Source organism: Chiloscyllium plagiosum, unplaced genomic scaffold (genome assembly GCF_037043375.1).
Source record: "Chiloscyllium plagiosum isolate Xiang-an unplaced genomic scaffold, Cpla_swu_hap1 HiC_scaffold_1, whole genome shotgun sequence".
Taxonomy (NCBI): Eukaryota; Metazoa; Chordata; class Chondrichthyes; order Orectolobiformes; family Hemiscylliidae; genus Chiloscyllium; species Chiloscyllium plagiosum.
Window position 1 is genome coordinate 102993442 of NW_028270139.1, and position 50568 is coordinate 103044009.

The window sequence follows — 50568 nt, forward strand, 5'->3', positions numbered from 1 at the left end:
CAATTGTATCAGCCTCCACCACTTCCTCTGGCAACTCATTCCATATATGTACCACCCTCTGTGTGAAAAGGCTACCCCGTAGGTCTCTTCTATATCTTTCCCCTCTCACTCTAAACCTACGCCCTCTAGTTCTGGACTCCCCATCCCCAGGGAAAAGACTGTCTATTTACCCTATCCAAGCCTCTCATAATTTTGTAAACCTCTATAAGGTCACCCCTCAGCCTCCGATGCTCCAGGGAAAATAGCCCCAGCCTGTTCAGCCTCTCCCTATAGCTCAAATCCTCCAACCCTGGCAACATCCTTGTAAATCTTTTCTGAACCCTTTCAAGTTGATAGAGTTCCAGTTGGAATGCCATGCTTCTCGGAATTTTCGTGTGTGTCTCTGTTTGGCTTGTCCTAGGATGGACGTGTTGTCCCAGTCGAAGTGGTGTCCTTCCTCATCTGTATGTAAGGATACTAGTGAGAGTGGGTCATGTCTTTTTGTGGCAACAAGGACAAAACTTACTGCTAGCAATGCCCCGTAGACTTGATTACACATTGACTTTCGAGGTCCTTTCTGCTCAATGTTCTTCGTCATTGTAAACCCCATGTTGGATATGCATAGAGTTTGTTTGCCAAACACAGGAACAATGATAGAAAAACTATGTGCATCATTTGCAATACATGGACTCCTGGAACAGTGTGGGAGCAAAACATGCCCAGCTCCCCAAAACATTCAGAAAGACTGAGTTCTCCTAGTCAATTGCTGAAGAAACCTTCAAATCTGAAATGGACACAGCGGATCTCACTGCATTGACACCTTTACCACCGAAGAAGAGAGTGAATTTCTCCTGAGACACTCTGGGCACAAGAGGCAAGCTCTTGTGCACTACACATTGCCTGTATCCGACACAGAGTTGCAGGAAACTGACCCGGTCCTAAAACGCCCTCGGAGGCACTGCGAGAAAATGGATCAGCTTATGTCTTTAGATGCAGGGAGAGGGAATGATGTAGTGATTGTAATGAGGTCAGCCCAGTGGACCTCATAGAATATAACTTCCCTGATTGGGTCAACTCATCTGGCTGACACATAAAAAGATGAGTTTCAGACATTCTAATACTCTTAAGAGCTACCTTCAAGGGAGCTGGACCAGTGCCAAGGATATTTCTTATGTAAATAAAGGGTGACTTGGTGATAGCTTGACAGCCTCAGTGGAGTTATTTCAGGTTTATCTGGTTCTATTCTCTCTTCCACTCTTTTAGATGCTGCAGACTGTGTCTCCAGGTCCTCCTCTCTCCTACATCACTTTAGGGGCGTGTGGTGCTTGACAGGTTAAGTAAATGTGTTGTTTGTAGATTTGTGTGCTGTCTTTCCCTGATATCACTGCGTGTTCTACAAAATCACTGCAGTGTGTTTAGTGTTTCCCAAATTAAGATTCTCCATTTTGTCAGTAATGATAATATTGTTGATCTTATGTGGCTAAAGAATATTTATAGAGTCCACAAAGGTCAGGAAAACTGGGAGAATGGAATGGAATCCTTGCAGGAAGTGGGAGTCAGGGGTTTGTATTGGACATTGGTGAACAGCCTATCCTCAGAAAAAGAAATAGAGAAATCAAGGAAAAGGAGGGAATAGTCAGAGAAAGATCAAGTGCAGGTTAGAGGATAGAAACTATGAACTTTCCCAGTCTTGGGTATGAGCTGAAAGCAGCACCAAAGATATTATTAACATATCAAAGAAGGAGTTATGGGTGGTGTTATGTATATCATTGGGGATGCTGCCCTTTTAAACGATTTGCTCAGGTGACCCAGAGGAGTGGAGTTTGAGTCGGCAACCGGCTATGGAGGTGACAGCATCTTTGGGGCGGCATGGCCGCTCACTGCTGCCACCCAGCGCCAGGGACCCGGGATCAATTCCCACCTCGGGCAACTGTCTGTGTGGAGTTTGCACATTCTCCCCGTGTCTGCGTGGGTTTCCTCTGGTGCTACAGTTTACTCCCACATTCCAAAGATGTGCAGGTTAGGTGAATTGGCCAAGCAAAATCGCCCATGGTGTTCAGGGACGTGTAGGTTAGGTGTATTAGGCAGGGGTAAATATAGGACAGTAGTGGAACAGGGCTTTGGTGGATTACTCTTAGGAGGGTCGATGTGGACTTGTTGGGCTGAAAGGCCTGTTTCCACACTGTATGGATTCTATGATTCGATAACATGTCCTGGAATATGTCCAGCTGGAGTTGGCAAACTTATCCCACACATTTATAAAAAGCCTCCTTTGCTGAACATGGATTGTTCAGTATCAGCAAGAAGTGAAGTTAGAAGAAGGGGAGTGAAAGCGAGGGGAGGAAGAATCCAGAGAGCCATTTATTTATTTTTTATTTTTCATTTTTTAAAATTTTATTTCAGAAACAAATATTAGTCCACATCTTTGACTTAAATGGATAATGCCTTATTCTGAAATTATAGCCTCTGGTCCTAGACTCCTACAAGGGGTTATAACATATCTGTATCTACCCTGTCAAGTCCTCTGAGAATCTTATTCATTTCAATAAGGTCTCCTCTCATTCTTTTAAACTCCAGTGAGTCCCAGCTCAAACTACTCAACCTCTCCTCATAAGAGTCTCTGCACCCAGAATCAATCCAGAACATTCTCTGGACCGCCTACTATGCCAGTATTTTTTATTTTTATTTTTATGTTTTTCTTTGATTTTTGATCCCTATTGTAGTTGCTCTTGTTCATCCTCTGACTAATTTACATCGATGTGTTTAAGATAGTATTTTATTTCTTTTCTAGTTTAACTACCAATACTGTACCTATATTTTGGATTATACATTTTTGGTGACTAGAACATTCACTTAGATAACTAAATTAAATTAGTCAGTTCTTTCAATGTTGGGAGACATGAATAAGGCAACGAAATAGAGACATTGCCCAAAAAGAGAGAAAGAGAAAAAAAAACAGACAAAAGGATCGCTGATAATAAGTCACGGAAGAAGTAAATGTTGAATCAGTGTTCGTGGGAACTGTGAATAGGTTGAAAATAGGTTGGCTGTGCTGGGAACAAGAGTGTGTTGCTGGAAAAGCACAGCAGGTCAGGCAGTATCTGAGGAGTAGGAAGATCTACATTACGGGCAAAAGCCCTTCATCAGGAATGAAGTCCACATTGATACCTGGTCAGGTCCACGCCCCCTAACAAGCCACCCTCCCCTTCTGGCACCTACCCCTGCCATCGCAGGAATTGCAAACCTGTGCCCACACTTCCCCCCTTACCTCCATCCAAGGCCCCAAAGGAGCCTTCCACATCCATCAGTTTAATCTGCACTTGCACACGTCATTTATTGTATCCGTTGCTCCTGATACAGTCTCTTCTACATAGGGGAGACTGGATGCCTTCTCACAGATCGCTTTAGAGAACATCTCTGGGACACCCACACCAATCACCCAACTAACCTGTGGCTGAACATTTCAACTCCACCTCCCACTCTGCCAACGACGTGCAGGTCCTGAGCCTCCTCCATCGTCACTCCCTCACCAACCGATGCCTGGAGGAAGAACACCTTATCTTCCGCCTCATGACCCTTCAACCTCAGGGCATCAATATGGACTTCACCAGTTTCTCATTTCCCCGTCCCTCACCTTATCCCAGTTCCAACCTTCCAGCTCAGCACTGTCTTCATGATCTGTTCCACCTCTCAATCTTCCTTCCCACCTCTTTGCTGCACCCTCCTCACCTTTAACCCTACCTCCACCAACCTATTGCACTCTCAGCTACCGTCTCCCCAGCCCCACCCCCTCCCATTTATCTCTCCACTGCCGAGGCTTCCATCCTCATTCCTGATGAAGGGCTCCGGTCCGAAATGTCAATTTTGCTGCTCCTCGGATGCTGCCTGACCTGCTGTGCTTTTCCAGCAACACACTCTCAACTCTGATCTCCAGTATCTGCAGACCTCATTGTCTCCCTGTGCTGGGAACAATCCATTCAGAACAGGATCTGGGAGTAAGAGGGGTGGGTAACGAACATAGAAAATGTTCACACGCTGAAATTGTTAAACTCCAAGTTGAGTTCTGATGGCTGTAAGATACCGAAGCAGAAGATGTGTTCTTCTATCTCCAGCTTGCATTGAGCTTCACTGGGATAGTGCAGCAGGCCTGAGACAGAAATGTTGGCTGGGGAACATGGTGGGTGCTAAAGCAGCAGGCAATTGGAAGCTTAGTCATTTTTAGACAATAGACAATAGGTGCAGGAGTAGGCCATTCCGCCCTTCGAGCCTGCACCAGCATTCAATACGATCATGGCTGATCATCCTTAATCAGTATCTGGGGGATACAGATAAAGTGTAGCTTTTTGGCTAAGTGGTCATTTAGCCTGCATTTTGTCTCCCCAGTGTAGAGGAGACTATATTGTGAGCAGCAAATACAATAGACTAGATTGAATGAAGTGCAGATCAATTGCTGTTTCAGCTGGAAGGTGTGTCTAGGCCTTGTATAGTGAGGAGCATTTGCCTCTAATTTTCTTACTGCTGCACAGGCTTCCTGAGTCTCATGCACAGCAGTGACCTCCAACCAGAATCGCCATGCACAGAACATTGGAGAGGCAAGCGCATTCCCTGCAGCTTAGGGGAAACATTTATAGTGAGGTGAAGGTAAATGGGTAAGTGTTGCACCTTCTGCAATTGCATGGGAAAGCATCCTGAGGGTGTGAAGAAGTGCTGGGAGTGGAGGCGTGAAACCAATGTATCCTGGAGGGAATGGTCCCTGTGGAATGCTTACAAGAGAGGGGAGCAGATATATATGTCTGCTGGTGACATCCCCCTGGGGATGCATGGTCTGGTCAGGTGGAAAATGAGGACATGGGGGACCCTATTATTGTTGTGGGAAGGATGGAAAGGAGTGAGGGCAGAAATGCAAGAAATGGGTTAGACATGGATGAAGGCCCTGTCAACTGTAGCTGGGAAAAACCATGGATAAGGACAAAGGTGGACAAATCTGAGGTCCACCTGGAGCGTTATGAGACCAAGTGCAACTGACATGGAGAAACAAGGAGAACAACACAACAGGTCCTCCCTATTCAGAACAGGTGCATGGTGAGAACATAAATTGAAAATGGGACAGAATTGTTTTCAACCTTAAAGATATTTCATACCTAACGAATTAAAAAAAAGTGCACAAAATATTTTACTACAGAAGTGTTGTGAATATTTACAGTTCTCAAACAAAGATGTGTAGACAGCCGTAAAGAATTGTTCAATATACTTTGTATGCACCTGCATCTTATGTATGCAAGTCTTTGCATGTCCTTCACATATCCTTTGAAGTCACTTTGTTTTACTATACAGGAACATTCATCACGATTTCATCAGAATTGAGATAAAGATTGTCGTGCGTGCTATGCTAACCTTCAGGATACAAAAGATATCAACATACCAAAGACAGAGTTAAACAAAACAATCTATTGAATGCAGACTTGGAAAGTATGTTCTCTTTGTTTGCATGAATGTCTGATGGATAATTGGTTATACTTTTAAAATTCAGCTCACATCACCATATCTGCTAAAACATTCATTTAAAACAATCATTACCAGGTGGAGAGTCATTACATGTTTTCTACTTGTTTACTTAAAAAATTGTTTGTAAAGAACTATGATTTTCCAATATTTTTAGAAGCTTTTCAGTAAAGGTCAATTTCTTGCCCATTTGGTTCTGTGGAGTAGCAGAACTGTGAGACAACTGGGAATCGTCACACAAAACCTGTGGCTGGACACTATTTCCTGACTACACTATAATTATGAAAATAACACACCTGGTTTGTAAATTAGCTTAATTAAAATGATCTACCCATTAATGTGCAGTCTCTCACACTTTTAAGTTTTAAATAAAAATGAACAAATAACCTTGAAGAACAAAGGGCTGAGTCTTTAGTTTTAAAAATTAGTGGACTAGAAGAGTTGTTAAAACTTTAAAAATCTTAAACTTGACGACAACCCTTTGCATGTTGTGAAGTCACAATTTCTGCAACACATATTGATTGCCACAAGTGTCACAATGAGTGGGAAAAGGTCGGAGGTGGGGGAGCAATGCATCTACATCAACGGAAAACAAGGAACCTAATATCTGACAATCGAGAATTGAGGAACTCTCAGCAGAATTGGCAGAACAGAGTTCATATATTTATCTCTTGGCTCAGAGGTAGGCATGGAATCACTAAAAATGTTGCATGTTGACATTATGTGTCAATGTGGATATTGTGAAATGAAAGTAAATGTGTCTATTATTAATTTAACCTCATATTATAGAGCAATCAATAGAAATGTGACCAAGAGGTCAACAGCTTTATGTAACTTTCAAATTTAAATCTGCTATCACACAATTCATACTTGTATTATTATATGTTACTGCTATCAGACGATCACAAGGTTAAATAAGATACCAGAGCTAAATCTTTAGTGATTTTAACCCAAAATATTATGAACTATTTTGTTAATACACAAAATTTGTACACACAAAAAATGACTATCAAAACCAATTATTTTGTATTTAATTGCTGTAAAGCTTCAATGGTCAGAAGTCAAAATCAATTTAATAATGTACAACTTCCAACTCTTAGTATTCTATGTAGTGCACAAAAATGACTGCAAGCTCCTGGCCACCTCTCACTTCAAATTTCTACCCACTCCTATTTTGAGCTCTCTGCTTTTTGTCCTCTAAACTGTTTAAATGAAACTCAACATATGTTTGAAGAACAGCCAACCCATGATTTTACGAGTTATCTTGTTGAACTTTGGTCTTAACATTAACATTCAGAGTTTAACTGTAGCTTCTGTGTAATGTAGCAACATAAAATTGATATATATTTGAAGATTTGAAGATGGATGCAAGTTGCGTTTTAATCAATGAAATTTCACCCTTTAGTATTTCAGTACTTATACCTTAGAGACAATCACAGAACTCTTTTGTTCTTTCCTTATTTTTCCACCATGCTGTGACCCAACATCCCCACCTTTAGTAAAACTAATGGACCCTTTCCTGCATGCTACATTGAACCAGGTTTGATCCCTTGGCTTGATGGTAATTGCTGAGGAGGTTATATGCCAGGCCACGAGGTTGCAGATTGTGTATGCTACTGAAGGCCCAATATGCCTCATTGATGCCCAGTCTAGAGTTGCTAGATCTGTTTGAAGTCTGTCCTATTTAGCACATTGATAATAAAGGCAGGAATTCAGCTCCAGAAAGACTGTGGGGTGGTCACTCCGCCAATAAGGTCATGGACAGATGCATCTGCAGCGGGCAAGTTTGAGGATGAGGTCAAGTATGTTTTTATCCCCTCTTAATGGTTCCCTCACCACCTGCTGCAGACGGAGACAAGCATCAACATTCCTTACGTGACCTTGCTGAGCAGAACATGGAAACATATTTTGTAGAGGTACTCAATACAATGGGAGTTCAAAATGATGACCAGGGAGATGAGAAATAGATACAGAGCCTGGACATTTTGGTCACTCTGGACAACATTTATTTTGTTGCTTACATATTGCAGTGATATATTACTTGATACAGAAGCAGACATGGAGATTCATATGACCTGAGGTGCATTTTGTTCATGCAGAGGGTGGTGCACATTATGGAATGAGCTGCCAGAGGAAGTGGTGGAGGTAGGTACTATGAAGACATTTAAAAGTCATCTGGATAAGCACACAAAATAAGAAGGGTTAAAAGGGATATGGGCCAAATGCTGGCAAATGGGACCTAGATCAGTTTAGGATACCCAGTCAGGCATAAATGAGTTGGACTGAAGGGTCTGTTTCTGTGATGTACAACTCTATGACTGATTTCCTCAATTTCTTGGAACAGTAATTACTGTTTTTTTTATAAGTTGTTTGTTATGCTTTTTGAACTTTAAAAAATATCAAAAACAATGATGGTTTACATGGGAGGAAGGAGAGAGTGCAGGTGACAGTTTTGGGTGAGACCATGTGGGTGGTTGGAGAATGGCTACAGAGTTCAATTTTTAAAATATCAAACAAAACCAAGGAGTGAACTTTCACAGCTAAATAACTGTGAAATTAGAATGATCTGTGGAAATCAGTTCAGTCCAAGAAAAAGTGAAATTCCACAGCTGATGTTGGAGAGACCTCATTGTCGGAACTACTCACAACTGGGAGTGTTCAGGATTTTAGAGCCTGATTAGCTAAGTGTTTGTTTTTAAGACTTATAAAACATATAAATCTTAATTTTTCTTTGTAAATCTATAATAGTGAATTGGTTGAAGTTTTTTTTATGTTTTACTGAGATGTATCTTGATTACATTTTTAAAAAAATATAAAACATATGCATTAAGTTATTCCAGAGTAGTGTTTTTAGAGCAGTGAGACTGTGCTTTTTTCTGGGTCTGTCGATTAAAGTGCAGAGATGGTCTTTAATAGAGTGATGTGCCCTTCCTGTCAGATGTGGGTGATTCGCAAGAATTTCAACAATCTTGATGATTTTGGTTGCAGGAAGTGTGTTTGGTTTGCATGGATAGGTTGGAGTCGCAGTTAGAGGCAATGAGGAATTTACAGGAGCCAGGGAGTGTGACAGATGTCAATTTCAGGAAGGTAGAAAAACTGCAGATACAATCAAGTCATTGGGCTACCTCTATGTAAGGTAGGAGACGTAGCAGGTCGTGCAGGAGTCTCCTGTGGCTATGCCCATTTCAAACAAGTATGCTGTGTTGCACAGTGTAGGGGATGATGGACTCTCAGAGGAATGTAGCACTGATACCAGGTTTCTGGTATCGAGACTGGCTCTACAGTATTGAGGGGTATGTCAAATTCCAAGTGATCGGTTGTAATAGGGGTCTCTGGTCAGGGGCACAGACAGACATTTTTGGAGCCATCAATGAGACATCAGATTGTATGTTGCCTCCCTGATGCCTCGGAGGGAGCGTAGAATATTGTCAAAGGATAGAGTGACCAGCAGGAAGTCGCTGTACACGTTGGTACTAAGGATATAGGAAGAGAAAGGGACGAGGCTCTATAGAGAGATTAAAGGAAAGTTGGCAGGGGGTTAAAAGGTATTCCTCAAGGGTAGTATTATCTGGATTGCTTCTGGTGCTATGTGCCAGTGAAAGTAGGAATAGAAGGATAGAGCAAACGTTGGCATGGCTGAGGAGCTGGTGCTGTGGGCAGGGACTCATATTTTTTGCACCATTGGAATCTCTGGGGTAGAAGTGACATGTATAAGAAGGATGGGTTGCACCTGAACTGCAAGGTGACCAATATCCTGGCGTGGAGATTTGCTCATGCTACTCAGGAGGCTTTAAACTATAGGAAAGATAGAAAGGTGGGGTGGGGGCAAGAGAGGAGGGGGAGTGGCATTTTTGGTCAGGGATAACATTACAACTGGACGTAGGGTGGATATTCCTGGAAGTATGTTATTTGGGTGGAACTGAGAAATAAGAAAGGGATGATTACCTTAATGGAATGTATTCTTGGCCTCCAATAGTCAGTGGGAAACTAAGAAGCAAATTTGTAAGTGGTCTCTGATATCTGTAAGAATATAAGAGTTGTAATTTTAGGAAATTTTAACTTTCTAAACATAGACTGGGACTGCCACGGTGTTAAGGGATTGGAAGGAGAGGAATTTGTTAATGTGTACAAGAATATTTTCTCAGAGGAATGTAGCACTGATACATTCAGTATGTGGATAAACCTACTAAAGAAGGAGCAAAATTTGACCTTCTCTTGGGAAATACAGCAGAGCAAGTGACTGAGTTGTCAGTGGGGGAGCACTTTGGGGCCAGTGATCATAATTCTATTAGTTTTAAAATGTTCATAGAAAAGGATAGAGCTGATTTAAAAATGAAAGTTCTAAATTGAAGGAAGGCCAATTTTGACAATATTAGGCAAGAACTTTCAAAAGTTGACTGGGAGGAGCTATTCACGGATAAAGTGATAGTTGGAAAGTGGGAGGTCTTCAAAGATAAGATAACAAGAGTCCAGGGGCAGTATGTTCCTGTTAATGTGAAGGGCAAGGCTAGTAGGTGTAGGGAATGCCAGATGATTAGAGGAATTGAGGGTCTGGTCAAGAAAAAGGAGGCATATGTTAGGTATAGACAACTGGGATTGAGTGATTCCCTAAAGGAGCATAAGGGCAGTAGGAATATACACAAGAGAGAAGTCAGGAGGGCAAATAGGGTGAAAGCGAATCCAAAGCATTTCTACAAATACATTAAGGACAAAAGAGTAACTAGGGAGAAAATAGGGCTCCTTAAAGATCAACAAGGCCGTCTATGTGTGGAAGCACAGGAGATGGGTGAGATACTAAATCGATATTTCATGTCAGTATTTACTGCAAAGGATATGAAAGCTCGAGAACTTGGACAAATAAATAGTGACATCTTGAAAAGAATCCATATTACAAAGGTGGAGGTGCTGGATGTCTTCAGACACAAAGCCGGATAAATCCCTGGTACCTGATCAGGTGTTTGCTAGAACTCTGTGGGATGCTAAGGAAATGATTGCTGGGCCCCATGCTGAGATATTTGTATCATTAATACCCCTAGATTGTGGCTAATATGGTGCCATTACTTAAGGAAAACCCAGAGAACTATAGATTGGTGAGCCTGAGGTGAGTGGTGGAGGGGATTATGAGGTTCAGGATTTACATGTAATTGGAAAGGCAAGCACAGATTAGAGATCATCAATATTGCTTTGTGCATGGGAACTTGTGTCTCGCTAACTTGGATTGAATTTTTTTTTGAAGAAGTGACAAAGAAGATTGATGAAGGCAGAGTGGTGAGCATTGTCCATACGGACTTCAGCAAGGCATTCAACAAGGTTTGAATGGTAGACTAGTTAGCAAGGTTAGATCACACGGACTACAGGGAGAGCTAGCTCTTTGGATACAAAATTGGCTTGAAAGTAATAGATGGATGGTGCTGATGAAAGGTTTTTTTGACTGGAGGCCTGTTATCAGTCGTGTGGCACAAGGATCGGTGCTGGGTCCACGCTTTTTGTCATTTATATAAATTATTTGGATGTGAATCTAGGAGGTATAGTTAGTAAGTTTGCAGATGATACTAAAATTGGTGTTGTAATGAACAGTGAAGAAGGTTGTCTTAGAGTGCAATGGGACTTTGATCAGATGGGCCGATGAGTGGCAGATGTAGGTTAATTAGATAAACATGAGGTGTTCCAATTTGGTAAGACAAATCAGGGCAGGACTTATACACTTTATGGAGTTTTGCTGAACAAAAAGAACTTGGGGTGCAGGTTCATAGTTCCTTGATGGTGGAGTCACAGGTAGGCAGGGTACTGAAAAAGGTGTTTGGTGTGTTTGCCTTTATTGATCAATGCATTGAGTATAGGAGTTGAGAGGTCATGTTGCAGCAGTACAGGACATTGGTTCGGCCACTTTTGAAATACTGTGCTCAGTTCTGGTCTCCCTGTTATAGGAAAGATGTTGTTAAACTGGAGAGGGTTCAGAGAAGATTTACAACTGTGTTGGAGGGTTTGAGCTATGGGGAGAGGCTGAATAGGCTGGGGCTGTTTTCGCTGGAGTGTCAGAGGCTGAGGGGTGACCTTATAGAGGTTTATAAAAGCACGAGGAGCATGGATAGGGCAAAGAGCCAAGGTCTTTTAACGACGGTAGGGGAGTCCAAAACTAGAGAGTAGAAGTTTAGAGCGAGAGCAGAAAGATTTATAAGGGACCTATTTTGTATGGTACGAGCTGCCAGAGAAGTTGGTGGAGGCTGGTACAATTACAACATTTAAAAGGCACCTGTGTGTACATGAAAAGGAAGGGTTTAGAGGGATATGGGCCAAATGCTGGTCAGCCTGGACAAGTTGGACCAGAGGGTCTGCATCCGCGCTGTATAACTCCGAGTGCTAAGCAGTTGCAATTATTGAAAATGAATGTACTTTATGTTTAAAAAAGTAATCATCTTCTTTAATTTTACCAGCGAACAGTTTACTTCATATATGTATGACTATGATTTTAAAAAACCTACTTGCTCTGGTTTCTTCCATAATGATTCAAGTATATCTGGCCATCTCAATAAATATGCAAATTTGCAAAAAATAGCCAACTTTTTTATTTGTTCATGGGATATGAGTATTGTTGGCTAGGCCAGTATGTGTTATTCATCCCTGTTGGGAAGACAGTAGTTAAAAGCCAACCACATTGCTGTGGGAATAAAAATCAAAACAACTGCTGATGCTATAAATCAGAAACAAAAATAGAAATTGCTGGAAAAGCTCAGCACTGCAATTTTTCTGTGAAATCACCCTTAATCCCAAAGGGACTGCCTTTCGATAAATAAAACAAAGAAATGCAGATGCTTGAAATCTGAAAAAAAAATTGTTGGAGAAACTCAACATGTCTGGCAGCATCTTTATAGAGAAACCAGAGTTAATATTTCCAGTGACCCTTCTTCAGATTTGATAGTAGCCAGGGAAAGGTGGTATATAAGCTGAAGACAGGGATGTGGAGGAGGGTGGGACAGAAGCTGAGTGGATAGGTAAAGATGGAGCCCATAGTGAGAGAAGAACAGTTTGGCAGACAAGGAGATTTATGATTGTGTGCCAGGGAGAAAGTAAAACTAATTATGTAAAGGTTGGTGAAAATGGGTTGGCCATGCTGGAAGCAGTCCATGTCAGTTCACAGTTTTTTTTGTAATTTTCGCTTATACTTACTTTCTGAAGAGAGCTTATTCAATAGGAAGGTAGCTTCAATGGAGTCCACAGCTATGGCAACTTCAAGGGCAGCATGGCTACAGAGTCAGCTGACCTCTAAAGCCTGGAGGTCCTTGCTTCCACGTGGTGTGGGCTGGAGTAGCCTGAAGCGGGATTCTGGCAGCTGCGTAATATTGGCTGGTGAGCCCAGAGCCGGTGGTGTGGTGAGGGCTGGAGAGTCCGGAGTAGGACTGTGGCAGTGGAGAATAAAAAGTTGGACTCTCAGTTTTATTCATTTCAGGTTAATGAGAATGGGGCTGATGCATAGCGATGGTATAAATTTTTCACTGTATTTTACATTGAACACCTGTGACAACAAATGATTCAATTCAATTCAATGTCACATCAGGGTCTGGGGGTGGGTATATGACATAGAAGAAGGTATTCAGGTTCTAATATTATTGAACTTGATATTGAGTCATGAGGCTACAGGATCCCTAAGTGGAAAATGAGATGCTGTTCTTCCAGCTTATGCTGAGCCTTGCTGGATTATTGCAGCAGACCCAAGACAAGACTGTTGGCCAGGGAACACAGTACTGCCTTGAAGTGGCTGGAAACTAGAAGCTTGGGTCATTTTGTGGACTGAATGTAGCTGTTCCTCAAATCGGTTGCTCAGTCCGTGTTCCATCTCCTCAGTGTAGAGGATACTATATTACTAGCAGTGAAGAGTTGGACCAAAGTGTCTGTTTCTGTGCTGTACATCTCTTTGACTCTATGACTAGTTTGAGTGGTGCAGGTAAATTGCTGCTTCGCCTGGAAGGTGTATCTGGAATCTTGGATAATGAAGAGGGGAAGGTAAACAGGAAAATGTTGCAGCTTTTGCGATTGCATGGGAACGTGACTTGGTGATACTGTATGGTGAAGTGCTGGGAGTGGAGAAGGAATGCCTGGGGCGATAGTACTGCATTGTGTTGTCTGTGTGGTACTGTGGGTGACATGGTGGCTCTGTGCTTAGCCCTGTTGCCTCACAGTGCCAGGGACCTAGGTTCAATTCCAGCCTCGGGTGACTATCTGTGTGGAGTTTGCACATTCTCTGTGTGGGTTTCCACCAGGTGCTCAAGTTTTCTCACACAATCCAAAGATGTGCAGATTAGGTGAATTGGCCATGCTAAATTGCCCATCGCGTTCAGGGATGTGTAGGTTAGGTATATTAGTCGGGGGAAACATCGGTAATGGGTCTGGGTGGGTTACTCCTTGAAGGGTTGGTGGTGACTTAATGGGCCGAAGGGCCTGTTTCCACACTGCAGGGGATTCTAATTGTAATTCTGTGTGCTGCAGGTGGCGCTGTCGGCGGAGGCAGTGTGAGGGGGCGGATCGCCTGTTGTGTCGCGGGAGGTCTCGGTCTGTGGGGAAAGGTCACAGGGGAGTGACCTTGTCTTTCCGGGCGGGACGTGATGCTGCGCGAGCGTCTTTTCTCGAGAATCTCTTTGTTTTTGGTTTCAGGCGTCACATTGAGCGGCGTTCGCGGGAAGCGGGAGATGTGATGCCCGCCGCCTGTTTGTGGCGTTAGCGGAGAGATCCAGTGGGAGCCGGTCCCCGCGGCTTGCCGTCTCCATTTTGAACAGACGTCGGCGCGGTCTGAGATGCCGCCGGTCGGTGGTTCGCCGTGCTGAAGGCTACTCACAATCATCTCCGCCGCCATGCCCAGGATAGTGACCGTCCTCACCCTCTGCTGGAGCTGCCTGCTCTTCTATGCCGGCCTCGGCCTGTTTCTCAGCGGCTTCCTGCTGGTTCGGGTGGAGCTCCGCAGCCGCAGCTCATGTGGAGAGGCGCCGATGCCCTCAGCCTGGGGAGGCCGCCAGGGAGAGGGTTTCACTCCAGACTCCTGCTGGATGGCCAGGCGCTTCTCCAAGGCGATCGTGCTGATCATAGACGCTTTGAGGTTTGACTTCGCCAAATACGATCCAAAAAACAGGAATCCCAAACCGTTTGAGAACAAACTGGACGTGATCTATCACAGTGTTATTTCTAAACCAGAACACGCCAGGCTTTTCCAGTTCAGAGCTGACCCCCCGACAACCACTATGCAGAGGATTAAAGGCATGACCACCGGCACCTTACCTACCTTTATAGATGTCGGCAGCAACTTTGCGTCTTCTGCAATTCAGGAAGATAACCTAATTCAACAACTGGTGCAAAATGGTAGGTTAGCCAAAATGGGTCATTGTCTTTTTAGATCACTGATGAACTGAATGCCAGGCTGTATTTTTTGAAAGTCTTGAATTTCATTTTTCATTCTATTTATTTCAGTCATTGAATCCACAATCAAAAGCTGGCAAATGCCTTCCACTTCTCTTTTCAAATTACATTAGTCAACAAAGTTTTGCTCTTTTGGGTCATGGGTTTGAACTTGAAAGACTGTGATCACATTATTTGTCCACAATAGTCTGTAACATGACATGTAAACAAGACAGCTCTACCAGATACTCTGAACAGAGAATCTGTTACTGAAAGCTGGAATTATTTCTACTAGGTTCCAGAACATCCAATTAATTTTTTTTCCCCTGTGCAGAATTGAGTGTGTGGTGCTGGAAAAGCACAGCAGGTCAGGCAGCATCCGACGGGCAGGAGAATCGATGTTTCGGGCATAAGCCCTTCAGGAAGGGTTCTGATTTCTCTCACTTTCTCCTTGTTTTCCACTGTGCAGTTGGGGTCAACATTGGGCATGTGGGAGGAAGTTTATTTATGTGTGCTGATGAACTATGTTGTTTTGGCCAGTTAAATATGACATTATCCTAGACCGAAAATAATGACAACTCCTATCAACCTGCACTTAAATTTTGAGCTGGAATTAAATGGGTTTGGCCCTTAAGTTGTTATATTTTATAAAAATAAAAAAAAACAAAGTTCTGGAAAAGATATTCAGAAGCATAGAGTTGCAGAGTTGGTGTATGTAAAATTGGGGGAAGTATTGTGTGGTTCCTTTAAAAGGTGGTGCATTTTCAGTGCTTAGGCTTCAAATATTTGTCTGAACAACAACTTAAAGTGAAGGTGCACAGAGTGCCTGAATTGAAGCATTTTGTATCGAACAGCTAAGCAGCATTTCTACAAAAAAAGTCTTTTCAAATTTAGCCAATCAATTTAAACTAAATACTTAGTTACCAAGAGTCAAAAAGTGTGGTGCTGGAAACCACATCAGGTCAGGCAGCATCCGAGGAGCAGGAGAGTCAACGTTTTGGGCGTATGCATCGACCCTCTTGCTCCTCTGATGCTGCCTGACCTGCTGTGCTTTTCCAGTGCCACACCTTTTGACTCTGATCTCCAGCACCTGCAATCCTTATTTTCTCCCACTCAGTTACCAAGACCTATTAAATTTAAATCTGATGGTTTTGACAACCTAGAACCAGTCCAATTATAAGAAATTAATAGTTCATCAAAACTATAAAAGATGAGGGCATTTGAAAATCAACCAAGAGCCAATTGTCGTCATCCACGAGATAACAACTTTCAGCTCTTGGAGAAAGCACCATCTAATTAATAAATTCGCTAATATTCCAGACAGCTGAATTCACAGAGTGAACATGCCTGACAGAAGAACTGACACAAGAATTTGGTGGAGGGAGGCGTTCTTGACATGATAATTCAAAAGAGGAGACATTCCTGGAGCATACACAGATGGGTCCAGAAGACCTAACCTGGCTGTAATTTTGGGAGACTATATTATTTTTGGTTTATAGAAGTGATACCTATATTTATTGAAACAGCATTCCATTAGGACTTTGTTTTATTTGGGAATAGTTAATCGGTGGAGAGGAATTGTTCGGCTTGTTAGTAGTTCTGTTAATTTGTTCACTGTTGGAGTTATGTAAATAAATTGCCACTTACTTATTATAGAGTAAGTGAAAGGATTTCATTTTATTTAACCATTCCTTTATAACAGATTGGGGGATGAGAGGTAGGTTATACCACTCCTCACACTGAGCAGAGGTGAGGTGAGCCTCTTTGGATGTTTTGGTTTTAGTTATCAGAGGGATGGTCGACCTCTGCTTCATAACAATAAATAACCAAGTCAATTTTAAAGTGGGCGGGGGGGAATCATTTTAAACAATTTTGTGGAAAGTGGGCATCATTGGCTGGCCAGCATTTATTGTCCTTGAGAAGGTGATGGTATGTTGCCTTGTTGAATCGATTCTGTCCACATGCTGTGAGTTGTCCACAGTGCTTTTAAGGAGGAATTTCCAGAATTTTGACCCAGCGACAGTGAAGAAACAGCAATATATTTCCAAATAAGGATGATAAGTGTCTTGGAGAGGAACTTGCAGGTGCTGGTTTTCTTGGGTATCTGTTGCTTTTGCCCTTCCCCTGTGGAAGTAGCCTTGGTTTTGGATGGTGCTGACTAAGGAGCCTTGGTGAATTTAGCATCTTGTAGATGGTAAACACTGCTGTTATTGAGCATCAATGGTGGATGCTTGTGGATATGGTACCAGTCAAGTGGACTGTTTCGTCCTGACTGATGTCAAGCTCCTTGAGTTTTGGTGGAGCTGTACCCATCCGGGCATGTGGATATTGTCTAGATCGTTACATTTGAACATGGATTGCTTCACCATCTGTGCAGTCACGAATTGTGGTGAACATCATGCGATCGTCGACAAACATGCTCACTTCTGGCCTCATGTTGGAGGGAAGAAGCTCAAGATGATTGGGTCCAGGACAGTATCCTAGGAACTGAGAGGGAGTTAATGTACATTTTTAATTTATTGACAGCATATTGTTACTGTTCAGACAGTTAGGCTATTTTAAATGTTCTATCACTGACTAATCAAAGTAAAGAATAAGAAATACATTTTAATATTTCACAATGTGAACCAAAATTAATCTACTTTATTGTGTTTATTTTGCTCCTTTAGAGAAGAAAATAGTTTTCATGGGGGATGACACTTGGGAAGGTCTGTTTCCAAATAAGTTCTTCAAGTCATTCCCCTTTCCTTCTTTTAATGTGAAAGATCTTCACACGGTGGATGATGGTATTCTTCAACACATCCACACAACAGGTAAGCAGTGACGACTTACTTAGTTATGCTGTTGGAACTTAGGTATCCGAATTACTAAGAATGCATGAAACAAAAAATAAAGTGCTGGAGAAATTTAGCAGGTTTAGCAGCATTTGTAGGTAGAACAACAGAATTAAGGGTCCAATGACCCTTTGTCAAAACTTCACAGTTCTTTTTGTTCTGCATCTGCAGTTCTTCGTTTTATTTTAGCTAAGAATGCAAACCTTGTTAAATTATCATTTAAAGTAGCTGGCTGACTTGGCTTGCAGCAAGCTCTTTTATGGAACTTGCATTTAACGCTTTGATTAAAATGTGCTAGCCAAGAAAAAGCTTTTGCATAAGAGTCATATCAAATTTAAAATGTTAACTCTATCTCTCTCCACAGATGCTATTAGACTTGTCGAGTTTCTCCAGCAGATCATTACTTTGTATTTGTACGATTGGGTTTAGTTTACGAGGGTGATAGCAATGTATATTCACCAAGTTGTTGCTTAAAATCAGTTCATTCAGAGCCACATTTTGAGGCTCATCAGTTCTGAGCAATCCAAGAAACATGATGTTGGGTCAAGATATCCACAAATAGATTTCCAATATCTTGGAACATTACGTTCTCAATAGATAATTAATTTGGTACTGAAGAAAAAGAAGTCACCGTGTAAATTGGTAGAAATAATAATTGTTTTCCACTAAGGATCAAACATTTTGACTGTCACTTTTGTATTAATATTGAATACTTTATTTTACTGCTATTTATTTGTATTTTCTCCAGATTTGTAACATCAATTAGCTTTTTTTTTCCAAGTCAAAGTCTTATACTGTCATAGATCAGCATATTAATACACCAATATCTATACCACTGAGGTACTCTTTATAAATGAAAATAGCATGTTGACCCAACGAATATTCACTGAATAAATTAATTTGAGAGTTCGACCATTTTCAAGCAATATTTTTATGTAAGAACATAAGTTCTGAAGAAGAGTCATATTCAACTCAAAACATTAACTGTCAAGTACATAAGAACAAGCTATGATTAATTTGTTCTTGCCTCCATTTGACAGTTATTCACATCATAATTTCTTCCAAGTGCAAGTTTGTTCTCTCTTTGTAGTGGAAGGAAATGAATGGGATGTACTCATTGCGCACTTTCTAGGAGTTGACCACTGTGGGCATAGATATGGACCTCACCATCCAGCGATGGCAGAAAAACTCATGCAGATGAACAAGATGTTGAGGTACATTTGGTGTTGTGTCAGCAGTTATAAATGTTTTAAGGCTGTTGAAATGGTTTCTCTAGTAAATAGACAGACATGATAGTAGTGAGCTATATTAATCATCAATATCACTGAAATTAATACTGATATTATAACTAATGTTACTGTTTGATCAAGCTGTGTTGATTCCTTTTGTAGTGGTTTGTAGTGGTGCTCTTACTTCGTACTTTGGGTTAGAGGGTTAAATGTAGTGGCAATGTTACTGAACGAGTAATCCAAAGATCTGGACAAAAGTTCCTGAGTTCAAAGTTCACCATGACTGCTGGAGGATTTTAAATCTTAGTTAAGTTAATAAAAGAGCTAGTATCAGTAATGGTGATCATGAAGCTATTAGAATATCATTAAAACCCATTTAGTTACCAATGCCTTCTGAAATGATCTCATAAGCTACTCGGTTGTTTAAGAATTGTAATAAATGGTTGCCTTGTTATCAATGCTCATATTTGGTGAACGAATAACGAAAAGTTCTCAACTCTTTCAGAAATGTAAGTGCCAAAATGTATCAGCTAAAAATATTAATTTAGCATTTAATCCATAGTGTTTGTATATGTGCAGGTGCTCACACTATTTTTAAAAACTAAAGTTCATGGGATGTGTATATTGCTGTTTGATCCAGCATTTATTGCCCATCCTTAGATGCCCTTGAGAAGGTGGGGGTAAGCTGCTTCCTTGAATCACTGAAGTCCATTTGAAATGTTGTTTATTCAATAAATAGATTTGACGTTGCAGAATTTGGGCAAATATGAGTGATGTGAAATTCCCCACTTATGCAAAAAGATTGTTTTTACTTCAGTTGTGTGGAGAATGGATTCAGTGTTGTAAAATTCAGTTTTGCTCTTCATACATTTTGGTTGCTTAAGCAAGAAAGTACGCAGCTGTTCAATATTCCCAGATGTTTTAAAGCATTTACTTTCTAATGGTGCTTGAATGAATAAATATGTTCTGGAAGTAATGTTTACTTTTTTGTGATGATGGTATCAGAAACAAAAGCAGGAGAGGAAAATTCTCTGATTTTAGGTGGGGGAAGAGACTAAAAGAGAGATGCACCACTCTTGATTAGCACAAGGAATGTGCGTGCAAAGAGAAAGTTGACATCACTTGTAAGCAATGGAATTCTGTACAAATGCTGTAACTGTGTCCAATTCACACAACATGAATTTAGTGTCATGTGGAGCATGTGACAGTCTCTAACTGGAGTCATGATTTGGAGAAGCCGTTGTTGGACTGGGGTGCACAAAGTTGAAAATCACACAACACCAGGTTATAGTCCAACAGGTTTAATTGGAAGCACACTAGCTTTCGGAGCGACGCTCCTTCATCAGGTGATTGTGGAGGGCTCGATCGTAACACAGAATTTATAGCAAAAATTTGTAGTGTGATGTAACTGAAATTATACATTGAAAAATTAATTGTTAAGCCTTTCATCTGTTAGAATACAGTGATAGCTTCACTTCTTTCATGTGTAAATCACAAAACCCTTTTTTTTTAAAAGTTGCAGTCTCGTGTTAGCTGTTAACAATGGTGGTAGCTAGACAATATGTTGAAGGTGTTAGCCCCCTGTGTTCTCTGTCTATGACCTGATGTTTAGATTGATTATAATCTAAAAAGTGAGATAACAGAGTTTTACATAAATTCATGCAGTTTTTGAGCTCAGACTTCACCATGAATGTATGCAGTTTTTGAGCAAAGTGCAATGTAATTCTGCAAGTACAAATTCACCACATAAAATATATGTGTGCATGTGGGTCTTTGTCTGTCTGTGTGTGTGTGTGTCTGTCTCGGGTGGGGGTTGTGAGTGTGAGAAAGTGTGTGTGTGTATGTAGTGAGTGCAGAGTGTCTTAAGTCTGTGAGGGGGTGCATGTGAGTGTGGGAGTGTGTGTGTCTATAAGGGTGCGTGTGGGTGTCTGTGTGCACGTCTGTGTGTATCTGAGTGTGTGTGTGTGTGTGTGTGTAGTGCATTGTGACCACCTGTAATGTGACATGAACCCAAGGTCCTGGTTGAGGCCCTCCCTATGGGTACCGAACTTAGTTATCAGCCTCTGCTCGGCCACTTTCCTCTGCTGCCTGTCCCGAAGTCCACCTTGGAGGATGGTCACCCGAAGGTCCGAGGCTGAATGTCCTGGACCACTGAAGTGTTCCCCAACTGGGAGGGAACCCTCCTGTCTGTTGATTGTTGTGCGGCGCCCATTCATCCGTTATTGTAGCCTTTGCTCGGTTTCCCCAATGTACCATGCCTCCGGGCATCCTCGCCTGCAACGTATAAAATAGACAACGTTGGCTGAGTCACATGAGTACCTGCCATGTACAAGGTGGGAGGTGTTCCCACGCGTAATAGTGGTATCTATGTCCACAATCTGACACGTCTTGCAGCGTCCACCGTGACAGGGTTGTATGGAGTTCTCCTGAGAGCCGGGCAGTTTGCTACGAACAATGATCTGTTTGAGGTTTGGCGGTTGTTTAAAGGCAAGTAGTGGAAGTGTGGGGAAGGCCTTGGTGAGGTGCTCATCCTCATTGATAATGTGTTGCAGGTCACGAAGAACATGGTGTAATTTTTCAGCCCCTGGAAAGTACTGAACAATGAGGGGTACCCTGTCAGTTGCAGCACGTGTCTGTCTCCTGAGGAGGTCATTACGGTTCCTTGCTGTGGCACGTCGGAACTGGCGGTCGATGAGTTGAGCATCGTACCCCGTTTTCTCTCACATGCACCCCCTTACAGACTTAAGACACTCTGCACTCACTACACACACACACACATATTCTCACACTCACAACCCCCACCCCAGACAGACACACACAGACAGACAAAGACCCACATGCACACATATATTTTGTGTGGTGAATTTGTACTTGCAGAGTTACATTGCACTTTGCTCAAAAACTGCATGCATTCATGTAGAACTCTGAGCTCAAAAACTGCATGAATTTATGTAAAACTCTGTTACCTCACTTTTTAGATTATAATCAATTTAAACATCAGGTCATAGACAGAGAACACAGGGGGCTAACACCTTCAATATATTGTCTAGCTACCACCATTGTTAACAGCTAACACAAGAATGCAACTTTGGAAAAAGAGGGTTTTGTGATTTACACATGAAAGAAGTGAAGCTATCACTGTATTCTAACAGATGAAAGGCTTAACAGATAATCAATTTTTCAATGTATAATTTCAGTTACATCACACTGCAAATTTTTGCTAAAAATTCTGTACTACGTTCGAGTCCTCCACAATCACCTGATGAAGGAGCGTCGTTCCGAAAGCTAGTGTGCTTCCAATTAAACCTGTTGGACTATAACCTGGTGTTGTGTGATTTTTAACTCTAACTGGAGTGTGTGCAATGTGACTGGAACATGTAGATTGCTCCTTCTTTGTGATTGTGTATCACTCCTTTGCCAGCAATAGGGAATAGTCGGTGATGTGACAGTACCACCAATCCTGCTAAGTGGCGGTGGGTAGAATGTTGTAAAGTAATGGTGTTTGAGAAAGTATGTTCTGTTGTCACTACTGGGAGGGAAAGCCTGGTGATATCAGCAGCGCATGTGCAATCACATCCTCGTGTTGTGATGATAGTGCTTCCTGCAGTCACATCACAAGTCATATCTATGCAAGCACAAGACACATTTTGGCTTTATTGCTATTTGCGATTATCAATAATGTAGTTTTGTGCAAATATTTAAAGATTCCAAGATAAAGTGATGCATTTAAAAATCAATTGTACAGTTTACCTAATTGCAACAGAGACCTATTGAAAAGGGTCTTGTGAATTAGTGGTAGGGTCCCTATCTCTCAGTCAAAAGGTCCAGGTTTCCATTGCCTTCACAGTGGAGATATGACATCGCCTGTATTTCAAAGATATAAGCCTGGCTGCACCAGTTAATTAACCCCTTTATTATTGACTGGAAATTGATCTGGATTAGCCATATAAATATTGTGACCACATATGAGCAGGCCAAAGGCTAAGAATCTATAGTGCATAACCTACCAGCTGACCCCCTAAAGCCTGTCCACATGTACACTCCTCCCTTGTGAGTGCATCTCCAACAACATTTAAGAAGCTCGATAATATTCAGAGCACAGCAGGCTGCTTGGTGAGTTCTAGGTAAAAACAATGACTGCAGATGCTGCAAACCAGATTCTGGATTAGTGGTGCTGGAAAAGCACAGCAGTTCAGGCGGCATCCGAGGAGCAGCAAAATCGACGTTTCGGGCGAAAGCCCTTCATCAGGAATACAGGCAGTGTATTTGAAGGGTGAAGAGATAAATGAGAGGAGGGTGGAGGTGCGGAGAAAGTAGCATAGAGTACAATAGGTGAGTGGGGGTGGGGATGAAGGTGATAGGTCAGGGAGGAGGGTGGGGGAAGGTAGCAAAGAGTGCAATGGGTGGATGGGTGTGGGGTGAAGGTGATAGGTCAGAGAGGAGGGTGGAGTGGATAGGTGGAAAAGAAGATAGGCAGGTAGGACAAGTCATGAGGACAGTGCTGAGCTGGAAGTTTGGAACTGGGGTGAGGTGGGGGAAGGCGAAATGAGGAAACTGTGAAGTCCACATTGATGCCCTGGGGTTGAAGTGTTCAGAGGCAGAAGATGAGGCGTTCTTCCTCCAGGTGTCGGGTGGTGAGGGAGCGGCTGTGAAGGAAGGTCTTCGGCGGAGGGGGAGTTCAAATGTTGGGCCAGAGGGCGGTGTGCTTGATTGGTGCGGGTGTCCCCGAGATGTTCACTAAAGCGCTCTGCTAGGAGGCGTCCAGTCTCCCTAATGTATAGGAGACCTCATCGGGAGCAACGGATACAATAAATGATATTGGTGGATGTGCAGGTAAAACTTTGGATGTGGAAGGCTCCTTTAGGGCCTTGGATGGAGGTGAGGGAGGAGGTGTGGGCGCAGGTTTTGCAATTCCTGCGGTGGCAGGGGAAGGTGCCAGGACGGGAGGGTGGGTTGTTGGGGGGGGGCGTGGACCTGACCAGGTAGTCACAGAGGGAACTGTCTTTGCGGAAGGCGGAAAGGGATGGGGAGGGAAATATATCCCTGGTGGTGGGTTCCGTTTGGAGGTGGCGGAAATGTCGGCGGATGATTTGGTTTATGCGAAGGTTGGTAGGGTGGAAGGTGAGCACCAGGAGGGTTCTGTCGTTGTTACGTTTGGAGGGGTGGGGTCTGAGGGTGGAGGTTTGGGATGTGGATGAAATGCATTGGAGGGCATCTTTAACCACGTGGGAAGGGAAATTGCGGCCACCTCCAAATGGACCCCACCACCAGGGATATATTTCCCTCCCCACCCCTTTCCGCCTTCCGCAAAGACTGTTCCCTCCGTGACTACCTGGTCAGGTTCACCCCCCCCCCCCCAAAAAACCCACCCTCCCGTCCTGGCACCTTCCCCTGCCACCGCAGGAATTGCAAAACCTGCGCCCACACCTCCTCCCTCACCTCCGTCCAAGGTTCTAAAGGAGCCTTCCACATCCATCAAAGTTTTACCTGCACATCCGCCAATATCATTTATTGTATCCGTTGCTCTCGAAGCGGTCTCCTCTACATTGGGGAGACTGGACGCCTCCTAGCAGAGCGCTTTAGTGAACATCTCTGGGACACCCGTACCAATCAACCACACCGTCCTGTGGCCCAACATTTCAACTCCCCCTCCCACTCTGCCGAGGACGCGGAGGTCCTGGGTCTCCTTCACCGTCGCTCCCTCACCACCTGACACCTGGAGGAAGAACGCCTCATCTTCTGCCTCGGAACACTTCAACCCCAGGGCATTAATGTGGACTTCAACAGTTTCCTCATTTCCCCTTCCCCCATCTCACCCCAGTTCTAAACTTCCAGCTCAGCACTGTCCCCATGACTTGTCCTACCTGCCCATCTTCTTTTTCACCTATCCACTCCACCCTCCTCTCTGACCTATCACCTTCATCCCACACCCATCCACCCATTGTACTCTTTGCTACCTTCCCCCACCCTCCTCCCTTACCTATCACCTTCATCCCCACCCCCACTCACCTATTGTACTCTATGCTCCTTTCTCTGCACCCCCACCCTCCTCTCATTTATCTCTCCACCCTTCAGGCACTCTACCTGTATTCCTGATGAAGGGTTTTTGCCCGAAATGTTGATTTTACTGCTGCTTGGTGAGTTCTACATAGCAGCAGTTTGTACAATCTACAAGATGCATTGCAGAAATTCACCAAGGCTGATGATGCTGCACCCTGTGGCCCCATGACCACTAACATCTGGGAGGACAAGGGCAGTATACAGAAACAGCATCCTTCAGTTCTCCTTGAAGCCACTCTCAATCCTGACATGGAAAGATATGGCCATTCCTTTACTGTTGCTGAATTAAGATCCTGGAACTACCTTCCTAACAGTACTGTGGGTGTATCTACCCATTGTGACTGCAGCATTTGGAAAAGGCACCTTGTCATCACATTCTTGAAGGCCATTAAGAATGGGCAAGAAATGTGGATTAAACAATGCCATTCACGTCTTGTGAATGAATTTTTTTTTAAATATTACTTTTCTAAAAGTCAACTCTTGGATATTTGCTTAAGAAGTTGGTTTCTAAAGCTCGATTTTTACACAAGTATATAAGAACCTTTAGAAGGGGGAGAACCTATTTATCAGTATATGTGGTCAGTGTTTTCTTTAGTCCTGTGTGAAATGATACTTCTGTTTAGGTGTAGAATTACCTTTTTTGCTTTTCTTTGTTACTTGATAGGTCGCTGATTGGCCAGCTGCAGAATGATACCTTGCTGGTGGTCCTAGGTGATCATGGAATGACAAATACTGGAGATCATGGGGGTGACAGTGAAGGAGAAGTCAATGCAGCACTATTTATTTATAGCACACTTCCACTTTTTGAGATCAAACCTGCTGAAGTAAGTATTGCCAAGAAGAACATTTTATGCATCCTGCTGTTATATTGCCAGAGATGTGATTTGAATGCATCTGAGATGCAAAAGAAATACAGTTGATGCACATTATAGTTTCTCATATTCCTGTACCTGATTTAATGTATAAACCCATACTTCACTTGTGGAGTGTTATTGTCCCCAACAAAAGATTATCCTAAATGTTTCCAAACTCTTTTCGGCGTATTACAATTCTTGATCCAATAATAGGGCAGAATCTTGTCTGCCGTTAACTCTCTGATTAGATTAGGTTCCCTGCAGTGTGGCAATAGCCCTTTGGCCCAACCAGTCCACACCGACCTTCCAAAGAGTAACCCACCCAGACCCATTTCCCTCTGACTAATGCCCCTAACACTCTGGGCAATTTCGCATGGCCAATTCACCTGACCTGCACATCTTTGGACTGTGGGAAGAAACCGGAGCACCCGGAGGAAATCCACGCAGACACAGGGCGAATGTGCTAACTCCACACAGACAGTCACCCGAGGCTGGAATCAAACCTGGGACCCTGGTGCTGTGAGGCAGCAGTGCTAACCACTGAGCCACCGTGATGGGGTGGCATTTAATTAAACTGAAGAGTAGTGGACTGGCACCCTGCTACCTTGATAACCTTCTTGCCACACTAACAGTCTAGACACTTCAGAGTGCTTAAAAAAATGTCTGTTTAAGGGTTTCATTCTCTGATACAAGCACTCACCAGCAATGGTCAAGGGTCTTATCGTGTGGGGTGTATAATAAGCGAATGTGTTTTGAATTGTTTGTAATTCATATTGGAGTGGTTGGGGTTCCCCATGCAAAGACAGGCCTGATCTAATGACCTGCTTTAGGAAGGTGAGGAATGTTAATGAGAGCTAAACTGTGTCATAGAGTCATATAGCATGGGAACAGACCTTTCAGTCCAACCAGTCCATGCTGAACATAATCCCAAACTAAACTAGTCCCAGCTGCCAGCTCCAGGCCCATATTCCTCCAAACCTTTCCTACTCATACACTTCCAAATGTCTCTTAAAAATTGTAATTTTACCTGTATCCACCACTTCCTCAGAAAGGTCATTCCACATATAACCACCCAAAATGTGGTCCCAGTCTTGAAATCTCCCATCCTCGGAAAAAGGCAACTACCATTAACTCCATTTATACTCTATTTTATAAACTTCTATAAGGTCGCCTGTCAACCTCCTACTCTCCAGTGAAAAAAGTCCCAACTATCCAGCCCGTCCTCTGTGCTGAACACCCTCACTGCTGTTAGCTTGTCAAGTACCTGAGTGAGATGTAGTGGGTCTTCGTAGAAGAAGCTGAGGTGGAGCTCTTGCAGCTCACTAGCCAGCAGCTGAGACCCTTAGTGTATCTGCCAGATTCTACCAGTAGTATGACAACAATTCTTATCATTGCAATGGTACATAACTTTTGATATAACCTGTAATGTTTAATGTTAGGTGATCGTATCAATTTCTATAAAAAGTAAGTTGAATTTCCTGCATATTGAGTAATACAGCATGGAATCAGACCCTTGGGTCCAACTTGTCCATGCCAACCAAGTTTCCCAAACTAAATCAATCCCACTTGCTTGTGTTTGGCCCGTATCCCTCTCAATGTTTCCTATTCATTGGCTTGCCCAAATGTCTTTTAAATGTTATAATTGTACCTGCATCTACCATTTCCTGTGGCAGTTCATTCCACACAGGGAGGGATGGCCTAGTGTCATTATCGCTGGACTATTAATCAGGAAACCATGGTAATGTTTTGGGGACCTGGGTTCAAATCCCACTTTGGCTGATGAAAATAAAGTCTGGAATGAAGCCTCTAATGATGACCATGAATCCATTGTTGATTGTTAGAAAAACCTATCTGGGAGGCAAAGTGCCATCTTTACCTGGTCTGGCTTTTATGTGACTCCAGACCCACAGCAATGTGGTTCACTCAATTGCCCTCTCGACTATTGGGGTGGCAATAAATGCTGGCCAGGCCAATGCCCACATCTCATGAATGAATTTTTAAAAAAACACCCTGTGTGGAAAAGTTGCTCCTCAGGTTGCTATTAAATCTTTCTCTTCTTACCTTTAAAAATAAGTCCCCTAGTTTTGAACTCACTTAACCTCGGGAAAGGACCTTTCCTATTCATGATTTTATAAACATCTGTAAGATCACCCCTCAAACTTTCTACACTGTAGTGGAAAAAGTCTTCATCTATCCGTATAACTTAAACTCTCCAGTCCCAGCAACATCCAGATAAATCTTTTCTGAACTCTCTCCTATATATCCAATCTCTCTGTTTGGCTCAATGGTTAGCACTGCTGTCTCACAGTGCCAGGGTCCAAGGTTTGATTCCACCCTTGGCCAACTGTCCTTGTTAAGTTTGCACATTCTCACCATGTCTACGTGAATTTCCTTTGGTTGTTCCAGTTTCCTCCCACAGACCAGATAGATGGATTGCTAAATTGTCAGTGGTGTCTGTGCAATTTAGGGAAATGCAGGGTTTAAAGGTAGGGGAGTGGACCTGACTGGAATGCTCTTCGGAGGGTCTGTGTGGACGCCTTTGGCCTAAATGGCCTGCTTTCACACTTTAAAAAAGACATGAGGGCAAATTTTTTACACAGAGGCTGGTTTGTATGTGGAATGAACTTCCAGAGGAAGTGGTGGATGCAGGTACAATTACAACGCTTTATAGATATTTGGATAAGTACATGAATAGGAAAGGTTTGGAGGGATGTGTGCCTGGAGCAGGCAGGTGAGACTAGTTTGGTTTGGGATTATGATCGGTATTATCTCATTGGACCAAAGGTTCTATTTCCATGCTGTATGACTCAACAGGGATTCTATAGTCTATGATTCTAATTTAATAATAGTCTTCCCAAAACAGAGCAGAACTAGAGCTAGTCCTCCAAAAATGGCCTCACCAATGTACAATACAACCTCTGTAAGACATCCCAACTCCCATATTTGATGCTCTGAACAATGAAGGCAAGCATGCTAAACATGTCTACCTGTGATGCAACTTTCAAAGAACTATGTACCATGTCCCTCTGTTTGAGAAGACTACTTGGGGCCCTATAATTAATTATAAAAGTCTTGCCCCTGCTCATCTTATCAAAATGCAACACTTCACTTTTATCCAAATTAAGCTCCATCTGCCATTCCTCACCCCATTGGCCCAAGAGATCAAGATCATACTGTGATCCTAGATAACCCCTTCACTGTCCAATATACCACAAATTGTGGTGTCATCTGCAAATGTGCTGACCATGTCTCCTAAATTCTCATCCAAATTGTATATAAATGACAAACCATAATGCACCAAGTAGCGATCCATGCAGAACATCTCTGGTCACAGGCCTCCAATCTGAAAAACAACTTTCCACCATCACCAACTGTCTCCTACCATCCATCCAATTATGTTTTCAGTTGGCAAGCTCTTCTTAAATCTCATATGATTTAACTTTACTAACTAGTGTATCATGTAGAACCTTGACAATATCTACCATTCTGTGATCAAGCCCATTAGATATGTAAATTGTATATGGATCAAGGCCCATAAGTGAGTTTTCTCCTGGATTGGCAATAAGCTGGTAAAACATAATGGGCCAAATGGCCACCTGTGTTGAAAATGTTCTGTGATATTTTTCTTCCTATTAAATATGTGAGGCGATCCACAAATAAAGCAGGGATCCCACCTAGCTTTGATTGCTGAATGTTTGCAGCGTTTTTGTTTTTATTTCAAATATGCAGCAGCCAGAGTTTTTTTGCATTTATCTTTCTGCTCACACATTACTCAGCATCATTGTTAAACTGTCTACTGATTGAGCCCTGATGGAATCCGCAATTCTATTTCCGTTACATAATATAAGAAAGAGCCATGTGCTCATTTGAAAAATAATGTTTTTGGAAATAGCAACATATCCGACCAGAAAAATAATTTGTATTTATATAGCACTTTATAACACAATGGGAGAACGTCCAACTTGCCAATCCTGAATCAGTGAACGTTTGTGTTGTATTGGAGTGGAGAGGGCTGGCCACTAAGAATCAACATATCAGATGAGTAATGGTGGAATTGTTGGTGATGAGGCACCTTCTGAAATATTTCTGATCTAAGTTGGGAACCCTTGTTGCAGCATGTATTATATTTTTTAAAATAAACAACACTGCTCCATATTTTCATTGAATCTTACGGAATAAAAACAGGCCATTCAGCCAACTGTGTCTGAGTTTCATTTTGTAAGAGTCAAGCATTTAATCCATTTTGCTTGTTCTTTCCTAGTATTTTGTTTCTTTCAGAGAAGATATCTAATTGTCTTTTGAAAGTTACTAGCAGCAGCAGCTCCCACCACCCATTTAGCCATTGCAACCTGTATAATGGAATTGGCTGTATGAAAAAGAACGAGGTGAAAGTGAAGTCTGCAGATGCTGGAGATCAGATTCGAGATTAGAGTGGTGCTGGAAAAGCACAGCAGGTCAGGCAGCATCCGAGGAGCAGGAAAATTGATGTTTTGGGCAAAATGCCCGAAATGTCGATTTTCCTGTGCCTCAGATGCTGCCTGACCTGCTATGCTTTTCCAGCACCACTCTAATCTTGTCTATGAACAGAAATCCTATCTCTGTCTGGATTTTATTCCGAACCTAAAGTTCTGGTGCCTTTCTCCTATGCATCCTCTTCAATCATTTCACATCATTCTTAAAAGTCTGTTGCCAAAAGTGAGATACAATGTTCTCTAGTTAGCATTTAATCAGTCATAAATGTTTTATCTTATTCTTTTAATCTTTACTTTCTATAACTGTCTTGTTTTTGTCCCTTATCTTTAAGTTTAAACAAACAAAGCCCAGCATCCTGAATGAGTTAATGAATTTTTCCTGCCATCCTTAAGGTTTATATGTCAGCCATTGGGTCTTTCTTTTAAATTTAGACCATTCAGGTCACATCATTTGTCCTAGTTTTGTGTTCCAAAGTGCAGTACTTTACATTCTTCTACCTTGTGTCTGGCTGTATGAACAGAGAATTGAAAGAAGAGAAGGAATGTGTATTTATCCCCTATTAACAGCAAAATAAGCATTTAATTTAAGAACAGATTCTAATATAAATTCTGTTTGAGATTATATGCAATTCAAAATGTCATTAATATAGTCTGGAAAATTACTAGTAAAGACCTTGCATTTAAAATGGTGAAAAATCAAGCTTGACTGTTTCTGTTTCTATTAAATGCATGCATTGCAGAGGTGGTTATGTAATTACTTCAATAAAATCTCTGTCCATTTAGGACTCGAACGTCGTATCTCAGATAGATCTTGTACCAACCTTAGCTCTTCTTCTGGGGATTCCTATTCCTTATAGTAATATAGGAATGGTGATGGTGGACTTGTTTATCTCTGAACCAAAGCTGGATGATAATCAGTATCTTGAACAGGCAAAAGCACTACATATCAATGCTATACAGGTACAGTACTGCAAGATTTGTCAGGTGATACTTTTGTTATTAAATAGTTAATTATAATTATTCTCATATTTTATTCTAGTCCCCAAGTTCCACCAATCTTAATTATTGTCCATGCAGATCAAATCACAGACCGCTATGATTTAGTTGCTTTCCAAAAAATATAGTCATGTGGACAAATACCATGTCTCTTTTTCAGATAATTGTTTTTGATAGTGAATAAGCAGTTTTAAAGTTTGTTTTTCTGTTTGTTTGACTAAATGGGTAAAGTGTTTCTAATTTCAGAAAATGTTTCCATGATGTACTATAATTGTGTACTATAATTTTACATTGAGCGTGATGACTCTTAGACAAAAAAAAGAGTATTCCAAATTCTTCTGTACAGAAAGGATAGTAGATTGGAGAGATGCATAGCATTACTATTTTTATGCAGTTTCAAGTGATTATGTGGATTACATTGGTTGGGTTGTGGCTCCTACTTGTCATGTTTACCAGAGGTAGGAAACATCAGACCTTGTCAGACATATTTAGAAATAGGTTGGTGCAGTAATGTGAGCTTAAGGAAATTATGAAACAAAAGAGGGTATGAGAAAATATTTACAAGTCAAGAAAATCCCAAGCATGTTTTATAAATACACATATTATTAAGGAAAGAGTAGGGTTTACTAAAAGACTAAGTTGGTTAGAGAGCCAGTGGTTCTTAATGAATGTTGCACTCCTCTCTTCACAAAAGATATGGGCATGGTTCTTAATGAATGTTGTGCTCCAGTCTTCACGCAATAGAATTTTTAGTTGACATGTAAAAATTTAAATGATAAGATCAAAAAAAATTTCAGATAAAAGGAGTGGAACTTTTCATTTTTGTTCAGTGGTCAAAACACTGGAAACATTCTCATTCTGAATTCTGAAGACTTTGCATTAGCTAATAACATGTTACTGCATGAAAAGTTCTATGTGAATTTGTACAAATTATTTTCTGTGTATACTGTGCCAAGCTGTGTCCATCAGGATCTATTTACTTTAAGTAGAATTCAGAGAATTAATTGAAAATCTGGGCTGAGGCCAATTATTATAAATATCTTTGCTGAGGATTAGATAGATAGGTGTTCACCTTTCCCAAGCTTATGCAATACTCCATAGTGAAGTTTAACCCTTCAAAATGAAATGTTTAATTTGATAACCCAATAGAGATCCTATATCATGGGATGCTGTGGACTTTAACTTTCTTTTCACTATAATGATTCTGATCAATGGGTTTGAGACCGATCCAAAACCTTTGAATATTTTACCCAAGTAGGAATTAAGTGTGTTCAATTCCATCCTCCTTTTGATGTTTAAAAACATAGTTTACAGTGCTCATCATTACATATCAATCAATAGTGAAAATTGTGACACTTGTCTCAAGATCGGCTGGTGGTGTGGTCAACTGTCAAAGGGCAGCTAACTGATTGGAAGGCCCATTTCCTGACCACTTAACAAGGAGCTGTATAAATGTGTTAATATCAGATGAGTTTCTTGGAATTAAGTTTACGTTTTCAAATGAAGAGGTGACTTATAGTTTAGTGCTTCCTCAGTAGAGTTTTTTTTTGCAGTTCATGGAGTTAAACAATTCTTGGCATATAATTGTTGGTAAAGTACAAGTAAGATAAAGGAGACATTTTCTGAATAGATCCAGAAAATGAGTTTGGATAAGATTTGTAGCTCAGGTTGAGGTTCTGGATGTAGGTTTGCTCGCTGAGCTACAAGGCTCGAACATATCTTTATGTATCTTATGACATGTGGACATAAAAGTCTGTCCTTTGAATTTTGCTAAACAAAAGCCCCAGTTGCCTGCTTAACTGGATGTATTTGATCCCACAGTACTATATCAAGAAGGAGAAGGGCCGTTATTCATGGTGTTTTGGTCAATATGTATCCCTAAAATATATTTTAAAAAACAGATCTTTTGGGAATTATCACATTACTATATATGAGAGTTTGTGTATAGGCTGGTTGTCATATTTCCTCGAGAGAAAGTGGGGGCTGCACATGCTGGAGATCAGAGCTGAAAATGTGTTGCTGGAAAAGCGCAGCAGGTCAGGCAGCATCCAAGGAACAGGAGAATCGACGTTTCGGGCATAAGCCTGACCTGCTGCGCTTTTCCAGCAACACATTTTCAGCAGCGTGTCATATTTCCTCTAACAGTTATAACATATAACAGTTAACTGTACTTGAAAAGTAGTTCATTGGCTGTAAAGTGCTTAGAAATATTTGTCATCTTGAGAAGTGCTGTGTAAATTTAACTAACTTCTTTCCAATCTTCTAATTTTGTTGTATAGGTGAATCGATTTTTGGAATCCTACTCTTATGCTGCTAGGGATCTTCCTGTGACAAAGCTGAAATATCTGAAGGAATTGTTCTCCACTGCAGTGATGGAGTATAATGACCTGATTACAATCATGCAGAAATCTGAAAAAATTGTTCCTGACCAAGATTTTCACACAAGGTTCCAAAATCTGTTAATCACACAGCAACGCTACTTGAGAGAGACCAAAGAGGTGTGTCGAGAATCATGGGCACGATTCAATCCAGCACACATGCTTTATGGCATTGTACTTTTAGCAGCAACATGCATGCATTGTTTTCTGGTATCAGAAACTGCATCAACATTTGAATCTTTGTACAAGCAGTTGCTTTTGTATCCAGTTATCTGGGGTCTGACTGCTGGCTTAACAGTTTATTTCTGGATGCTGATATCTGGCATTACACTGGAACCACTGATGATATGTTTTTGGATAGCATTTGGATCACACGTGAGCTTCCATTGGAACTTCTGGAGACTGGAACGCAAGAAACATAATCACTCCGATAAACTGATCCAAAGTTCCAACATTTGTAATCAACAGAAATGGAAAAGTTGGCTCAAATGTTTTATACCTTTGGGAATTCTCCTATTACGGTGCTTGGCTATGTTTTCTAATAGCTTTGTAATAACTGAAGGGCAAGTAGTATCATTCCTTTTGAAATCGCTTGTAACTTTTACTGTCTTGAAACTAAAATGGAATGGAAAACTTACCAATTATTGTTTAAATACACCATTTGTACCAGATATACAAAAGAATTCTGGTTCCATGTCATACAAACGAGAATCTTGTTACTTAATTGTGTTCATGATGACCTTTATGGTCTGTATTCTTTTTTCCAGCAATTTTTATCACTGTCGGGAAGAAATTGCAGACTGTGAGCCTTCACCGTTTCTGAAACCTTTGTCAAGGATAAGTAATAGTCAGCAAAAGAACTTCCATTATATCCTGTCCGTGTCATCACTTGGAGCCTTAGTTTACCTCATACGAAGATGGTTCCTTCATTATGGCAACCTTAATAGTTCACACTTGGTTGTGTTTTTTATACGTTTGGGTTTTCCATTTATTGTGTTTTGTTTATGCTGCTATTGGGCTGTGAATGCTGCTTCAGAAGAAACCTCCATTAAACTCCAAGATCTGACTAGGAAAATTATGATAATTATCCCAGGCATTGTCTTTGTGCTCGTAATAACAGGCTTCCTTATCGTCCTATGGAATCCAATCACCGTGTTCATAAAAGACAATAGGGAGTCTGATGACACTCTTGTCCCTTCCTACAAAGACTCTATGACAACAGAAGTTGACTCTCTGCATGTAGTTCCATTGATCTACCGTAAGATGCAGAAAGCTATGAGCATACATTTTAATGACAACCAAACAAAGACTCGGACAATGGCCGCTTATGGATTGGGAACGGTATATTCTGCTGCTCTTATCACCATCCTTACTCTTTTGACGTTGTTACTTATTATGTTGCATAATGAGCGAATGTCACTGGCTTTCCTGCTGTTATTCTTGGAGGGATTTTCTTTCCTTGAGATACATGGTACAACAAGGAATCTTTCTTTACAATCCAATAACACTGGTATGTAGTAGCTTCAATTAATAGGTCATTTAAAGCATGGATGTGTAAGTAACAGCACTTTTCAGGGTTTGTAAATAATAGTTTGCTTTGATCGAGTTTCGATGCAACATGTTTAGTTTTTATATTTAAGCTGAATCATTTCCACTGTGCAAATCTATGTTTTTTACATCTGTCTTATTGTGCCCATGAGCTCAAGCATGAAAAGTTCCATTGACCCAAAGATATTCTGCAGAACTTAAATTCGTGAGGCTTACTTCAGGAAAGATCCTCAATCCAAGAGAGGGGACAGAAGAGAATCATTAAGACAATATCAGACATGTGACAGGGACAGATCAGACAAACCTGGAAACAAATCATAGTCAGTAATGTTAGCTTCTATAAAACACAAATTTATAATCTTCACATGAGACATGGAAATATGGATCAAGAGGTCCATATTATGAATGTGAAAACACACACCAAGTAATAGAAACTTATTGCAGGGAGTATACACATTACTTTTATACTTAGAGCATAAATCACTTAAATAATAATGCAACTTTGTCTTAAATAAAACTTAACAGCAATGAGCCTTCTTACTTGCACACTCAGCTGGCTAATTGGACATTGCAGAGATTACAAAAATACAGTAAACTTCTTGTATTTGAGGTATATAATTTTTGTTTGTTTAGATTGCCAGTTCATAAAGTACCAGTTAAGACAAAGTTTGCTTTACTTGGTGTGCCCTAGCAGAAGAAAACGTCTAAAGCAGAATCCATATTTTTAGAAAGTGAGACGATTATTGTTTGAAATGGAAATAATATGAAACTGTCTAGTTAATGATTTCAAAAAAGTTGACACATGAAGTGAATGGATACATGAGCAAAACTTTGCAGAAATATGCTGGAAATACTTAGTAGGTCAGGCAGCATCTGTGGAGAGAGGAACAGTTAATCTTGTCGAAAAGTTGGGAATTTAACAAATTTTTTTGAAGTTCAGAAGTAGGATATTATGTTAAAAGAAGAACAAAAGTGTGTGTATGATGGAGTGAAAAGCAGAAAAGATGAAGTGACAAAGGAGCTATTGAGATGGGTAAAGAAGCAAAAATGGTTTTGTGAATGAAAATAACAGATTCATCACCCACAGATATCTGGAATAAAAGATAGAGATTATGATCTAAACTTAGTGAATTAATACTTGAGTTCAGAAGACTATAAAATGACTAATTTAAAGATGAGGTGCCATTTCTTTAGTTCATATATATGAGGTTGGGGATAGAGTTCATTATGGGATTGAGCTTATGCTGAAAACATAGACTCTCCTGCTCCTCGGATACTGAATTTCAGGCTGTGCTTTTCCAGCACCGCACTTCTTGACTTTGATCTCCAGCATGTGCAGTCCTCACTTTCTCCAAATTGGGTCAAGTATTGGGAATAGCAGGAGTAGGCCTTTCAGTCCATCAAGTCTGCTGTGTCATTCAGCAGAATCGTGGCTGGTTTACCTCAATGCCATTTTCCCACACTATCTCCATCTCCCTTGATATGTTTATTATATCGAAGCCTATCAATCACTGTCTCAAACAAGCTCAATGACTGAAATTCCACAGTCCTCTGGGTAGAGAATTCCAATTATTCATTTACCTGGGTGAAGCAATGCCTCTTCTCATTCCAAATTGCCTACCTCTTATTCTGAGACTCTTGTCCCCTGGTTATAGACTGCCTAGTTGGTGAAACATCTCTGGTAGAAACAGGAAGAATGAGTGATTTACTGAGATCACAAAAGGCAATAAATGAATGCAAGTGTTTTACCACATTCTGAGGATAAAAAGAATCACTCTTAGTTACAATTTTGAATTGTATTTACCTTGAATCGTTTCTACAGTCAATCCTCAATAGTTGATTAGGTGACTCGGTATCTCTCATAACATGCACTTATCTGAGTGTGATTATATTGTATACATAACTTGTTATGGAATATGGTAAAAATTCATGAGTTATAGTTTGTCGTTTGAATTTCCTGACATCACTTCTTTAGTGCTGAAATTCTGACAGAAGTCGAAGAAATTGCTTTTCAAATTAGTCCTTAGTTGAGATTTGATTTCCTCCCATAATCTTACCAATGTTTGGCACTGATTTAAGTTTTCTTTTTGTTTTTTTTTGGAAGGTTATTTCTTTGTTCCTTGGTATGCAGTTACAGCCTGGGCCTTTACAGCTACACAGTTCTTTTATGCTACAGGGCATCAGCCAACATTCCCAGCGATCCAGTGGAATGCAGCTTTTGTTGGGTTCATTGAAGGACATAGCACCAATATATTGCCAGCACTGCTGGTCGGAATGAACACTTTTGCATCTCATATACTGTTTGCAGGTAATTATATAATTGTTTCACAATTAATCTTTGAATTTAATCTCTACATAATACTACTATGGAATTAAACGTGCTGTTGTCACAGGCTGATGGCCTGTTATGGATCCCTTTAAACATCAACCTCATAATTTTCCAAGTCATTTAAACATATACTGTAATAAGCTCTACAATGGTCTCCATGTGACTTAAAATAATGCATCTTAAGAAAATCTGACTTTTCTGGAAGTAGTTGAACATACTGTAAATTTGAGGCTAATTGTACTTTATTGTGAACTTCAGTGCTTAATCAGTCCCTATTGCCATTTCTGAAATTCGTGACTCTATGTTGGGCATGACTTCATCAGCTTTATGCTAGTTTTTATGTAGTTGTGTTGCATCATGGAATGCACAAGAAATAGTTGAGACAACGACACTATTAAAAAAGAACAGGAAAACATTTGAAAAAGAGGCAGATGCAAGATCCAAAATCAAATGCAGCAATCTCAACATTCAATTTGTTATTTGAGAGAAAAATAGTAAAGCTTAGTTTTCAGGAAACTGATGAAGAAGCATACTTGGGTATTGCCACTTAAACATAGTGTATATACTTTTTTTCTGAAGTCAGTGTACTGTTTGTGCACAAATAAGGGTTAGTGCCATGAGCATCACCTTTATTTTGATACACAAATCTGGAGTTATGAAATTGCTAGGTTTACTACTCAATTGTTTTATTTTAATCCATCTTTTCAGAGATATTATGACACAACTCCTGATGCAGGTGGGACTTGAACCTAGGCCTCTGGCTTAGAGGTAGGGACATTACCACTGTGACACAACAGGCACAATACTCCCCACTTTGTAACTGAGGCCAACTGACTAGATTTGGTTCTTGGACGAAAGGGAATTGCATGATCCTAATTATTGAACAATGTAATAAAGAAGAAGCCCATTAAGTTTGTCCAGCAGTTTTGATGACTGTTTCAGTTAGACCCACTCAACTGCTTTTACCCTAATCCCTGCAATTTAATCCTTCATGTTTTATCTAATGTATCTTTGACTGCTAATACTGAAATAGCACAAACATTCTAAATCCTAAACATTGGTTGTTTAAAAAGTTTTTCTTTACATAATCTCTCCTTTTTTTGTTCTCAAAATTAAAATCTTTCCCCTCTGGTTACTGCCCACTTAGGCTTTGCAAACAATTTATATTTACTCACTCTATCCAAACCCTTGAAATAAAGCTCCATCACCCATCTTGGCTTTTTTCCTCTGAAGGGCAACAATTCCAGCTTCTCTAGTTTGTCCATGTGACCACAATCCCTCAGCCTGGAAACCATTCTGATAAATCTGTTCAACAATTTTCATCTCCTTCTTAAACTGTAGTGCCCACAATTGGACATGATCCTTCATAATGTTGATCTACATTTAGCACCATTTCCCATCTTCTGTGTTCATTTACCTGAAAACGAATGCAAGACACAGAGGAACTACACTATCGGTCACCTTTTCTAAGAATGGTGATAAAGGAGGTCTAATTATTACAGAAAGCAGGGTGTAGGTATTTTGCTTATCATGATTTTACTTGCTCGATATTAGATTCTTGGGGAACTAAATTATTAGGGATGCATTTCATTGAGAGAATTGGTGTTTAAGAGCACATTAATGAGAAAATATCAGCCTTGCAATAAATGCATTGAAACTTTTAACTGACTTTTCAGTTATATTCTTGAGGTAGTTGGATGTCCCTTGTTGCTGCTTTGGCCATTTGTTCGTGAAATGAAAAGCTGTAAAAGCAAGAACATTAAAAAGGAATCTGGCGATGAAGATCAAGTGATGGAGATGAGATTGCGAGAAAAACCTCAGATGTTTTCTGCAGCCTTGCTGCAACTGGGAATGCGATACTTATTTGTCTACGGTGTGCAGGTACTTTGTTCAATATAAAAGTACTTTGATTACTGTCATTGTTCCACCATAGCATCTTACTGTTTGATGAATAGCACAGTGTACATCAGATGGTGGGTGTTTAAAATAGAATAACGTAGTGGAGTGTAGTCAAAGTGACTAATTAATCTGAACATTCATAGAAAGTAAATGCATGAAAATCATTCATTACTTGAAGATTCCCCTTGAGTATTTCCTGCATTGAAATATTTAATCTGCCTATATGTGACTTCAAACCAAAGCAATGTGTGTAACCCTTAACTTCTCTCTGATATGAGCAACCTACGAGAAGGTATTCGAGAATGCAACTTGTCACTGCACTTTAATGTACAATAAATTAAGATTGGCCAGTAACGTCCTGTGAATGAATTAAAAAGAAAGCTTGGTTTTGAATCCAGCTGAGACAAGTGGAAATAAATTCTCCTATTTCTATAAAGTTTAAAGGCTCTGTATATAATTTGGAACTAATGTGCCTGTCTCAACTCGAAACTGAATAGGAGTGACTGATGTGAGAAGTGATTTAGGAGGATTTGATGCTCTGGTTTGTAAACAAATATGTTAGCTCAGAGATGAATAATTTATCTTACTGCAGTAAACTACAAGTACTTAATGCACACGTGAGATTTTTGTCACGAGAAATGCATAATTTTCAATAGCATTATTGTTCGTAATGAAAGCATAGAAAGTAGGAGAGATTTGGGTAGTAAAAATGTAAGTGAATCTTGAGAGCGTTTTAACATTCAAAACGAGACTATTGTCTCAAAAGTCAGGACCATATTTGTTTTTTCAGTAATGTGCGATCCAGTTGGATGGGAAAAGGATTTTTCTGTTCTTTGTTGTCACCTGATGCAACTGTCCTGTGGAGACTAGACAGATAGTTCAAAGCAATTGAGACAGGATAGTGTTCATACTGAAATTTTTAAAATTATGACTGCATTATGTTTGATAACTAGGAGAAACTTTAGAGAGATTTGAGGTTAATTTGAGTATTTTTTTGCTCTGATGAACTTTTGGAGTAAATGATTTGTTCATGTAGGCATTATTTCTCTTTGCCAAAGTTCCTGCCCATTTCATAACTTGAATCTAGAGGTGAATAATAAAAGTTAACGGTGTGAGTGAACACAATACATCTAAAACCTACCAAGGGGGAGAAAGGTAAATATTTTCAAGACCAATTTTGCTTTGAAGCGAGTTTTTATGTGTCGGTTCGAAAAATTAACGACGAACTGTTCCGACAGAATGGCTTTAAGTAGAGGTATTTAAACAAACTGACAAAAGTCTGAATTACCACTTGATTTTCAGAAATGCTCTAAATGTCATTTAAAACAGGAAGACAAGGAAATGCTTATTTTTAAAAAAAAGCTGCCCTATATTTGAAGACAGAAACTTACAATGAAAGGTTTTATACTCTCTCTTGAAATTTAAAGAAAATTGTATGACTTTTTTTTTTCTTTACACAGCTCCTTGCTTCTGTATGTGCTGTTGCTATATTGAGGAGACACTTAATGGTGTGGAAGATCTTCGCACCAAAGTATGTTGAATATTAGTAGTGAGTAGTTAACTAATAGCAATCAAGAAACATAAACTTGAATGAAACAACATAATAAGAATTGATTTGTATCTAAGGATCAACATAGTTGCTACCCATTCATTAGAAGTCTTTGGTGTTGTTGTTTAGAGGCCATAAACTTTCACAATATGAACAAAGAAAAGAACAAAAGTAGTAGGAACAGGCCCTTTGGCCCTCTAAGCCTGTGCTGATCATCATGCCCTAACTAAACTAAAAAACAAACCTTCTGCCCTTATTCGGCCCGTATCCTTCTATTCCCTCCCTCTTCTTAAAAGTCGCCAACGTGCCTGCTTCCACCACCACCTCTGGCAATGTGTTCCAGGCTTCTACCACACTCTGCCTGAAATACCTCCCTTGCACATCTCCCTTAAACTGGTAGTGAGTCTACCAAAATAACTGCAAGATGGTTTGCCAACTCTTGTACTCCATGTCCCTGCCTATGAAGGCAAGCATGCCATATGCCTCCTTAATCACCTTGGCCACTTGTGTCGCCACTTTTAGGAAACTGTGAACCTGTACGCCCAGAGACATCTAATGTTAATGTTACGAGGGATTCTGCCATTTCCACTACAATTCACACCTAAATTTGATCCTCCAAATGCACCACCTTGCATTTGTTTGGATTAAACTCTACCTGCCATTTCTGTGCCCAAGTCACCAATCTATCCTGTTGGATCCTTTCACAATCATTTGCTATATCAGTAACTCCACCAATCTTCGTATCATCTGCAAAGTTGCTAATTAGACCATGCGTATTTTCCTCCTAATCATGTATATGAAACAACATAGGACCTAAGACTGATCTCTGTGGAACACCACTAGTTACTGGTCTCCATTCTGAAAAACATCCTACCACCACTGCTCTCTCTCTTCTATTGACCAAGCCAGTTTTGTATCCGTTTAGCCAGCCTACTCAGAATCCCATGTGATTTTAGTTTTTGTACCGATCTGCTATGTGGGACTTTATCAAATGCCTTACTAAAGTGTATATAAACTACATTCACAACCCTTACCTCATAATTATCCTTGTTACCTCTTTAAAAAATTCTATCAGGTTAGTGAGACGTCGCCTTCCCCATGCAAAACCATGCTGCCTGTCACTAACTAGTCCATTTTCTTCCAGACATGTATGTATTTTGTCTCTCCGTATCCTCTCCAAGAACTTCCCCACCACAGACGTCAGGTTCGCGGACCTGTAATTCCCTGGATTATCCCTGTTTCCTTTCTTAAACAAAGGAACAACATTGGCTAATCTCCAGTTCTCTGGAATCTTGCCTGTGGTCAAAGAGGATGTGAAGATACTGCCAGTATCCCAATTATTTCTTCCTTTGCCTCTTACGATAACCTTGGATAGATCCCATTTGGCTCTGCGGACTTGTCTACTGTATTGCAATTTAGGATACCCAAAATTTCCTCCATTAATATAATGGCATTTTCTAGAGTATTCACACACTCAGGCCCGACCTCAACATCAGTCATTTCCTTCTCCTTGATGAATACTGATTAAAAAGTACTCATAAGGATCTCTCCCACTTCCTGTGGTTCCTCGCATAACTTACCTTTTTTTTTGTCCTTGAGTGGGCCTACTCTTTCTCTTGCTACCCTCTTTCTTCTAATACATGCATAAAAAGCCTCTGGATTCTCCTTGATCCTCTTTGCTAAAACCATTTCATGGCCCCTTTTAGCTTCCTAATTCTGTTTTTAAGTTCCTCCTAATTTCTCAAGGGCTTCGTCATTTTGTAGCTGCCTAGATCTATCATCTGCTTCCTTTTTCCTTTTGACTAATTTTACAATTTCCCTTTCGTCCATGGTTCCTGAATTCTGCCATTCCTGTCATTCAGTTTTGTAGGGACTTGCATGTCCTGCACATTAGGGAGGTAGAGAGAAAACAGGGAATTATAAACTTGTAAGCCTAACATTGGTAATGGGGAAAATTCTCGAATCCATTATCAAGGCCTTCAGAGCAGAGCATTTAGAAAGTAGTGGCAGAATCAGACAGAGTCACCATGGATTTATGAAAGGGAAAATCATGCATTATACATCTGTTGGAATTCTGTAAAGGTGTAACGAGTAGAGTTGACATGGGGGAGCCAGACTATGTGGTATATTTGGACTTTCAGAAAGTGTTTGACAAAGTCCCAGATAAGAGATTATTGTGCAAGATTCAAGTGCGTGGGTTTGGGGGAAGTGTATTGAGATGAATAGAAGACTAGTTGGCAGAGAGGAACCAAACAGTAGGAATTAATAGGTCCTTTGTGTGTGGGAAGTCATGTCTCACAAACTTGAGTTTTTTGAGAAGGTAACAAAGAGGATTGATGAGGGCAGAGCGGTAGATGTGATCAATATGGACTTCAGTAAGGCGTTCGACAAGGTTCCCCATGGGAGACTGATTAGCAAGGTTAGATCTCACGGAATACAGAGAGAACTAGCCATTTGGATACAGAACTGGCTCAAAGGTAGAAGACAAAGGATGGTGGTGGAGGGTTGTTTTTCAGTTGAAGGCCTGTGACTAGTGGAGTGCCACAAGATTGGTGCTGGGTCTTCTACTTTTTGTCATTTACATAAATGATTTGGATGCGAGTATAAGAAGTACAGTTAGTAAGTTTGCAGATAACACCAAAATTGGAGGTGTAGTGGACAGCGAAGAGGGTTACCTCAGATTATAACAGGATCTGGACCAGATTGGCCAATGGGCTGAGAAGTGGCAGATGGAGTTTAATTCAGATAAATGCGAGGTGCTGCATTTTGGAAAGCAAGTCTTAGCAGGACTTATACACTTAATTGTACGGTCCTAGGGAGTGTTACTGAACAAAGAGACCTTGGAGTGCAGGTTCATAGCTTCTTGAAAGTGGAGTCGCAGGTAGATAGGATAGTGAAGAAGGCGTTTGGTATGCTTTCCTTTATTGGTCAGAGTATTGAGTACAGGAGTTGGGAGGTCATGTTGCGTCTGTACAGGACATTGGTTAGGCCACTGTTGGAATATTCTGGTCTCCTTCCTATCGGAAATATGTTGTGAAACTTGAAAGGATTCAGAAAAGATTTACAAGGATGTTGCCAGGATTGGAGGGTTTGAGCTATAGGGAGAGGCTGAATAGGCTGGGGCGGTTTTCCCTGGAGCATCGCAGGCTGTGAGGGGTGACCTTATAGAGGTTTACAAAATTATGAGGGGCATGGATAGTGTAAATAGGCAAAGTCTTTTTCCTGGGGTCAGGGAGTCCAGAACTAGAGGGCATAGGTTTAGGGTGAGAGGGGAAAGATATAAAAGAGACCTATCGCTGTTCGCAATATATATTAATGATTTAGATGAGCGAACAAAATGTAACATGTCAAAGTTTGCAGATGATACCAAGTTGGGTGGGAAGGTGTACTGTGATGAGGATGTAGAGGTCCTTCAGCATGATCTGGACAGGTTGGGTGAGTGGGCAAAGCAATGGCAGATGCAGTGTAATTTGGATAAGTGTGAGGTTATTCATTTTGGAAGTAAAAACAAGAAGGCAGATTACTACCTGATTGGCTGTAAATTGGGAGAGGGGAGTGTGCAGCGGGACCTGGGTGTCCTTGTGCATCAGTCGCTGAAGGTAGGCATGAAGGTGTAGCAGGAAGTAAAGAAGGCAAATGGTATGTTGGCCTTCATTGTGCGAGATTTTGAGTACAGGAGCAGGGATGTGTTGTTGCAATTGTGCTGGGCCTTTGTGAGCTCACGCTTGGAATGGTGTGTGCTGTTTTGGTAGTCTTTTCTGAGGAAGGATGTTCTTGCTATTGAAGGAGTGCAGCGAAGGTTTACCCGGCTGATTCCGGGTTGGTGGGACTGTCGTATGAGGAAAGTTTGACTATGTGTGGATTGTTTTTGCTGGAGTTTAGACAAGTGAGGGGGGATATCGTAGAGACTCAAAATTCTAGCAAGACTAGACCGGAAAGATGTTCCCAATGGTAGGTGTGTTCCGAACCAGGGGTTACAATCTGAGGATTTCGGGCCTTATGAGGCTGCTTTTAGACCTGCACCATTTAAAATTGCTTCCTTTGCATGAGATTAATTAAGTTTTTGAGGTATACTTCACTTTGTATACAAATTAGACCACTGGGAGAACATGAAACAATCTGACCTAGCTCACCCACAAATTTCTTTCTTTCTATTTTATAATTTTAAAATGCTGGAAAAATATATCTTACAAGTGGATGATAGTGACTTCCAATGTATATAAAATATTTGAGTGCTATCTGCATTTGTAGTAGGCCACATTAATATGATGTGAAGTGATATTAGAGTATTTTAATGTTTGATGGCGATAACCACATTATTAAGTGGAAGAATGAGGCTTTCAACTGTGGTCTGCAAGCATTATCTGTAACCCCTCACTTCATTATAAATCCCATATGCAGTGATTAAAAGCCAAGTATTTTTATTTGTGTTGACATAGGAATACTGATCATTTCCCAGCTTTGAGTGTTTTTTTTACTTTCCCAGGTTTCTTTTTGAGGCTTTGGGCTTTGTTGTGACAAGTATCTACCTTCTTATTACTTTTTGCTTCATAATGCGTGTGGATGTTGCTGTCAACAAGTGGTTTAAAGAACTTCTTTTGAAGCAGTCAAGGTAACATGTTGACAATAAAACATAACAGGGACTGCTGGAAATAGTTACAATGGACAGATTGCCAATCAAATTGCATACCAAAAGAAAATGATTGTTATCTTACAGTACCATATCTCTGGACATCAGAAGTTACTGCTGTAAAAGAAGCACAAATTACCTTAATGCCTTGTGTAGCCAACAAACACGCCTTAGTTTCATTGTGCACACGAATGAAAAAGAAGTTTGAACCACTGTGAATAAACTCGAGAACATTTTGCCATTTCTTAAAGTTCACAAATGGTTAATTGCAAAACGTATTTGTACTAGACTAAAGCAATCAGTTAAAACTTTGTATAGCTTGGTGTTACTTTCTTAGAGCATCAGCAAAAATGGTCCCAGAACATAAGCATGCAGCCTACTTTTTTATGATTAAAAGCACTTCAATGAAAAACGGATTTTTAAATCATAAGTAATTGTATCACTTCTGTTTGTATGTTTTTTAACTGTCATAACTTTGTCTAGTTATTTCAAGAATTGTTCCCATCCTTTGAAATGGGCTACTGTTAGAATGTAGCTTTTTCTACAGTGCCAAACTGTCATTGCTTTGCAGATCTCTTTCCAAAAACCAATAGGTACAAGAGTTCTGATATGCAATCACTAAATGTTAATGTCATTATTAGTGATGGCTCTGATTGTAAACTTCTGAGAGAATTTGCTGTATTCTCATGCAGCCACTTTGTATGATTGAAACCAGGGGTGTACATGTTTTTTGTGGAATCCTTGTACAGATTTCATTAGTTCAATTAATTCACGTTGTATGCAAGTCAGAAATGTCTCTGTTTTGAAACATCCAAGTGGATCACAAAATCCTGGATAAATTAAAGTTATTTTTAAGAGTCTTTTTGCTTTCTTTTATACTTCTACTATTCTTGGCTGTTATACAAGCAGAGTAAGAAGAACAACAAAGAACAATATACACAGGAACAGGCCATTCAGTCCTCATAATGCAAAAATACATTTTGCCTTTCCATACTAAAATTGTCTTCAATTACAATATCCATATCCCTCTTTTTCCTTCCTGTTCAAGTATTCATCCAGGTGCTTCTTGAATGCTGCTGTTGTCTACTTCCACCACCTCCTTTGGCAGTGTGTTCCAGGCACTCACCACCCTTTGTGTGGAAAACTCGCTTCGCACATGTATTTTAAACCAACCAAGACACACACACAACATCCCCTCCCCCAAACACTTTGAAGCTGTATACCCTAATAATTAACCCTTCCACTGTGTGGAAGGTATTTTCCAACCTATCCATACCATTCACATTCTTATAAACTTCCTTCAGGTTGCCCCTCCACCTCCTGCATTTCAGAGAAAACAAACCCAGTTTTTCCAACCTTTCTTCATAGCTAAAATCCCCATGCCAGACAACATCCTAGTAAATGTTTTCCAAATCCTCTGCAAAGCATCCCACATCCTTATGGTGCGTGGTGACCAGAACTGTATGCAATATTCTAAGTGTGGCCTAACTAAAGTTCTATAAAGCTGTAGTATGACTTGCCTGTCCTTATACTCAATACCCCTTCCATTGAAGGTAAACATTCCATAGGCCTTTTTTACTACCTTATCTACTTGCACTGTGAGCTTTAGTGATTTGTGGACCTGGACACCTGGATCCCTCTGCATATCAATACTTCTAAGTGTTCTGCCATTTTCTGCATAATTTCCACCTGTACTTTGACCTTCCAAAATGCATCATCTCTATATCCTGCTGTATCCTCTGACATTCCTCCTTACTATCCGAACTTATCCAATCTTTGTATCGTCCGCAAACTGAACAATTAGACTAGCTACATTTTCGTCCAAATCCTTTATGTAAACCACGAACAGCAGAGATCCTGTGGAACACCACTGATCACAACCCTCCATTCTGAAAAGCATCCTTCCATCACTATCCTCTGTCTCCTATGACTAAGCCAGTTCTGTATCCATCTTGCCAGCTCACCCCCCGATACAATGTGACGTCACTTTTTGGACCAGTCTGCCATGAAGGATCTTGTCAAAGGCTTTACTGAAGTCCATGTAGACATCACCCGCTTTTCCCTTTTCAATCACTTTTGCCACCACCTCAAAAAGCTTGATCAAGTTAGTGAGGCACAACGTCCCCTGCACAATACCATGCTGTCTATTGCTAATAAGTCCATTTGTTTCTAAATGTGTATAGATCTTGTTGCTGCTAATCTTTTCCAATAATTTCCCTATCACCGACATGAGGCTCACAAGCCAGTATTTTCCTGGATTATCCCTGCTATCCTTCTTAAAAACAATGGGACAACATTGGCTATTTTCCAGTCCTCTGGGACCTCACCTGTAGCCAAAGAGGATATTTAACCTTTAATGTAAAACTAGTTTACAATAAGGGATTAAAACAAGCAACATGCAGCCAATGTTGGAGATCTGAGCTAAAATCAGAAGTATGAAAACGCTAATCTTGTAGTATCAGTGAAGAGAGAAACGGTGTTAATGTTTCAAATCCGATATGACTGTTCGGTTTACATTCATAATCTTCTCTCTTGGATTTCTCATGTAATTATTCAGAGTGTATTGCTTGGATTCATTGACTTGGATTCACAACACAGTATTTTTACTGTTGCTTTCCATAATGTTGAAATTGCAGTATCCCAAATGGTGTTTCGACGTAAGAAAGCAGTGTTCCATTTCACTTGTACATCTGTGTGTGAATGCTGGGGAGTGCCTGTTCATTCGAGTTGAGGGGTACTGTTGGTTGTTATCTGGATAGGCAGTAAAGTTGGTGTTGATACAAAGATTGCATTTTTGCTTTGAATGAAAATGATTTGGTTCATATGATTCAAGAGTTGCATTCTAACGCTGATGTATATAGAGACAAATCTGAATCACATACTGTCAACAGTATTCTCAAACATGTGTGACTTGAGAATACTGCTGACAGTCTGGTCCAGCTGCTGCCAAAGCCCTGATCTTGGTTGTCTCCAGAACACCTTATGACATGGTACAGAATTCTTAGCTAATCTCATTTCTGCCTCAACTCCACTTTCCTGCCTGCCCTCCATAACCTTTTGAATATATTGCGAATTTAAAATCTGTCCATCTCCTCAAATTTACTCAATGTCCCAGCATCCATGGCACTGTGGGGTAGTGAATTTCACAGATTCCCAACTCTTTAAGAGGGAAGTAATTTCTCATCCATTTTACTTCTACAACCCCTTGTTCTTAAACTACAGCCTCTCATTCTCGCTTACCCCACAAGGAAACATCCTTTCTGTGTCTACTTCATCAGTCTTAAGTATTTTGTATATCTCCATTAAATTCTTCTTCTGAACTCCTGAGAATATAGGCCTAAACTGCTCAACCTCACTTCATAAGACAAACCCCATATCTTTGGAATCAATCTGATGCACTTCCTCTGAACTGCCTCCAACACAACTACAGTCCTCTTCAAGAAATAGGACCAAAATTATCTGTAATATTCCAAGTGTGGTCTCACTCATGCCTTGTATGATTGCAGAACATCTCTGTACTTTTATGTTTTATCCTTCAATCAATAAATGCCAAAATTCCATTTGCTTTCCTTATTACCTGCTGTTTTTGCATACTGGTTTTCTGCAAATCAGGAATGAAGAGACCCAAACCCTTCTATCCTGAAGCACGGTCCATTTAGAGACATTCCTTTTGTATTCCTTTAGCCAAAATAGATAACCTCTCACAACCACATTAACTTCATCTGCTAAATTTTGGCCCATTCGCCTAGCCCATTTGTAAATTTATTATCCATTGCAACTTACTTTCCCACCTATTTTTGTGCCATCTGCAAATTCCATCCCTGCATCCAAGTCATTAATGCAGACTGGAAATAGTTGGGACCCAAAGACCAAACCCTGTGGCATCCCATTATTTACATCTTGCCAACCAGAAAAAGATCAATTTATCCTGACTCTGCTTTCTGTCGATTTAGTCAATCCTTTGTCTAAGGTAATACGTTACTCCCAACCCCATGTGATCTTACCTTGTGTATTAACCTTTTATGCAGCACTTTTTGGAAGTCCAGATATACTACATCTACAGGATTCCCATTATCAATGTTGCTTGCTATATCTTCTACGAACTCTAGCAATTTAGTCATACATAATTGAGAAGGTTAAATCAAGTGTCTTTGGTAGCTTGTACTTTGACTTTCCACCTGTCCTGTTATTACGTCTGTAATGGACCAGATCAGATCCCCTAAAAATATTTGAAGAAGGTAGCCTAGACCCTGACTGCTTCTTACTTTAAAGGCAAATATAGTATCTGTTCCAATTGCAATGCAGCTGGTAAAACTGCTCAATGTGAAGCAAAACGCAATTTATTTAAACACTGTAGTTAAAATACAACCAAAGAAGGAGAAATTTAGAATAATAATTCTACTGGAAAATTTTATTATAGATACAATAACTACTAATTAACTGTTCCATTATAGTAATATCACATAAACAAGCCCCTTGTCAAAAAGGCAAATTCAGAAACATGTATTTCTTCAATCCAGGAAGAAGAAACATCGAGAGAAAATTCAGAGAGTGGCAGCCAGGAGACATCCACGGAAGCTTCCAACTCTGTTAGCTTCTGATGCTACTAGAAAACAAAACCCAGAAATCCTAATCTGTGAGAGCTAGCCACACCTATTCAGGTTGCATTAAAAATAACCTAAGGCCTCCCAAGCTGTTTACTCAAGTAGTTTTCAGTAGCTAGCTCTGTCCCTCTCGTTCAATCTTTCTCTCAAAAGAAATCAGGACAAAATGACCTCTTAAGGCTACGGCATCATCACTCTTCCTTATTAAAGATTCTAATGATTTTCCAGTGGCCAGTATACCCTTTTTATAAGGAAGAAGAGGAAACAAAGACACAGAATGTCTCAATTGTTTTGAGAATAAGCTGCCAGGGATCCTGTGAG

The 50568-nt window shown here is 40.6% G+C and overlaps 1 protein-coding gene across 4 annotated transcripts; it reads left to right on the forward strand.

Annotated features, from left to right (window-relative positions):
- Positions 1 to 14031: 14031 nt before the first annotated feature.
- On the forward strand, positions 14032 to 46503 carry pigo (phosphatidylinositol glycan anchor biosynthesis, class O). 4 transcript variants are annotated; one of them, XM_043687872.2, is made up of 10 exons: positions 14033 to 14829; positions 17535 to 17678; positions 18790 to 18913; positions 25653 to 25812; positions 31098 to 31274; positions 33590 to 35198; positions 37341 to 37544; positions 39259 to 39446; positions 40925 to 40995; positions 45500 to 46503. In XM_043687872.2, exons 1-10 carry the CDS (start codon positions 14328 to 14330, stop codon positions 45627 to 45629), a joined length of 3309 nt encoding a protein of 1102 aa, XP_043543807.2. In that variant the 5' UTR covers positions 14033 to 14327; the 3' UTR covers positions 45630 to 46503. The 4 variants fall into 4 exon arrangements, with proteins under 4 accessions (XP_087845614.1, XP_087845617.1, XP_043543825.2 ...); XM_087989488.1 differs by lacking the exon at positions 31098 to 31274 and having other exon boundaries at positions 14032 to 14829; XM_087989491.1 differs by lacking the exons at positions 40925 to 40995; positions 45500 to 46503 and having other exon boundaries at positions 14032 to 14829; positions 39255 to 39440.
- The last annotated feature ends 4065 nt before the right edge of the window (positions 46504 to 50568 follow it).

Excerpts from the sequence above, each read along its gene's own strand:
- pigo (XM_043687872.2), top strand. The coding sequence starts at position 14,328 with ATGCCCAGGATAGTGACCGTCCTCACCCTCTGCTGGAGCTGCCTGCTC. Across the intron at positions 35,199-37,340 it reads TTTACAATCCAATAACACTG|GTTATTTCTTTGTTCCTTGG; the intron begins GTATGTAGTAGC and ends TTTTTTTGGAAG. Across the intron at positions 40,996-45,499 it reads TGGAAGATCTTCGCACCAAA|GTTTCTTTTTGAGGCTTTGG; the intron begins GTATGTTGAATA and ends TTACTTTCCCAG.